Source organism: Cynocephalus volans, chromosome 8 (genome assembly GCF_027409185.1).
Source record: "Cynocephalus volans isolate mCynVol1 chromosome 8, mCynVol1.pri, whole genome shotgun sequence".
Classification (NCBI taxonomy): Eukaryota; Metazoa; Chordata; class Mammalia; order Dermoptera; family Cynocephalidae; genus Cynocephalus; species Cynocephalus volans.
Window position 1 is genome coordinate 108,191,072 of NC_084467.1, and position 58,867 is coordinate 108,249,938.

The following is a 58,867-nucleotide window of genomic DNA, read 5'->3' on the forward strand; positions in this document are numbered from 1 at the left end:
ATGTTGGTGGTCCTTGGTCAGTTGCCTCCTGTAATTATGAAAAGACCTGAACAGTCTGGGCAGCTAGCAGACTGTTGCCTATATTCACTTATCAGGGAAAAGCTTGAAGAAAAAAGATATGGGGCTAGAATAGGGGCTCAGTGTCTCAGTTTTAATATCTGTAAAATAGTAACAATAAATGTACACACCTCCTAGGATTACTGTAGGGATAAAATGAGATAAAGTCCATACAATGTACTTAGAGCAGAGTCTCAGCATGGCAATAAATTAATAATTATTAGCAATTTTATTAATATTACGGGAAGCATTAATTGATACAGATCCCAGGTCTTTCCCTTGGGAATATTACAATTATGTTGTAAAAATACAAGCACATGGAAAACAATAGGTATATTATCTACTCCACAGATGATTAGCATCTAGAGATTATTCTAGACTGTGTGGCCCAGGCAGTAATAATTGGGTTCCTGGGTGCCTAATGACTCACAAAAGCCTTTCATCCACATCTTCTCATTTGAGTCCACAACAACTCTGGAAAGGAGAAAGGGCTTTCCCCCACTGTTTTACAGGTAAGAAAATTTCTTTTTTTTTTTTTTTTTTTTTTTAAAAGATGACCGGTAAGGGGATCTTAACCCTTGACTTGGTGTTGTGAGCACCACGCTCAGCCAGTGAGCGAACCGGCCATCCGTATATGGGATCCGAACCCGGGGCCTTGGTGTTATCAGCACCGCACTCTCCCGAGTGAGCCACGGGCCGGCCCAACAGGTAAGAAAATTTCTGTTGAAGATAAAGCACCTAGGAATGTGGGTCACCCAAATAAAAAGTGGCCAAGGTGGAATTTGAGCTAGGTTTTGTGTTTAATGTTTCTTTTGTGTAAGATTCAATGCTGCAGGGGAAAGTGATGCATGCAATAGATGCAAATAATATCAATATAGGTACAGTAGAGCAGACTTGTCCTGACCTCAACCCACATTTCACATTGACAGAAAAATATAAATTGCAACAGATTTCACAAAATGATATTATTTGTGATACACTCTAATATTTTTTCTTCTTTCAGAAGGACAGAATGAAAGAAAAAGGTGATCTCTGTCAAGTAAATTAATTTTATAACCACTGGGGGTTACAACCTATAGTTGAAAAACACTGGCTAGAGAAAACTACAAAGAAAAAAGTAAAAATCATCTTACTGATTTTAAAAGGCTTACTGTTTCTCTGAACATGTCTTCTGAATTTCTCTGTGCACGCACACACAGCCTGATATCTGTCTTTGTGCGGAGGCAGCCAGAAGGTATCCTGTGATAGATGGTGAAGAGAAATTCAGTTTGACCTCTGTGGGAATGAGAGAGAAAGGTCAATGTCAGCTAAGCAAATAAGGGAACACTTACTGTAGAGAGTGATATTTGAGCTGGGTTCTAAAGAATATTAAGGATTTGTGACATGTTTAGATTAGGGGCTAGGAGAGGGTAGTGTAATCCAGGCAGAGGGGACAGCAAAAACAAAGAAAAGACAGAAGAATTTTAGCTTTTAGCAACAGGGGCCAGTTTAAGGCACCCCAGATGCCAAACAGGGAAGGGAGTGTCTTTTATTCTATTAACAATGTTGGAGCAAAGGGTATGAGCAGGCAGTATACAAGACAGCAAATCCAAAAACTATCAAGCTCATGTAAAGATGCCTGAACTCATCAATAACCACAGAAATGAAAATGAAAGCAATGATGAGATGTCACTTTACACCAAATAGTCTGGCAAAATTTACAAGTTGGATGACCCAAGAATTGGCCAAATGAGTTCACGTTCTGAGATTCCAGGTAGACACAAGCTCAAACGAGTATGCAGTCTTGGTGTTGGAAGGTTGGGACAGCCATCCTGGAAGGGAGCCTGACATTCCTCGGTTCGATTAAGAATAAATAAACCCTAGAAACCAGCAGTTCTGCTCGTGGGTTTTTATCCAAAAGAGATGTTTACATACGTCCACAAGGGAACATGTACAACGCTGATCACTGAAGCATTTCTTGTAGTGACAGACAATTGGCATAAACCTGGATCCATCAATGAGAGCGTGAGGAGATAAAATGTGGTGTTTGTGCATCATGAAATATAACGCAGCACTTAGAATCAGCAGATTGAATGTTTGCATCACAACACAGACGGCAGAGAGAGATGCAGATTGAGTTCTATGGGAATTGAAAAGGAAAAGTCACTTTTGAAAATATAGGTTGGGGGAAGAGTAAGAAATAGAATAGGATATAAAACACAATACTATTGGCATGAACTCTGAGAAAGCAGAAACGAACTAGGATGAAGAAAGTAAAAATCTGTTCTGCCATCTGTTAGGCTTGGCTAACAGAGGTAAAGCAAGACAAAGAATTCACAGGAAACTTTCTTTCCCCCAAAGGCATGCTGCCACTATAAAGGGTCGTAACTTCCTTCTTTGAGTGACCACTCTTTTCCTATTGACTCACAAACTTTGTTCTGTTCTCTAAGAATCATAGGCTGTCAGAACTTGACACAGAGAAGCAGCCTCAATTTTCAACCCCAAGGGCAAAACTTCAAATAAGGGGTTTCTGAACACAACAATTCCACCTTTATCTTTACTTTATTGTTTCCAAGAAAACAGGACCCTGAATCCACATCAAAGTCTAGTCCTGAGATCTACGCTTTCAAACAGCCCTGCTGTGCTTTGAACCTATCAAAACTCTATTCTCCACCCTTCCCCCAAAACCTATGATAGAGAACCCTAACTCTGTTTAACTTTGTTGGGTAAGACCCCCCCAACAGTTTCTCTGTTGTGTATTCTCCCTCATGGTAACAATAAATGAAGTTCATTAGAACAATAAATGAAGCTTCATTAGAACAAGTGGTGGTCTTAGGCTAATTAGGATAGGATGATTTTTTTCTTAGAATTGATGTAATTTATTTCAGCATTCCTACATTGTCAGTTATTTCTAATCTTTTTATTTTATTTTTTATTTATTTATTTATTTATTATTTTTTTTTTTTTTTTTTTTGGTCTTTTTCGTGACCGGTACTCAGCCAGTGAGTGCACCGGCCACGCCTATATAGGATCCGAACCCGCGGCAGGAGCATCGCTGCGCTCCCAGCGCCGCACTCTCCTCTCCCGAGTGCGCCACGGGGTCGGCCCTATTTCTAATCTTTTTAACTACTATAAATGCTACATAAAAATCTTGCTTCTTTGACATTAGTAATATAGTGACCAAAAGGAGACTCTAGATTTGAATCCTGATTTTGTCACTTACTGACTGTGACTTTGAGCAAGCTACTTAACCTCTCTGTGATTCCATCTCCCAATCCGTAAATGAAAATAATGATACTATCTACCTTATAGGGTAATTGCGAGGATAAAAAGAGTTAATGCATGTAAAGTGTTTAAAACATTGTTGGCACCTAGAAAGTATGTCAGCATTAGAAAAAATATACATTCCATTCTCGTTTACTTTTGCATCTATTTAGTTAATAGTAAAATAAGTTCTGCAGCTTTTTAAAATTTTTTTATTTTGAAATAATAATAGACTCACAGGAAGGTGTAAAAATAATACTGAATCCCATGTACCCTTCACTCAGCTTTCCCCAGTGGTAATATCTTATATAGCTGCAGTACAATATCAAAACCATGAAATTGACACTGGTGCATTGTTGTTAACTTACCTACAGATCCTAATTCTTTCTTCCCATTTTTTTTTAACTTTTATTCATTTTTTTGTATGTATGTGTATGTTCGCATGTATGGATTGATCTGTACAATTTTGTTCCATGTGTAGATTCATGTAACCGCAGCCATAATCCAGATGCAGAATTGTTCCATTATCTCCAAAGAACTCTCTGGTGTATTCTCAACCACCTCCCACCCCTCCCCATCCTCGGGTAACCACCAATCTATTCATCTCCTTATTTTGTCATTTCAAGAATATCACATTATTTTTTAATTTTAAATTTAAGTAAGGATAATTTTTTAATGCATAAAAAACAATATACTTTTGGCAAGAACAAATAGAAGCAAAATTAGAATAATTGTCTGAAAGGGAGTAAGGAATAAGTATAAAATGGAATAATAATAAATAAGAACAAGGGAGAAATGTCAGGAGACACAGTTCAGCAAAGATTTTAAGCATGCAGGCAGCATGATATGAGCTGTGTATAAAGAAGGTTAGTCTGGGGTAGACAGTACAAAATTAATCAGAAGGGAGCTGCACCCAAGGCAGGAGGCCAAGTCACAGGCCTCTGGGACAATGAGGGTACTAAGGATGAGAACAAGGGAACCAGACACAGGAATGGACAGGACTTTATTACACATAAAGATTGCCTGAACCTAAATGGGAGAAAGGGCAGAAGGGCATTGTTGAGGCAAAAAGCAATCAAAGGTGACTCTGGACCTTCCTGCCAGAGTGAGTGGGAGAATGATGCCACCTTCACCAGAATAAGCAGCCGGGGAGGAGAAGCTGCTGAAGCATTCACTTTAGGTCACACTGGGTCAGAGCTGTCAACTAGCAATGACAAGTGGCCATGTCCTTCAGGCAGCTGGGAGTGTGGATGTGGAGGCAGATCTAGAGAACCAACTGGCTTCACTCATCTGCTCAGAGAAGCTAGAGGAAGCCCTGAGAGTCTTTGGGAAGAGCTTTTGAAGAGATGGCTCCAAGTCCAAGTCTCTGAGGAACATCTACATCACTTAGGGATCTGATGAGGACAGGAAGTTAGAGAAGGATTTTATCCTGAAACCAGAGGGAGAACATAATGAGGAAACTGAACCAGTTAATTTGTCATTCTTTCCCAACACTAATATTCTATGGTTCTATAAATACTATGTCAAATATATTAATAGATCCTCAGATTATTTTGATTTGCAAATTTTAGAAAAATGTTGTAGTAAAACTCAAGAGCCAGGTTATTTAAACTGCATAAACATAAGTTTCTTCCTTTATAAAATGAAGATAAAATTTACCTTTTTGTGGTTTTTCTGAAACAACATGATGTACTGGAAGGAAAATTGCAAGTTATTTGATATGTCTGAACCTCAGTTTCCTCCACTATAACATAAGAACCATAACATTTACCTTTCAGGGGTTCTGAGGATTTGAAATGGTATGTCTATAAGCACCTGGCATACTGCAGTCTTTCAGTAACTGGGAATTTTTACTTCTTACTCTTTTATTTTAAAATTAATTTAAATCACAGAAAAATATCTGACTTCAGCCCAGGGAGTCCCCTTGTGTTCCTGTGATAGGCAGAATTCTGAGATGATCCCCGTGATTCCTGGCCCCTGGTATCCTTTGTTTAATCCTCTCTCTTTGAGTATGAGCAGAACCTGTGACTTGCTTCTAATCAAGAAAATACAATCAAAGTGAAGGGATTTTGCAGATGTAATTAAGATCCTTAATCAGTTGATTTTGAGTTAATAAAAAGGGAGGGCCTGACTTAATCAGGTGAGCTCTTTAAAAGAGGGTCTAGGCCTTCCATGAATTAGATAATTGAAGCAACAGAGAGGTGCTGTTATGCTCCACTTTAGAAGCAAACAGCAGGGCCGGCCCGTGGCTCACTCGGGAGAGTGCGGTGCTGATAACACCAAGGCTAGGGGTTTGGATCCCTATACAGGGATGGCAGGTTTGCTCACTAGGGAGAGCGTGGTGCTGACAACACCAAGTCAAGGATTAAGATCCCCTTACCAGTCATCTTTTAAAAAAAAAAAGAAGCAAACAGCCATGCTGTGACCTGCCCGTGGAAAGGGGCAGCCTCTGCAATCGAGGGCCTCGATTCTACAACCACAAGGAACTGAATTTTGACAACAACCTGAATGAGCGTAGAAGATCCCAGGCTTCACATGACAACGCCGCCTGTTGACACCTTGAGTTCAACCTTGTGATACTCTAGGCACAGACTCCAACTATGTCATGCCCAGACCTCCAGAAACTACAATATAATAAATGAGTATGGTCTTAAGTTTGTGTTAAGTTGGTACACATCAACAGAAAGCTAATGTAGCGCTTTTGCCTCCTTCATTCAGAGCATGGCTTTTGTTTATTCTCTTTCTTCAGGCTGTCTCTATTCTTGTGTAAGACCTCATTATGGGTTACAATGGCCTCCACACTGGTTTCCAGTTTCCTGTGTTCTTCCTCTTCAATCCATCCTGCACGTCTCAGTCAGAATAATGATATAAAAGGTCAGAATAACCTTCCAAAAATATTGCTTTTGACTTGTTCAATGGCCAAGACCAACTCTCCTGGGCCAGTTCTATCAACTCAAATCTCTACCCGGTTTCACATCCCTTCATGACCCAGATCTCCTTAAAGAGCCTGACTGGCTCTCCTGGCCTGTCTGATGACAAAACCTGTCACCAAGACCTCATTAGTGAGGCTGACTACTCAGGAAAATCACTCTGAAAATTATATCCTGCAAAGTAGGTGTTCACAATTTTAAGTGATTATTTTTTTAATAGGATTGGGAATAGTGGAGACGATTCCAGACCTGTAGTTCAGCCCATAAACCCCAGGAACCTTTGGAGTTTTTATTGTTGTTGTTGTTGCTGTTAAAGTTGATTGCTGTTGGCATAAATGTGTTGATGTTCTACTAGATGCCAAGCACTAGGATAAGTATTTTGAAATATACTATTTTCACCAAAAATACTATCACAGCACAGCACTACAGCTTTTTTCTTTAATGGCCAATACTCTCTCTGTCCACGTGTTTTTAAGTGTACATTGATAGTAAATCCAAACAGTACTGAAAGAGATAAAGGAAAAAATAAAAGTCTCCCTCTGGCCCAACTAATTTCCTCTCCTTAAGAGCAGCCATTATTAGGGCCGGCCCATGGCTCACTTGGGAGAGTGTGGTGCTGACAACACCAAGGCCGCAGGTTCGGATCCCTATATAGGGATGGCCGGTTAGCTCGCTGGGTGAGCGTGGTGCTGACAACACCAAGTCAAGGGTTAAGATCCTCTTACCGGTCATCTTAAAAAAGAAAAAAGAGTAGCCATTATTATTAGTTTTGTTATGTAAAATTCCAGAAAAATGTTTTCTTTAATACCAGTGCATATATACCAATATACACATATCCTTTTTTATTTATACCAGAATAAATCCTACCATTTTATTGCCACCTGCTAAAAGACACATAAGTTTTTTCTAGATATTTGCTATTAAAAATAACACTTCTTCCTTTTTATTGAGGTATTCCAGCTAATACGTGAAGGAGTGATAGATGTCATTATTTTGCAATCTCTATTGAGTTAATGTATCTAAGCATTGAGAATCAACAGCTGCTGCACAAAAAGAGAAGCAACTAGAAACAGGTGATTGGGTAAAGAAAACGTGGTATTTATACACAATGGAATACTGCTCAGCCATAAAAAAGAATGAAATTCTGCCATTTGCAGCAACATGGATGAGCTTCGAGAAGATTATTTAAGTGAAATAAACCAAGCATAGAAAGAGAAATACCACATGTTCTCACTCATATGTGGAAGTTGATCTCATAGGAGTAGAGAGTAGAAGTTACTAGAAACTGATAAGGGGAACAGGGCTGGGGGCAGGGTGGGTCAATGGATACAAAATCGTAGCAAGATAGGAAGACTAAGATCTAGCATGCTATAGCACTGCAGGGAGATTACAGCTAACAACAAATTATTGTATAACTTCAAGTAGCTAGTAGAGAGGACTTTGAATGTTCCAAGCACAAAGATGTGACAAATGTTTAAAATGATGGATATGCTAATTACCGTGATATTATTGCACACTGTACAAATGTACCCAAATATCACGTTGTACCCTATAAATACATACAATTATCATGGGTCAATAAAGAAAAAAATTTCAGAAACAAAAGAAGATTAGAGATTACTAGAAACTGGGGGGAAGGAATAAGGGGAAGCTATTGCTTAATAGGTACAGAGTTTGTGTTTAAGATGATGGTGATGGTCACACAGCATTGAGAATAATTAATTCCACAGAGCTATATGTTTAAAAATGGTTACAAGGGCAAACTTCATGTCATATATATTTTACCACAATAAAAATAAATTTTTTTTAAAAAAAGAAGCAACCAGGGCCGCCCGTGGATCACTCGGGAGAGTGCGGTGCTGACAACACCAAGGCCACGGGTTCGGATCCCATATAGGGATGGCCGGTTAGCTCACTGGGTGAGCGTGGTGCTGACAACACCAAGTCAAGGGTTAAGATCCCCTTACCAGTCATCTTTTAGGAAAAAAAAAATAATAATAATAATAAATAAATAATAATAATAATAAAAGAAGCAACCAGACATTGTGTCTCCTCGTAGAAAAAAATAGTACAGTACACCTATGAAACAGTCTTGTCAGTGGGTATAAAAAGCGAACCTAGGGCGGGCCAGTGGCTCAATCGGGAGAATGCGGCGCTGGTAGCACTGAGGCGGTGGGTTCGGATCCTATCTAGGGGTGGCTGGTGCGCTCACTGGCTGAGCGTGGTGTGGACGACACCAAGCCCAGGGTTGCGATCCCCTTACCGGTCAAAAAAAAAAAAAAAAAAAAAAGGGAATCTAAATCTAAACAATCCTTTAACCAACAATTTATAGGAAATACAGAGGACAGAGTGTCATGATAAACTACATCAACGGTAAGCAATCAGCAAAATCCAGAATGGTAAACTACTGGAAAAACCCAGTTTCTTCATTGAAGGAATTACAAGAAAAAAAAAAAAAAAAGATGGACAGGAAATGTATTGAAGGAGAGTTAACGCATATCAACCAATCACAATAACGTAGAACTTTTTTGGATTCTGATTCAAAGTATTTTTAAAAGACATGACACATGTCTTCCCAGTCTCTTCTGATCTCAGAAGTTAAGCAGGGTTGGGCCTGGTTAGCACTTGAATGGGAGACCACCTCGGAGTACCAGGTGCTATACAGGCGTTTAATAAAAGAAAAATCAGAAAGAAAAAAAAAATGTGTGCCAGAAGGGGCCTAAAGTATAATGCCCTCCAAGTTGATAAAGTACTTTGATACCAAAGAAGGAAGCAGGCAGGTTCACTCAGAGATATACAAAGACTTATTAATGGGGTCACTTATACACAGGAAGGTTGTGTGAAACAAGGAATCAGACATCAGCAGATGAGAGCTCTAGCTCTCTGCAAAAGCTCTGTTACTAATAATAACTTTAAGGAAACAAGTTAAGAAAAATAATTTGAAGGTGGCTCACTTGGTGCTGGTAATGCCAAGATCAAGGCTTCAGATCCCCCTACTGGCCAGCTGCCAAAAAAATAAAATAAGTTCATAACATCATTTGCCAAGTGTGTTGTGATACATGAGCCAGGGGGTTCTCCGTGATTTTAGTGCTCAGACCATTGTTGCCACCTGCTGTAATTATTCACTCTCTGAAACCTATGTTCCTTATACAGCTTGCCCTGAGGTTAAGGTTTAATTAGCCAATGAAGAAGAGGAATGAGGTTAAACAGAAGTCAATAAACAGAAGTTCACCCTCTAACAATATGACACATAGCTTGAAGTTGAAAATTTGAACATTAACTGGATATTGAATGAATTAAGGAATTACTGTTAATTGTTTTAGATGTGATTTACTACTGTGGTCCTTATCTTTTAGAGATACATAAAGAAACATTTATGTGTGGGATAATATGGTGTCTGGGATTTCCTTCAAAATGATACAGGATGATTGAGTTGATAATTGTTGAAGCTGGGTAATAGATACAATTTCTCAATTATCAAGAATTAAAAATATATTTTTTAAAAGCTGCTATCTAACATCCCTGTACAAGTATCTCACGGTTTTTCATAAGGGGGATTTTGTTTTGTGTTTATATGTAAAAAGGGAATTTTGATATTTATTGCTAAATGGCCCACAAAAAAAGTTTGCACTTAATTCTTTTCCTACTAACAGTGTACTAGAGTACCTGTTAGAAGGAAGCAGGTACTTTCCCCAAACCTAACTAGAACTGGGTTAGCAAACTTTTACATTTGGCCAATTTATTATTTGTTTCTGAATCTCACAGTCTCTCTCAGAATCTCACGGTATACCTCACAGCAAAAAGTTGGGTGTCCTCTGATTTCTCAACATGTTTTCTCCTATCAGACAGTGGGTCCCTGCTTGACTTTGGTGGCCAGGAAACTCAGGGATAAGCTTTAAGCTCATTATGAAACTTTCTGCAGCCAAGTTTTGATTTTCATGTTTCTTTTATTGCCATTTCCCCTCTTATCTTTATTTACCATTTGGACTTGGTCTCAAATGGTGGGAAGGTGTTTATAATACTTATATTTTACTCCACTATGAAGAGGTGGGAAAGGAGACTAAAGGCTGATGGCCGCTTAGCCAGATTCTCAGGATGACCGTCCAAGTCTATGTCACTCCATTTCAGCCTCTGGTCCTCAGCTCTATAGGCTCAGAAACTCCACTTGGTGAGCAGGCCAGAGACAGAAAGCTCTAAGAGGCTGTATCCCACTGACCAGACTCTCAAGGGACAGATGCACAAACCTTAATCTTAATCATCATCATCCTTAGTGTTTACATTCACCACGTCTCTACTACATGCCAGGCCCAATTCTAAGTGCTTGGACACATTTATCCTCATAAGAACCTAGTGTACTATGCATTCTTATTATCCCCAAGGAACATATAAGGAAATTGAGGTGCAGAAAGATTATTAAGGAAATTGTCCAGGGTCATACAGCTAGTGAATAGAAAGACTGAGATTCAAACCAAGGAAGACTGATTCCAGGTCCCATGTTCTTAATTTCTAATGAGAAGTGATAAGTATCCAAAGAGCACATACTCTGGTCCGCTGATCCACCCATTGCTCCATGGAGGCAGAGCAGCACGGAAAGCCAAACTATATAATACGAAGGCTACTTATAGCAAATGGAGGCAGGTGACCATGGTACTGGTATCAGCCTGGTTGGCCATTTCCACTTTAAGGGAAGCCCTTTTGTAGTGCATAGACACTCATTTGAGCATGAGGGTGCCATCTGCCCCAGAGCATGTCTAATAGGCACAGACCACATGGCCTCTGAGACTTTGGCTTTTCTGTTTTCAGTGACATTCAGCTCCATTCTGTTCTCACAGTCAGATTAGCCCAGGAGCTAAGTGGGTTCTTTAAAGTCAGTTTATGTATGTCTGGTCTAATCCTGCAAGGTCTGCTCTGCCTAATCTATGTAATCTTATGTTGCTGCACTCTCCTCCTTGCCATCTAAACATTGCCTATCCTAGACTTCTTATAGTTCCTCCTATCTCCCCCAGCACGATCTTTTTCACTATCTTCCAGGCCTTTGCCCGTGCCATCCATTGCTGGAACACCCTTCCTTCCCAGCCTTTCCAGGTCTCATCCTAAAAGTCCCTTCCTCAGGAAGGCCTTCCCTGCCCCCACCACATTGAGGATTCCCGCCATTACACTGTATGTGTACTTCCTTCTCTTAATACTTGTCACACTTTATTGTACTTGTTACTTGTTTGATATCTGTCTTCCTTTCTAGCCACTAAAAGTCCAGAAAGGCAGAAGTTACTCTGTTCTGTACAACTTTGTATCCTCACTACCCAGCAGATTGCCTGTCATCTAACAGATACTCAATAAATGCTTGAATGAAAGAATGAATTAATGATATCACACCTAACAATGCTTAGGAGTCAGAGAAGAAGAAATCATCCTAGCATGCCTTTCTTATAGAACTTACTAATATTAATAGATAACTAATAAATACAGTATTTATAAAATTAGTAGATACAGATTTTCAATGACACATATTATATGAATGTTAAACCTAGTGTCCCTAGTCACAGGGACAGTCTCCCAGTTAAGGGTCAGTTTTTAAAACCCAAACAGAGCTGCCCCTCAGGCTTTCTGTCAGAATTACTGAGCCATATTGTGAGCTATGATAGCCTCCCCCTTAAAAGCACAGGACTCTCCAGACCACATTGTGAAACCAAATATGGTATAAGAATTGCTGAGGAAGATTCACATTTACTTATTTTTTATTTTGAAGGCCAAGCTGAGACGGTGAAGTAGGCCGTGAGAGGTGTGTGAGCAGGGAAGATGATGGAGTCTGATCTGTGCTGAAGACTGCTCTTGCAACAAACAGGACACTGGATGGTTTAGAGTGTTTTTGAGCCTGGGAGGACAGAGGTAAATCCCTAACACTTTCTCCCACTTGAATAGAATAGGTATTTGTGTGTATGTCTTATCTCCCCATCTGAGTTCATTCCCAACTAAGGGCAGAAAGTTTATGGTGTTCTTCTGAGGAACAACCATGACACAAGTTGGAGTACATTAAAAAGTAGGCGGGAGGACTGGAAAAAACCCAACTGTCCATCAACAGGTGAATGATTAGCAATTTGTAGTGTAGCCATACAATGAATACTACTGAGGTAAAAAAACGAAAAATATGAATGAACTACTGATATGTGCAATGATAAGAATGAATCTCAAAATAGATATGCCAAGTAAAAGAAGCCAAATACAAAGCACATATACTGTATGATTCCATTTATATAAAATTCTAGAAAATGCAAACTATCATGACATAAAGCAAATCAGGGGTTGCCTGAGGACAGGGATGGGGGCAAAGGAGGACATTGGAGGAGGGGACAGGAGGAGAGGATTATTGAAGGGGCACTAGGAAACTCTGGGAGATGCTATGTTCATTATTTTAATTGTGCTCATGTTTTCACAGGTACAAGGGGTCTTCTTAAAAGATTCGTATTATCTTTTAATTCCATTTTTCACAAACTTTTTGAAGTACCCTTGTGTATGTGTGTGTATATATATATATATGTCAAAATTCAGCAGATTCTACTTTAAACGTGCAGTTTTATTGCATGCCAATTACACCTCAGTAAAGTTGTTTTGTTTTCTTGGTTTTTGTTTTTTTTAATTACATGGGATGACAGAGAAATGAATTAAGAAATGGCATTTAAGCTGGACCCTGGATATGGCCTTGGCTTGAAAGAAAGCTCTGTCCAAGCCAGAAAGAAGGAACAGTTCAGTCCAGGCCTGGAAAAAAGCAAATGGGTGTACAGGAAGGTTAAAAGACCATTTTGACTAGAGCAGAAAATCTGTATAGTGGAGCAGTGGGATACGGACCTGTAAAAGAAGGAAGAGGCAGATTATGAGAGGCTTTGAATATCAAGCTTTTAAAAAGCATGCATTGGATTGCAGTTCTACCACTTGCTGAATGATCCTGGACAAGTTACTCAACCTTTCTAAAGCTCAGTTTCCTTTATCTCTAAGGTAAGAATAACAATAATGGAATTTTCTTAAAAGGTGGCTGTGAAGATTAAATGAGGCAATGTGTATAAGCCACTTAGCAGAGGACCAGGTAACTAGTAAAGTGCTCAATAAGTGGAAGCAATTATTATAACAATTATTGTTATTAACCCCAATATAAGCAAATGTTTAAAGTTGTTTGAGCAGGAGAAAAATAATCAGAGGTTCTTTAGGAATCACCATCACTAATTACTTCCCCTCCAGAATTAAAATACCAAACTCTATCACCTTTTCCCATTTCCTTACTCTGTACCTTTCTTTCTTCCTAGTGAACATCATGCCCAGGAGGAGCCCAAAACCAGCATCTAAGGCTCCCTCCGGTTAGTGAAGGGATCCCAGCTGGTGAGCCTCACCTCTGCGGGGACAAGCTAAACTGAGTTGAGGTATGGCCTCTGGGATGGAGAATCAGAGGCCCCCAATCCCACCCTCAAAGTGTTCAGCCACCACCACCCCAAATTTAAATCAGGGTGCAGTCTGAAGAGAATAAAGCAGATGATATTTCTTTTAATTTTAAAACAGAATTTACCCCCCCAAATCCAGGGAGGGGTACAGGTTTTCAGAGAGTGATTCTGCTTTCTCAAGTCTCAAAAGCACTAAACTAAGAGCTTATTCTCTGAAGAGTTTCTGAGGAAACGCCTTCTGTGCCTCAGTTTCCTTATCTGTAAAATGGGAGATAATAACAGTACCTACTTTTTATGAGATTCTTGTGAGGATTAAAGGAATCAATGTGTATAAAGGGCCTAAAACACTGCCTGACACATAGTAAGTGCTCCGTGGGTGTTAACTAAACTTTATTAAGGATTTTATTTCTTCCATCTTGTTTGCAATGCTTCTTATCTGTGGTCATATATTATCCAATTACTAAGCATTAACAGTGACTTCGTAACAGGCTATTTCAGCCCCAGTGCTTGTCTGGGTTAGAAGTTTGACTGATGGCTTATAAATAAATGTTCGTCTTCCAGATCAGTGGCATCCAGCTTCTCCACAGACCCACTGGTGGTTGTACCTGTTAATTTTATTTACTGAGAAAATATATTGCACATAAAAGAGTCCAGCAATGCATTTAAATTAATTGGTAACTTTATTAACAACAATAGCATCTATACACATCTGAAAACACACATGCAGGAAACATAAAATTTATTAAGTCTATGATAATGTCTGGAGCTTATTTGGATTCATGAAACATCTCCAACCAACTCCAGAAGCCCTTAACCAAGAGCAGAGTTGAGTAACTGATCAGAACATCAGTGTCTTCATCAGCAAAATCACGGCTTGGACAAAAAGATTCAAATTCCACAAAATAAAACTAAAATGCAACTGTCCTGGCATCTGAAGATACAAATATGGTGGGCAGTGTTAGCTGCATGACCAGCGGACCAATCGCTTAGCTTCTCTCAACCGCATTTGTAAAAAGGATATTGACTCTGCAGTCCTGTCTATCTTGCAGGACTGACCAAGTAAATAAGGTGGTGAGTGGAAATTAAAATCTCATCTCAGTGGGGAACAGAGAATCAGGATTGGTGGGAAAGGGGTAAGAAAAGAAGGAAAAATTCTCTTTCCAGTGACCAACACTCTGAATTTAATGAAAATCAAAAAAAGGTGACAGTAAACTCGAAGCGAAAAGGGAGGACCTAGCATTTCCACCTCCTCTCAGATGCAAAAAGGCCCCCCTCCCAGCTGTTGCACTTGAGGTGACTAAAGAAATTTGGAGGAGCTCCATAAATATTTTCATTTTCATTGAGTCTTCGCATACTTCTAACAGAAACGAACAGCATCCATCTGTCTAGAGAAGTGACTAAGAAAGAGGTGGGATATAAAATGTAATTCAATACTAATTCAGTAAATAGTATTTAAGTGTCCACTGTACGCCAGGCAGATTGAGGCTGAATACATAGTGAAAAACCAGACCAGCAAAGTCTCTGTCACGGGCTTAAGGAGAAAGATCATAAACAAGAAAGCAAACGAACCAATTTCATACAGCTGCTAGGAGGAAGATAAAACAGACAAGCAGGACCGAGAGCTGCGAATTCCTGAGTGAATGACCTGGGAAGGTCTCTGAGAAGTGACTTTTGAGCATAGATCTAAAATGACCAGTGCCTTGGGGCCGGCCCGTGGCTCACTCGGGAGAGTGCGGTGCTGATAACACCAAGGCCCCGGGTTCGGATCCCATATAGGGATGGCCGGTTCGCTCACTGGCTGAGCGTGGTACTGACAACACCAAGTCAAGGGTTAAGATCCCCTTACTGGTCATCTTTAAAAAAAAAAAAAAAAAAATGACCAGTGCCTTGCAGTAACCTGGGACCAGAGCATTCCAAGCAGAGAGTATTAAATGCAAATATAATACACAACCCGAGAAATAGTAAAGATTTCAAAGCCCCAAAGCGAGAGGCGGAAATCGAAGTCTACGAATTCCGCGGCGGCGCGAGATTTTGAATATCCTATCGCCCAATCAGAAAAAGGCTGGGACCCGGCAGCGCCAGCTCCGCGCAAAGAGCACAGAACTGCGGGTACCCACATCGCAGCGTAGGACTGGTGAGCCGACACAAGCCGCTGCCAAGCTTCAGCCGTAGGCCTGTCACCCAGCGTCCGGAGGACCCGGGCTTAGTTCTGTCTTGGAGTGTCCTCTCAAATTCTGGCCGCAATTAGCCACTTGGCTTTAGGACGAAAAAACATACTAAACAAAGTCGCCTGGACACAGCCTGAACGAAGCAGGGGCGGGGGTGAATAGGGGAACATTCTCAACATCCCACTTTAGAGCTTCCTCCTAGGAAAGCTGAGACGCACGGCAGGGGTAGAGATGCGCTGTAGATTTAACAGCAAATCCAGTCATGCGCTGGGAACCTCGAGTCACAAACGTTTAAGAAGTTACGTGTGCCACTTTCTATGACTTTTAAACTAGAACTTACTTCATAAAAAGGAACTAACAGAAAAGTGAACAAAGCTCTTCCTAGTGATTAAGTGGGTGGCTCTGAAAAGAGCCTTTGGAGTCGGGCGGCCGGGCAGGGACTCACTTGGAGCTGGTGTACTTGGTGACCGCCTTGGTGCCCTCGGACACGGCGTGCTTGGCCAGCTCGCCGGGCAGCAGCAGGCGCACGGCAGTCTGGATCTCACGGGAGGTGATGGTGGAGCGCTTGTTGTAATGGGCCAGGCGGGACGCTTCGCCGGCGATGCGCTCGAAGATGTCGTTGACGAACGAGTTCATGATGCCCATGGCCTTGGACGAGATACCGGTGTCGGGGTGGACCTGCTTGAGCACCTTGTACACGTAGATGGAGTAGCTCTCCTTGCGGCTGCGCTTCCGCTTCTTGCCGTCCTTCTTCTGGGCTTTAGTGACGGCCTTCTTGGAGCCCTTCTTGGGAGCCGGAGCGGATTTTGCCGGTTCAGGCATGGTAAGACACAAGGTCAGCACGATTTAGCAAAGAAAAGAAGTATGAGAATGGGCGGGTCCGAGCCCTTTATAACCACCTTATGCAAATTAGGGCTCCGAAAGTCTTTCATTTCCATTGGTCCATGTAGGGACCTTGCGTTTTCAGTAATACCTACGTAACAACACCAACTCTTGATTTTATTGGCCGTTTCTGGAGCCATGTTAGGACCAATGAAAAACTCGTCCCTAACCCCACCCCTAGGAAAGCTTATAAAGGCTTTCTTCTTGGTTCTGTTTCAAGCTTACTTTGCTGCGAGATTCTGACTTTTAGCTGTTCTTAACCTGGTTTTTCCGTCATGTCTGGCCGTGGCAAGCAAGGAGGCAAGGCCCGTGCCAAGGCCAAGTCGCGCTCGTCCCGCGCTGGCCTCCAGTTCCCAGTGGGCCGGGTGCACCGCTTGTTGCGCAAAGGCAACTACGCCGAGCGGGTGGGGGCCGGCGCGCCCGTGTACATGGCGGCTGTGCTCGAGTACCTGACCGCGGAGATCCTGGAGCTGGCGGGTAACGCGGCCCGGGACAACAAGAAGACGCGCATCATCCCTCGCCACCTCCAGCTGGCCATCCGCAACGACGAGGAGCTGAACAAGTTGCTGGGCAAGGTGACCATCGCCCAGGGTGGTGTGTTGCCTAACATCCAAGCCGTTTTGTTGCCAAAGAAAACCGAAAGCCACAAAGCTAAAAGCAAATAAATCCTGACAGACTAAACCAAAGACCAAAGGCTCTTTTTAGAGCCGCCCAAGTTCTCAAAAGAAAGAGCTAACGCGCTGTTTCGTGAGCAGCCCTTAATTCAACATTTCGGTGGCTCTTAAAAGAGCCTTTGGGGTTAATGGGGATGGCGTCAAGCCTCCTAATCACTTGTTCTTGCCAGGCTTATGACTCTCCGTTTTTTTGGGTAACAAGACAGCCTGGATATTGGGCAAGACGCCACCCTGTGCAATGGTGACACCCCCGAGTAACTTGTTGAGCTCTTCGTCATTTCTCACGGCTAGTTGTAAATGGCGAGGGATGATGCGCGTCTTCTTGTTGTCCCGGGCCGCGTTACCCGCCAGCTCCAGGATCTCCGCGGTCAGGTACTCGAGCACAGCCGCCATGTACACGGGCGCGCCGGCCCCCACCCGCTCGGCGTAGTTGCCTTTGCGCAACAAGCGGTGCACCCGGCCCACTGGGAACTGGAGGCCAGCGCGGGACGAGCGCGACTTGGCCTTGGCGCGAGCTTTGCCTCCCTGCTTTCCGCGTCCAGACATAACGGCTTAAAACGCAATTACAGCTTCTTTTCCAAGGAGAAGATGTGGAAAGGACAACCAATTTGATGTGACTTATAAGAGCTACCGGGAGGGGTGAAGGGAAGTAGTTTGATTGGCTAAAGGCGGAGCTGTATCAAATAGCCAATAGGAAAGCAGAAAACAGATTCTTGGTTTGCATCCTGCAGTACGAGGAAATGACGGGTTTTCTAAGTACCTACCAATCACTGAGAGCCACATTAAAGCCCCTTAGGTGCATGCCAGGATTTTTAAAGAGAGAAAGCTTTCAAACAAAACGCTGTTTTGGGGGGGTTTTTTGTCGTTACTACTGAGTGGCAATTTGAGGGGTTGTTGGTTGGTTTGTTTCCATCTTAGAACAGGGAAATTCCAAGAAGGACCGTTAAGGACCCACAGAGAGCCTCAAGTAGACGGAGAATTACTTGCACTTAAAGGTATGGGATTCCCAAACCGACTGTCCTCTTGAGCGCTGTTACCCTCCAAGCCCAGCCCTTTCTGTCTCGTCACAGCCCAACTCCCTTAAAGAATACTAAGGCTACCTTCTTTCTATCCCCTCAATTTAGTCGCTGGCTGCGATGTAGCTTCGCCCTACCCCCACCCGCCTGCGCCCCTCGGAATCGGGTTTGACCAGTGGCTGGAACAGATTTGTCATCCTCTTCTCGACCTCCAGGAGGCGTCCAATAGCGCCTTGAAAGTTGCTCCCTTGGCTTTCAAAATGTCGCTCTCCGTTTTTCTTCTTACCTCTCCGACTTTCCTTATTCTGCTCCTAAATCCGCGAGTCCATCTGAACTCTGCTTCTCTATCCCCAATTCTTCACTCTTCCCGAGGAGTCTTATCCAGTTCCATGCTTTCAACTGTCCAGATTCGTTTGAGAAGCCCAGACCTTTATACCTGACTATTTACTGGATACTTCAATGGTTTGTCTCAACAAGCACCCCAAACTCAAACTCAACCTACCCAAACACGAACTCATGCAAACCACCACCGCTCTCTTCTCTTTGGCCTCTTGCTCTAAATTGCACCAACAAACTTCCAGGTAACTAACCCAGAATCTACTCTTCCCTTCTCAACAGCATATCCAGTCAGTTACTTCCTTAACATCTCTTCAGCCTTTTTCTCCATACTCCCCTTGTCTACCTCAGCAGCGCTTTCTTAGATTTCAGCTACAGCCCCTGATGGGTAACTTTGCCTGCAGGATCCAATCGCTCCACGCGCCTCCTTTAGAAGTCTTTCCTGAAAGCTCTTTAGTTTCTTCTTCCCAGCTTCCTCTCCCTGGGAGTTTTACATCCCCCACACCATTTTCACCCTTAGTATTCCATAAAGACAAAAGGTAGAATGCTGTAGAGAAAAGAATAGACAAATTCTATTCTTTGAGCCCTTTTCTGATGCTCTTTCTTTTATCCTCACCTTTATTCAACTGGCATTTATTGTGTGTGCTATTGGGCAATGGCTGTACAGATAATTGAGACCAGTATAAATAAGTCTGTGATAAAAATGTCTCCAGAAAATGGAGGAAATCTGGTGAACTCTGCGAGTTGAATTAGTTAATATCAGCAGTCTGTTAGAAATTACCTCTGGTAAGAATGCTGGTACAGATTTGGGAAACACCCAAGTCCAATCAAAGGACTTGAATGGGAGCGTTTCTTCAATAGTAGAATATAACGGAAGCTAATTCTAACCCAATTGATTATATCATCTGAGAACATAAATGTGTTAACAGAAAGGTGTGGTCCACATGGAGTCAGTTATAGTAGTAATATTTTGCATTTCTCCAACACTAGAAGTATATGTCTGGTAGACACAAAGGTTTATGCTACTAGAGAAGGATCCTTGGTTATGAAAACATCAGCCTTTTCTCATAACCTGGGTGAAATATTTCTGAAGACTATCTGAGAGGGAAAAAAAACAAGTGTTTTTGTTTATTCTCACACCACAATCACCAACAAAGACCTCTGTAACCAAATATGTGGGGGCTTTTCCCTACACACCAAGCAAGCAATTAATTCTACAGCAGATACCAGCTAGGTATCCTCAAATTCAATACCAACACTATCTACCTGAAGATACTGCCAGATCCCACGGGTTGAAGACTCAGTCCCCAAGACTGTCCCTCACTTCAGACACTGATCTGAAGTCCAGGCCTCTGGAACTTCTGACCCACAGGCCATGAACTGGGGTTCCCATGACCCTCTCTTTGGGTTTGATTAGTTTGCTAGAGCAGTTCACAGAACTTAGGGAAACATTTATGTTTTCCAGTTTATTATACAGGATATTACAAAGGATACAGATGAAGAGATGCATAGGGTGAGGTATGGGGGCAGAGGTACTGAGTTTCCATGCTCTCCCTAGGAACCTCCCCACCCTCCAGGAACCTCCACATGTTCATGTTACCAAACCTAATGGGGTTCATTTGCCCATTCAATCGGAAAGCCAAACATGGAAGCACAGGTCTTTGCAGCAGAGAAAAGGTTTTATTCACAGGATGGCCCAAGCGAGAATATGGGAGAATTATATCTCAAATCCATCTTCTCCACAGAGGGAAAGAAGATATATTTATGGGGAAGTGGTTAGGGGTGGTACAAGGCATAGGGATTGCTGTTGGTTAAAAGGTTTGAGGGAGTTCCCCAGAGATATGAACAGGCGCAAGCTGTCTGCACGCCTCTGCATGTTCAGAAAAATGGTGGCATTAGCAGGATCTGGAAGTGGAGTCTTTGGTCCTCTGACATGAAAAAGTCACCCATCAGACATTCATGCAGGCTCAGTAGAGAGGTCTGCTGGCTCAACCATCCTAGCCTGGTTTGTGTTGGGCCAAGCTAACTCCAGCAGCCCTACAAAAGCACAGGCACACAACTTGTGACTTCTGTGCTAGAGGTGTTATCTTAAAAGGCAGGTAGGCAGAAACAGAATGAGAGGTTAGTTATGGAAATTTAATGAAAGAAGAACAATTTAAACAGGGAATATGTTTTAACTGAAAAGTCACAGTTATATTGAGCTTTCCAGAAGCTCTCTGAACCCTAGCCTTTAGGGTTTTTATGGAAGCTACATTACATAGGCATGATTAAAGCATGAACAACAACTGTAGAAATATGATTGGACAAAAATGGTATGATCCAATACTAACAGACTGATTGGGGGATACCCAGCAAGGCCTGTTGTTCAGATTCTTGGCCTCTCTGGGCAGGATTCCTTCCTCCCAGGTATAGGGCAGGGCCCCTCCCACCTGAAATGGGGGTATTATCACAGGGGGGCTTATCACATACAATCAGACAACGTAGGTAAGAGAATTTTTTTATGGCTAACTCCAAGATAGAAAGGTGAAGTAAGGTTTGTTTCTATGGCCTGCCTTGGAGAGAAAAAGGAGCAGGAGAAAGGAGGGCAGGAGAAAGAGACTGTTTTCTGAGCCTAAAACAACATGCTTATTGTTTTAGTCACTCAGGAAATAAGAGCTATGGGAGTTATGAGCCAGGAACCATGGACAAAAACCAAAAGATATATATCATAATATTACAGTAAACAACCCTCTTTGCTCAGATTCCATGCTCAATTAACAACTTTTTTACTATTCTATATTTTTTCAGTCTTTTTGTTGTTTTTCCTGTTTAATTTTTCTAACTTGTGGGTGGGGGGTGGCAGGACGGAGAGAGAGGCAGATACAGGGATTCAAACCTTTGACCTTGGAGTTACCAGCACTGTGCTCTCCCAAGTGAGCTAACCAGTCAGCCCCCTCTGATTATTCTATTTCAAGATAAAAAAAAGATGATTCTGAGAAGGGAAGAGCCAGTTATGGGAAGATATATCCACCACTAGAAGTTAATTAATTTGCATTCTGGACTATTCATAGATTTCTTGTGTATTTTTTTAGTGTTGGACCCTCCCCAGGAAGCCAATCAACTCTGGAAGTTCTGATAGTGTCAACTTTTCAAACCTACAGGGTAGAAAACAAAACCCACATAACAGGGACGCCACCACAACCCTGGCACCCTGTGAGACCCTCCCTAAGAGGCCAGCTGACCTCACTTTCTCTTTGACCTTCGATCTCTTTTTTAACTTCTATCACAGTGCCCTGTGCTATGAGAAAGGGTGAAGGAAAAAGAGATTATGTGATAAGCCCTATGCTAGTGGCTACCTACAAGTACATATAATTGTCTGTTTCACAGATAAGGGAACTGAGGCTCAGAGGAATTAAAGCAGTTCCTGAAGGTCACCCAGCCACTTATTAAGACATGATTAGAAGCCAGGTCTGCCTGACTCAAAGTACATGCTCTTTGCCACTTTACTCATACTCTTTCACCAACGAGATGTTGAGCTTATTGAAGTCACTTAACTTCTACAGCCTTGCTTTCTTCCTCTGTAAAATGAGAGAGAGAGAGAGAGAGAATTAGATTTAATACTTTAGATTCCATACAAAACCTTATTAGATAAGTCAAAGTAGGCCAATATCCTACAAATTATATCAGGCTAATTACTGCCTATTGCTCCCCAGAGCTCCCTCCCAACATTCTTACTGGGGCTATTATAAAATAAAATAGAGCAGACCATTTGTAAAAGTATACACCATCACAAACAAATAAGCTGGATTTTATTTCCTTTAACACCCATGAGATTTTTAACCAACGGCAACTGAATTCCTTCCCAGGCAATTTAATCAAACATTTATTTTGTATTCTAGTTCCATTTCACTCACAATCCTCTCCTTTCCCATCTCCCTTCATCTGTCCCCACCACCACCCTACCTCCTCCATGCTGAGCTGCACACCATTCATGAGATGAGTAAGACCTTTTCACAACTCCCTGCCATTGCACACACAGTTGCCTCTGGCTGGAATGCTTCATCCTTCTCTTAACCTAGCAAATTCTCATCCTTCCAGATTTAGCCCAAATATAATCATGAGGGCTTCCCTACTCTCACACAAACATCCTCTGCGTGCCCTCGTTTCTTTGTTCACATCCTGGTGATAGCAGTTACCATTCTGTACTGTGCTTTAATGTTCTTCTCACCTCCTTTCTGTAATCACCTCAAGGGAGAGACCATGTCTTCCTTGCATTTGAGCCAAGAGTTCTTGATTTCTTCTACCTGGTTCTTAGTAGGTTCATTAAATGTTTTTGGTATAAATAAATAATACTCTTAGAAAATTGGCATTTTCTTTTCTAAAATATTTATCTTTAGTCAACAATCAATCTCCAAGAGCCAACCATAAATAGTAGGCTGTGATAGACTGAATGATGGAAGATATGACAGAAGCTTATCAATTAAATAAAACTAATATACCCTCCCATAATAGAGTTGTTATAATAAATGTAAAGAACCTAGTATGGAGCTGGGAAACTGAGAGGCCCCAAATCTGGATTAGGAGGCTGTGATGATTAATTTTCTGTGTCAACGTGAGTGGGATAAGGGATGCCCAGATAGCTAGTAAAACATTATTTTGGGGTGTGTCTGTGAGGATGTTTCTGGAAGAGATTAACATTTGAATCCATAGGCTCAGGAAAGAGGATCACACTTATGATCAGGTGGGTATCATCCAATCTATTAAGGGCCTTCACAAAGAACAAAAGGATGCAAAAAAGGGGGGGGGGCAAATTTGCTTTCTGCTTGAGGAGGTACATCTCCCTGGTTCTCAGGCTTCCAGGTTTGAAGGCTTTCCTGGTTCTCTACCTTGTAGACAGCAGAGGTGGGACTTCTCAGCTCCATGATCACATCAGCCAATGCCTCATAATAAATCTCTATCTATGTATCTATATATATCCTGTTGGTTCTGTTTTTCTGGACAACCCTAACTAATATGGAGGCAGAATAGCTTAATGATTAAGAGCCCAGACTCTGCAACCTGACTCTCTGGGTTTGCTTACCAGATCTGGGACTATGGGCAAGTTACCTAACCTGTAAGGGTCTCTGCTTCCTCATTGGTAAAGCAAGAGTAGTCACAGTAGCTATTTTGTGAGCTTGCTGTAAGAATTAAAAGTTCATAAATGTAAAACATTTAGAACAACACCTGGCACCAGCAAAACAGGAGCATCCCAAAATTCCTTGAATGAATTTGTCATTTCAAAAATAAACATTGGAGGGGGCCGGCCCGTGGCTCACTCTGGAGAGTGCGGTGCTGATAACACCAAGGCCCCGGGTTCGGATCCCATATACGGATGGCCGGTTCGCTCACTGGCTGAGCGTGGTGCTCACAACACCAAGTCAAGGGTTAAGATCCCCTTACCGGTCATCTTTAAAAAAATAATAATAAATAAATAAATAAAAAATAAACATTGGGGGCCGGGGCCGGCCCCGTGGCGCACTCGGGAGAGTGCAGCGCTTGGGAGCACAGTGGCGCTCCCGCCGCGGGTTCGGATCCTATATAGGAATGGCTGGTGCGCTCACTGGCTGAGCGCGGTGCGAGCGACACCAAGCCAAGGGTTGCGATCCCCTTACCGGTCACAAAAAGACTAAATAAATAAATAAATAAACATTGGGGTGCCTGGACGTGGAGTTGTTAGCGGCCTGAAAGCCCCTGCTGGCTGCTGCAGGACTTTGCCATTTGAAAGCGCGCTCTGCACTAGCACTGCCTGTCAGGCCCACCACGAGGCGCCTGGGCTCCCTGCAGTGGAAAATGCCGTGTGTGTTTGTGATGGAGGTGGAAGAGGGGCCGTTCGCCAAAAGGGAGCAGCAGACCAACCATACCTTTGGGCTCAGCTAGATAGAAAACCCAACAAACAAGCTGACAAAAGATTTAAAATTTTTCTGCATTCAAAAGAAAACTCAAAAGAATTTTTTTGGGGGGCCGGCCCGTGGCTCACTCGGGAGAGTGCGGTGCTGATAGCACCAAGGCCCCGGGTTCGGATCCCATATAGGGATGGCCGGTTTGCTCACTGGGTGAGCGTGGTGCTGACAACACCAAGTCAAGGGTTAAGATCCCCTTACCGGTCATCTTTTTTTTAAAAAAAAAAAAAAAAAAAAAAAAGAATTTTTTTGGAATGTCGAGAAGGACTTCAGACCTGTTCCAGAGTCCTGGATACCAGCAAAGAAAATAGAACAATTAAATGGGAATCCGGTACCTGATGAAAATGGACACATTCCTGGTTGGGTACCAGTAGAGAAAAACAACAAACAGTACTGCTGGCATTCCTCTGTAGTTAATTATGAATTTGAAATTGCTCTGGTACTAAAACATCATCCTGACGATCCTGGACTTTTGGAAATGAGTGCAGTGCCACTATCAGGTCTCTTAGAACAAACACTGGAACTTATAGGAACAAATATCAATGGAAACCCGTACGGGTTAGGAAGCAAGAAGCATCCCGTACGTCTTCTTATACCACGTGGAGCATTTCGAATAAGAAATCTGCCTTCATTGAAGCACAGTGATCTGTTATCCTGGTTTGAAGGTTGCAGAGAGGGTAAAATTGAAGTCAGTATGGCATTGCTGTGATGGCTGTTTAATTAAGGTCCATCGCCATCATCTTTGTTTATGCTGGCCAAGTCCAGATACTTATACAAATTCAAAACCAGTTATTATCAACATGAACCTGAACAAATATGAGTATATCTTTGATACTGTTTATTTAATTATTTTTCAAAAATAGATAATCAGAAATTTGGTAGGCTTAAAGATATAATACTTGATGTATAAAATGGAAATGCAGTTAAAAGTAGCTTCATTACTGTTATATTACTGAATATTCTGCCATATTTAAAAATATCTCAAGGTTTCTGTCATTCACTGTGAAACATACCAGTGTCTTCCAGCATCTGAAGAAATGAACTTCCAGTTGCAAATACCTTTTCAAAATTTTATTTAGAATCAACAGATTAATTTTAATTTCTCGACACAGAAATCTAAGTTACAGTAAGCTCCTGAGTTTTTACAAAGGCTGGATTCTGTCCACTGTAACTGGGTAGTAATCTAAAGACAATAATTACCAACAGTTTTATATCATTTACTTGTAAAATTAAGTAGTTTAAGCTCAATTTAATTTTGCTAGACATTTAACAAAACATATGTCACAACGTTATAACCTGGGTGTGTCTGTGTGTATACAAGGGTACTTCCAAAAGTTCATAGAAATGTAGAATTAAAAGATAACACATATATTTCCATGAACTTTTTGAAATACCCTTGTGTGTGTGTATATCATAGTTAGTATTTGAGAATCTTAACACATAAAAATAAGTACATACAAACAAACTGCAATTTTAAATATCAAAAGTTTACCTGCATACTCTTTAAAAATTTAAAACATTATGAATGTAGAGACATCATAGCTCACTGCCTACTTCATAGTCATTCTAAAAATCTTCAAAAATACACTTTTCCAGTAAGATAAAAATTTTCATATAATTTTATTTACTAAAAATTCCAATTTAAGGAAAGGTACCAAGGTAGTAAGAAGGAAATTCCTTAGTTCAGAGGCTTTCTTGATTTCTAAATAGAATTTTAACTTATAAAGTTAATAAATAGTTAAACAAAACTACAGTTACAGATGGTCCTTAATAAATGGGGAAATTAAAAGGACTTTCTTCATCTTCTTCAAACTGTTCAGAAGCAGCAACAGGGCTAGTTAATTCACCTCCCAGTTGTTCAGAAAATCTTTTTAACTTCTCAAGAGAATTTGTTTTTCACTTCTTCCTTGTAATTATACTTCAGATCTTCAATTTCTTCAAAAAATGAAGGATAAAAATTTCCCAGTTCTTTTTTCAGTTTTTTTATTTTCTCCTAGTGGAAACATTATCTTTAAAAGTCCCACATAGGAATATAATACATGTTTTAGGTTTGGACTAATTTAATCACAAACATGAAAGCCAAAGTAAATAGGCAAATATGGTTAGAAAGGCAGAAGTATTTTCTTAAGACTTTGTTAATAAGGTTTCATTGTACCATATAAACAACTAACTTGTTAACTGTCACATCAAATTATCTATTCTCTAAGTTATGTTCTAGTCTTTGACTAAAATTAATAAACTTAGATTATGTTGGGATTTAATCTTTCTCTAAAAGCATATCACATACTCTCAATGAGGAAATTAAAAAGACTTTGCTATTCACAACATTGAAATTATTCCAGTTAAGATTTTTTTGGTTTAGGCTTCATTTATATTGTTTTTATAATATCTAATTTTTAATGAATGATGACCAACTTTTTATAAATATACTTATGATCAGGGAAACCCTAGGACTTCTGCCTGTTAAGTTAGGCCTCTGATAAAGAGAGAGAGTTTGAGCTTTACTGACTGTTTAGAATAGCCAGTAATTACTAGCTAATTCTCATACCAATGCCCTTAATCTGTTTATAGAGTCTTTTGAAAAAAAAAAATATATATATATATATATATATGACCGGTAAGGGGATCTTAACCCTTGACTTGCTGTTGTCAGCACCACGCTTTCCCAAGTGAGCCATGGGCCAGCCCTACAGAGTCTTAAAAGAGGTAAAGCATAGTAATTTCTTTTAAGGGAACTATAACTTTAAGGGAAGATTCCTGAAAAGAATTTCAAAAGGAACTAAAAGACACTGTTTCCAATATGACCCAAAACTTAAGAAAATATTGTAATACGATCTATATTTGTTACAATTAAAAAATAAACTTACTCTTTAGTCCTTAAATAAATAAATAAATAAATAAAATAAACACTGGGTTTATCCTATGACCCAGCAATTCCACTTCTGTATATAAACCAAGCAGAAATGAATGTTTATGTCCAACAAAAAGCATATACAAGAGTGTAGTATATTCATATACTGCCATACTGTTGGTGTGAGCAGTACTGAAGCCACGTTGGGACCTAAAACTGCCTGGGCTGCAGGAAATGTTAATAGACACAGGTTTTTTTCTTAGCATATATTTCTCTGAGTTACTTCTTTTCTCATGGTTATTTGATATTTTGAACCTTGGCTACGGGGCAAGTTGACATTATTGACAGTTGTTTTCTGGTCAGCCTGGAGCTATAGACTTGCAATGAGATGTGTACTATCCAGACCCTGAGAAACCAAGGAAGACGTAAATAAAGCTATGCTGATTCCACCCCTCTAGCCAGGACTATGAGATAACAACAAAGATGGGAGCAGAAGCCAGATGGAGCCTTGGTGAGACCTTTTACTTCGCTCCTTGCACAAAGTCCCCACAGCTCACATCCCACTCCTGCTTTTCATTTCCAACATTCCATTCCCTTAATCTCCTCTTTAAAAACCCTTCAGTAAATCTGAGTCAGGAAAATAGGTTAGCCTAATAACACCTCAGGTGACTGGTATTCCTGAGTTAAATCTGACATCCATTTTCACCAACTTTTGAGTTGTTTGTTTTTGTTAGGGTACAGGCAGCCAGATTTGGGCCTGGTAACAATACTATATGACAATGAAAATGAACAAATTACTACCACACACGGTAAATCTCACAAACATAATGTGCAAAAGAAGACAAACACATATGAATTCATACTGTGTGATTCCATCTATATGAAGTTCAAAAACGGGCAAAACCAATCTACAGTGATAAAGATTAGAATAATGGTTACCTGTGGCAGGGAGGTATTGACTTCCCTGGGAACCTTCTGAGGTGGTGGAAATTTTCTATATCTTGGTATGGGTGTATTTGTGTGTAAAATGAAATTGTACATTTAAGATTTATAAATATCTTACGTGTAAATTATACCTCAATAAATACAAGTTAATTTTTTAAAATAAATATTGAATTAATCATCATGGGGAAAAATAATGAGTACTCTGCAAGCATCCCAATCCTGTTACAGATTAGTGTTTCTTGTTATTTGTTTTGTTTAATTTCACATGAGGTGGCAACCATAATCTCTCGGTGCTTAAGGCCTCTAAAAGTTTTCATCTGGTCAAGACAGACCTTCACTAGATAGCAGATATTATTTTGACTATGTTTTTATTAGAAACAAAGAGAACAAGCTTGCCCTAGGGAGCTCGCAACTTGCAAAGCTTTCATTTATTTTTAAAATGGGAATAAGAATGATGTTGGCCCTCTCCATTCATACGTTAATTCACTCGTCCATCCAATACATTTTATTGAACACTAATTATGCCAACACTGAGCTCAGCATCACAGATCTAGAATATAGTGAATACCATTCCCTGTGCCTGGATCTATCTCTCTTTCCACATGGTTAGTTCCCTCTAGTCATTCAAATCTCTGTTTTTTAAATGTAACCTCCACAGAAAGGCTTTCCCTGACCACAGCCTCCCACCACTCCCTACCATTGTCACTGGATTAGCAAGTTGCAAGGCCCTGACCAAAAACAAGTTCTATAGATGCCATCTCTAATAGCTTTCTAATCAATTTACTTCTCTCTAGCCCATCTCCTGCCTTCATTCAGGTTATCTTTCAGCCAGACTACTAACAAAGGCTTTTAGACCCCTCTCCCTTTTACTCGTTCCACTCTTCCAATATACTCTTCACTCACTAGCTAGAGTGGTCTTTCTAATAAACATTCTGATTTCTTTTCTCACCATATACTCTCTCCCCAAGTGGTTTCACCTCCCCACCTCACCCACTCACCCACCACCCATCCCCAGTGATCTCATTTCATCTTTAATAACCCCTGACCAAGAGATGCCTCAAATACACTTCTCAGATGTTAAAATTAGTGGACAAAACCTTAATGAGAAATAGGAAATTACAGACTTAAAGTATCTCCCACAATTACAGACAAAAAAAGAATAATTTTACAGTGGAGAAACCTGATAGATACCACCTAATTGAGTGATCAGAATTATCACCAGTAACAGGACAAGTCAAGATCATGTGCCCCTGGTTAGGTTCACTGAGAAGGACTGTCATTTCTGCAGTATTTCTGCCAAAAATGTATATCCTATATCTTAATCATAGTGAAATATTAGACAAACCCAAATTAAGAGAAATTCTACAAAATAAATGGTCTATACTCTTCAAAAGTATCAAAGTCATAAAAGACAAAGACTGAGGAACTATTCCAGATTAGTGGAGACCAAAGAGTCATAACAATTGAATGCAACATGTGACCCTAGACTAGAAAGGTTTTTTTCATTTTATATGTAGAACAACAGTGTAACAGTTGGCAAATTTTGAATAAGGTTTGTAGATTAGATAATAGTACTGTATGTTAATTTCCAAAGTTTGACAATTATATTCCGGTTATGTGAGAAAATGTCTTTTTTTTTTTAGTAAATACACATTAGTAATTATACATTAGGATTCTCCAAAGAAACAGAACCAATAGGAGATAGATAGATAGACAGATAAATAGATAGATAGACAGATTTTATTATAAGGAATTGGTTCTGTGATTATGAAGGCTAACAAGTCCCAAGATTCCCAAGACCTTCAGGGTGAGTTGGCAAGCTGGAGACCCAGGAGAGCAAATGGTATAGTTCCAGTCTAAGTCCAAAGGCCTGAGAACCAATGGAGTATTTCCTGTCCAAAGACCAGGATGGAGACTCAGGAGGAGCCAGGGTTTCTGTCTGACTCCAAAGGCAGAAGAAAGCCGATTTCCCAGTTCCAAGGCAGTCAAGCAGGAGGAAGTCTCTCTTATGCAGACGAGGGTCAGCCTTTTTGTTCTATGTAGGCTTGCAACTGGTTGGATGAGTCCCACCCAATGAGGCAGGACAATTTGCTTTACTCAGTCTACCAATTTAAATGTTAATCTCATTCAAAAGACTCTCACAGAAACACCCAGAATAATGTTTGACCAAATATCTGGGCATCCATGGCTCAGTCAAGTTGACACAAAATTAAGCATCACTGGTAGTTGGAGGTAAATTGGCTTAATCTCTGAAACTTATTCTCATACAGTTCAGAAAAAAATTATGTATGTGCAGATAGATACATAAATATAAAGGAAACATGTTAAAATGTTAATATTTGGGTAATCTGGGTAACAGGGTAAAGAATATACAGGAATTACTTGTACTATTTTTGTAACTTCAGATGCACAAACCTGCTAATTATCCTTGACATTTCTCCTCCATAACCAAGCCATTACCACATCTTGTAGCTTTTACTCTCCTAATATATGTCTTGTAGCCACAATTTCTCTCCATCTCCATCACCACCACCACCTTCATCCAAGTCATAATCATCTCTCACTTTGACTGCTACAATAACCTCCCAACTGGTCTCCTGCTTCCACTTTTGACTCCTCTACAATCTTTTCTCCACCCTGCAGCCAGTGATCTTTGCGAAATATAAATTTTAAGTCAGCTAAGTGCAATGCATGATCCTTGATTGCATTTCTAAAAGTTAAACATTGTAAAGGACACTGTCTTATTCAGTTTGTGCTATTATAACAAGATACTGTAGACTGGATAATTTATAAAGAACAGAAATTTATTTTCTCACAGTTCTGGTGGCTGGGAAGTTCCAGATTAAGATGCCAGCAGGCCAGGTATCTGGTGAAGGCCAGTTACTCATAGATGGGGGCCATCTAGGTGTCCTTACATGGCAGAAGTGACAGAAGGAGTGAACTCATTCCCTCAAGCCCTTTTATAAGGCACTAATCCATTTATGAGGAAGGAGCACTCGTGGCCTAATCATCTCCTAAAGGCCACCCCAGTGGGGACAAAGTTTCAACATGAATTTTGGAGGGGACACATTAAACTACAGTAAACACTAATGAGACAGTTGGGGAAATTTGAATATCAACTGCATATTAGATGGTAGTATTAACGTTAAATGTCTTGGGTGTGGTTATGGAGGAAAATGTCTTTGTTCTTAAGTATATGCTGAAAGTATATAGCAGTGAAGTGTAAAGAATTTTGCACCTAATTGAAGTGATTAAGCAAAAATAATAGTTATTTTGTTATTGTTATTATACACACATATTCAAAGAGAGATACAAAGCAAGTCTAGCAAAATGTTAGTCTAGGTGAATGGTAGGTAAATGGGTTGCTCATTGTACTAATCTTGCAACTTTTCTGAAAGTTTTAAATTTTTTAATTTTTTTAATTTTTATTTTTATTAGCATATTCATTATTACAAATCATACTTATTCTTTATGCCTCTTATCCAATCTCTCCATTTCCCCCTCCCCCTCCTCCCTCTAACAACCATAGATTCGTTCTCTCCATCTGATAGATTAACTGTTCCTCTGTTGGTTTGTTGCCTGAATGATCTGTCCAGTACTGAGACAGGTGTGATCACATCCTCCCCTATTATCATAAATCAGATGCTGCTTCTATTACTCTGGAGTGTGCTTTGTAGAGAGAAAGGACCTCTTCTGAAAGTTTTAAATTTTTTTTAAAAACTAGGGAAAATATTATATGTCATTGTGTGTTAAATTTCTTGTGTGTGATAAGGGTATTGTGGTTATATAGAATATCCTTGTTCTTAGCAGATACATGTTAGAGTACTTAGGGGTGAAATGTCACACTATCTGCAACTTATTTTCAAATGGTTCGACCAAAAATTATATATAAATATATTTTTAAAGTATATATAAAGTACTTAGTATAATTTGTACAAATGTAAAAAACAAATGGTGAATCTAGTGAAAGGTAGAGGGTGTTGCTTTGTACTACAGTATTCAATTTTTCTGCGGGTTTGAGATTTTTTAAAATGAGAAGTTGGGGAAAATACTTAGAAGATAATATAAATATATAAAGTATTAAGGATACAAAATAAAATCAAAATAAATTTAAGTTATATATCATCTTGGAAAAATCTCATTCTGTTATATCCTTGCTTAAAACCTTCAGTAGTTTCCCACTCTTCCCAGGATAAAGACGAAATCACCTAACAAGGTCTGTGAGGTCTAACGTGGTCTTGCCCCTGCCTCTTCCCTCCGTACGACTGTCCACTAACTCATTCCCATCATCTCTGCCCCTGGGCTCCGACCATACATAACTACACCCTAACTACACCAAAGGAGTGACTTCCCACAAGTTCCTCCTCCTGGCCTTTGCAAGTGCAGCTAACACATCCTGACTGTATAGGACTGAGATACAGGTTTTCATGCTGTCTCTTCTGGGCTGTTCCCCTAAATCTCCTCTTGGAAGCTTTCTCTTCACCCCTTCCCCCAAGTGTGGGTGGCATGCCTCCTTAGCATCCTGTGCTTAGTTTCATCGTAGCATACAGTATTTCAATTGACCGCTCACTCGTCCATCTTCTCCAGTCTTCTGAAAATACTTGACAAGGCCTGTCTTTATTCCCCAGCCTCCGTCAGTGCTCTGGCGCACAATAATTGTGTTCAACAAATGCAACGGACTTCCGTTCTCTTGTCTATAAAATAAAGGAGTTGGGCTAGATAACCTACGAGATCTATTGGCAATAAAATTAATCTGATAATCCCAACCCCAACTGCGCAGGAAATCCCTTTTTCTTCGCATTGCCCTGGTTTAGAACCTCTGACAAGCCTCACGAGTCGGGAGAATCAGAAACTACAATTCCCGTGATCCTCGGGGCACCACGTGGCGCCTGCCTGTTCCATTAACGTTTAGCGAGGACTCCATTTCCCGGCGTGCCTCAGGACGCCAGGACTTCGTTCCGCCGGAACTTCAGGATTTCCGGCCCTGAGCGGGAACTGCGGTAGCGGAGGCTGAGTGGCAGGTAGAAATGGCCTAGCCTGGGGTTCAGAGGCGACACGGGGACACCGGCTCAACTGAAAGCACGGAGTTGCACATACCTTATTTTTGCAACCTCCCGCCCACTTTTTGCAAATCCCCTTAGTAACGAACGCGCCCCTTGTCCCTCCCCTATCCGCAGCTGGAGGCCAAATTCCCCCACGTCACACAGAGAAAAGGGGTGGGGTGTCTCGGGTCTCCCTGCAAGATCCTGGTGTGGACGTCGGGGGTGGGGGTGGCAGTGGCGGGGGGTGGTGCGGAGACCGCGGGGCAGGTGGAGAAACTGGTCTCTCACCAAAAGCGGGAAGCCCAGATCCTCACTCCTCTCGTCCGCCTCTCCGCCATAGCCAATGCTGAGTGGGCGGCTGATCCGACGCCTAGTCTCTATGGCTGGCCGCGTCTGTTTGTCCCGGAGCTGCGCAGGATCCCGGACCGTCGGTCCGGTCGAGGCCACCATTCGCGCGAAGTTGGAGCAAGCCCTGAGCCCCGAGGTGCTCGAGCTGCGCAACGAGAGCGGCGGCCACGCAGTCCCAGCCGGCAGCGAGACGCATTTCCGCGTGGCGGTGGTAAGCTCTCGCTTCGAGGGACTGAGCCCCCTGCAACGGCACCGGCTGGTCCACGCGGCACTGTCAGAGGAGCTGGCCGGACCGATCCACGCGCTGGCCATCCAGGCGCGGACCCCCGCCCAGTGGAGGGAGAACCCTCAGCTGGACAGTAGCCCTGCTTGCCTGGGTGGGAGCAAGAAAACTCGAGGAACCCCTTGAACCCCAAGAGAGGAAGAGGACCAAGATCTGAATGGGCTAGGTGAGAGTAAACTACTTGAGACCTTCTTCCCCTAAATCTAGGCGGGGATTTGTAAGGGGCATTGACCCCTGAGCCCTACTCTGCTGGCACATATTCTCCAGAGATAGCAACTCGCTTCAGGTCAAAGCTAACCCAAGGAAAGAGCATGCCCTGGACTATTCAGGAAGGCCTGCCCAGTTGTTCTATGTTCAGTTGTGACTAAGAAACTGCACCAGACCTGATGAATTGTAAACAATCCTGTACAGTAAAAGAGAAACGACCATGTGAGAAACATTGCTGTATTTTTAATGGCCTGTTGAATCAGTGTTACAGGTGTTCTTGGTAGAAGAAAGATACTTGTAGACTAGGATAATCAGGAAGGGCTTCATGGGAGAAGCAACCTAGTTGGATCTTTAAAGGAAAGCACAATTAAACTAGAAAGGAGAGTAAAGGTGTTGCAAGCAGAGTGAAGAACCTGAGCAAAGGTGTAGAAGCTGGACTGGGCAGTGAGTTATTGGATAAGCAGGGGTTATAGGCAGGGACACATTTGAACTTTATATTGGAGGGATGTTTGCCTTTTAACAGCCTGTCTATTTCCAAAAAGTACTTGTATTTGTATATAAGGAAAAGTTTTTTAGCCACTAAAGCAGTGAAAAGAGAATAAGAACCTAGAAAATGATTACAGAAGATGGAAATCTTTATGTAGTCCTTTTTCTTATGAGTCTTCCTAATGTTAAGTCATATTTCTGAGGAGAACTCAAGTAATGTCTACATCAGCAACTCCAATGTTCTCAATGTGGAAATTACTAGATCTTTTTTCTTTTCTTTTCTTTTTTTTTTGGCAGCTGGCTGGTACCAGGAACCAAACTTTTGACCTTGGTGTTACAAGGCTGTGTTCTAACCAACTAAGTGGAAATTATTAGAAAAAAGGCTTGGTTAACATATATCTTGGCCATTTTGGCTAAAGAGTTTAGATTGCATCTGGTTAGGCAGTAGAGAGTCATTAAGAATTTTGAGTAAATGTATGTCAAAGAGCACTTGGGGGCAGATTGGTCTGGCAGTGATGTGTAAGTGGGTTGGCATGAGAGATTGGAATCAAGAGTCAAAGTGGAGCCCTGACTTGAGGTCAGCTGTGGGAATGGAAAGAACAATGTTGATTTGAGAGCCACCATTTTAAAAAATCAGAAAATGGCTTGATTAGAACAGAAATGGAATAGAGAGGGAAGTCAAGGGTGACCCCCAGGCAGGGGTTTTCAGATTCCTTAATGGATAAGAATTCCCAACAGAGCTTGTTTAAAATGTAGGTTTGATGTCGTGTCCCCCCCACCCCCGCCCAAAGATTCTTATTCCACAAGTCAAGAATGGAGTCTGGAATCTATATTTTTAAAAGGCACACCAGAAGATTTGTAGGAAAGTTGGTTCTATTCTTAAGAAACATTACTCCAAGTTTCCAAATTTGGGAGATTTAGAGGGCCTTCCATCTGTAGAAGTGGAAAGGACAGGACAGAGGCCAATTTAGGAGATAAATGTCGTATGTTATTCTGGCCTTCACTTTGGAGAGAGAGTTGTTTTTCCATCTCACCATTTTACTGTCAGGAGACAGAGCAGAGTTAGATGTAGGTAGAAAGGCAAAGAAGCAGACAGCCATTTTGGATTTTAAGGATCTGTTTTCTGTTTATTTTTCATTTCATTTTCACATCAACAGAGTTGGGTTGAGGGTTCCCCAGGAGAGCAAGGGAGATGGATGGGGCCCTCTTGGGGGAGGAGGGGAGAGAGCTACGTCCAGCAAGTAAATAGTGAAGGGAGAAGGCACACACTCATACACGGCACTGGAGGAGAAGGCAGTCCTTTGAGCACAGACACCAAAGAAGTAAAACAGTCACCACCTGGTTCAGTGTTACAAAATGGGGGTGGGGGAGAGAGGAGCTGGGAGTGACTGGATGGGGGCACCAGACGCAGCGTGAGGAGGGTGAATTTGGATTTTCTTTTTTGTTGTTATTTTCATTTTTTTTCTTGTAACGTTTTTTAAACATTTTACAAACAGCTAAAAACTACAACACATCACCGCTACGATAGGGGTTGGAGGAGGGCACCAAGGAAAGCAGCCACAGAGAGTAGAGTGGGACAGGGGCAGCTTAACCTACAGAAGCTGTTGTGTGGAAAGGAGAGATAGGGAAACTGAGGCTTCTGGTCCCTGCATTAGGGATCTCTCACTTACTGCCCAACCTCTCCCCACTTTTAGAGGAGTTGTCTGCAGGTCTCCTACTTGTTGCCCCTGCCCCTGTTCCAGCTCCTTGTGCTTTCTGATGTGCTGGTTTGACCATGTGCCTGTTTTCTTTCCCTTCCCTGCTCCCCTGCCTGTGAGGAGACAGGTTGAGGGCATGGAAGGGAACCTGTGCTGCGCCTGTCTGTGCTGTAGTGAGTGGAGCCTCTCACTCCACAGTTGAGAGGAAGGAAAGAGATGGGCTCTGTCAGGTCCCCTCAGATCTCGCTGCACTGTGGACTCTTATCCCAGCCTGGCCTAGGGCTCCTCCCTCCCAGGCCCAACACAGAAATAAGATTAGCAGAGGTACCATGGGAGGCAGGGTGTGTGTGTGTGTGTGTGTGTGTGTGTGTGTGTGTGTGTGTGTGTGTGTGTGTGTGTGTGTGTGTGTGTGTGTGTGTGTGTGTGTGTGTGTGTGTGTGTGTGTGTGTGTGTGTGTGTGTGTGTGTGTGTGTGTGTGTGTGTGTGTGTGTGTGTGTGCATGCGTGTGCGTGTGTGTGTGTGTGTGTGCTGAAACTACCCTTGGCTTATATTTTTGGACAGTATAGTGACACCCCCTCCCCTTGGCACAAACACATTCATACATAAGTATACACACATTCACACACACACAGAGTCCTGCTGAGCTGCCTCAGAAATTAATATATAAATAAGTAAGAATCAGAAAGCTAATTTCATAAAATTCAGGCTTCATATTTGCAGCCCAAATTGAGGGGAAGTGGAGGCCAGGGGGCTGAAGTTTATTGCTACTCCCCCAGCATCCAAAGGGAGGTGTGAGAGGACACCTGAGACCCTTCTGACTCTAAGAAGTTCTTTTGGTCCATGGTCTACACGCAAGCCCCAGCTCCCAGCATAACTGCATACCTGTGGTTTCACCAGGGCCAAGGCAGAGGGAATGAGGGAGAAGGCAGGAAGCCTCTTCTGGAACCCCCGGAGCAGGGAAGCAAGAGCCCCTCTCTAACACTGGGGGGAAGGGTGGGGTTCAACCTCTTGTGCAGAGTCAAGGGTAGTAGGAGGTGGGGAGTAGAGCTTCATCCCAACCCTGGGATGAAAGAGCCTTCCCTGGAGTCCCTGCCCACAGAGGTCACACACATGCACACACACACGCACACACAGCTAAGACACCCGACGTGAGAGTGGGGTGTGAGGGCTCTGGGGGCCAGGATGGCAGGGCAGGGAGGGGAAAGGAATTGTTGGTCTCACAGTGTGCCTGCCACCCCCAAAGCCCCAGAGACCCCCTTACTGCAGCACCTGCCCCCGGGTCTCAGGCAGCTTCAAGGCCAGAGAGCTGCCAAGGGCAAGGGCAGCTGAGGCAAAGAGGATGGGGGCAGCCTTGGTGATTCCCACGAAGGATGTGAAGATGCTGATCCCCAGCACAGCTGCCAGCTTACACAGGGCATTCAGGAAGCCGAAGGCTGTGGTCCTGCTCAGGAGTCCCCCAGTACAGCATGGAGGGTGGGGCCCAGGAGGGAGAAAAGGAAGAGCAGGTGGGCAGGAAGCGAAAAGGAGGAAGATGGCAGGCAGTGTCCAAGAGGGACAGGGAAGGATGGAGAGACCAGAGAGGTAAGGACGTACATCAGAGAGTATAGAGAAATTGGGAGACAAGGAGGAAAGGAGACCGAAAAATAAAGTTAATAGTTAAGTCTTCAAGGAGCCAATCCAAAAGCTACCAGCTGTTAGAGAAGAAACTCAGTGGGAACATGTATCCTTTTACCCCTAAAGATGCTTTTCCCAGTCAGCCCCCCTTCCTCACCCCACTTCTCCCTGGCCCTCTGTGCCCTAAACCTGCTGCCCTGTCCCCACCACACTCCAATTACCTCTTGTCTGAGGGGTAGAGTTCAACAGTCAACACGTCCAGCGCGTTCCAGGATGCAATGCTGACCCCCCCAAAAAGGCAAAGCAGAGCAATCATGGCTGACTCACTGTTCCCAAAAGACAGGAAGACGCAGGAGACACAGGACATCACACTGGAGCCAGCTGGAGCAGGAAGAGGAGAGAGCAGCATGAGCCTGATCACAACAAAACCCATCCATAACCTACCTTGTCCCAGTAGCTAGCTTTGAGAGAGCCCAAGATGAGATGTCTTTTTCACCATGTACCCAAATGGAAGGCTTTTCATTCATCCTCAACCTCCCTTATAATTGTCTATTATTAATATCAATAACAACCATTTATTCAATGCCAGCCATGGGCCAAGCAACTTGATGCTTTACATGCATTCATCTAGTCCATCAACCTATGAGGCAGGTACTGTTATAACCCCCATTTTGCAGATGAAACAATCAGGCTCATAGAGATTAAGTAACTTGCCCAAGGTAGGTGGTAGAGCTGAGATTCAAACCTACAGCCTCAAAGCCTGTGCCCTAATTGCTATTCTGCCTACCTCCTTTACCTCCTAGAGACGCTTCTGTGCCAGGCCCCCCCCCAACCTGCAGCACCCCCCAAACAGAAAACGTGAGAGAGAAGCTCCTGGCCAATCTCTTCTATAGCCAAAGGTGAGAATATTGTTGACAGCTTCCCCGAGCCTCTAGCCCCCCAATCAATTCTGACACACCACCACCCAGCCTCTTCCCCTTACCAAGCATTCTGAGCCTGCCAATCTTGTCCATGAGCAGGGCAGACACAATATTCCCAGGAAGCACAGCCAGCGTTCCCAAGAAGCTGACAAAGTACACCATGTAGGCTCCTTCACCTGTCCCTGTCACGTCTAGCGGGCAGCCCTCCTTGTTGTGCAGGAATGTGCTGTTTACCAGACGGCTGTTCACAAACTTGTACTCAAACAGGTCTAAGGGTGAAGGCCAAGACAGACAGGCAGTCACAGCAAATGTGAGAGGAAGGCCACTGCTGCTTATGGCTCAGGGCTCTGCATTATTGGGGGTTAGCAGTGGGGAGCTTACAAAATTACTCAGCACTCACTAAAAAGCATCAAATAACATCATCATGGGAACTAGGAATCTTTTTTTTTTTTTTTTTTTTTTTTTAAAGATGACCAGGAAGGGGATCTTAACCCTTTACTTGGTGTTGTCAGCACCACGCTCACCCAAGTGAGCCAACCGGCCATCCCTATATGGGATCCGAACCCGTGGCCTTGGTGTTATCAGCACCACACTCTCCCGAGTGAGCCACGGGCCGACCCGGAACTAGGAATCTTTACGGCACAAAGTGACCATAATCTACCAAACACTGCGACTGTTTCCAACTTTTCCCATTCATAGTCTTTCCGTGTTCATTATTTCTGCACTAGCCGACAGTGGCAGTGCCATAAGTTTAGGGAATTTTTCTGAGAAAAATATTAAAAATGATTAAAAGTCCTATCCACTATTTTTTTCCTGTAAGGTGGGAAAAGTTCACCCAGTACTCTATTTAGAGGTGGCAAACCTCAGTCTAGTTCACAAAACCAGCATTTCATGTGCATATAGTTAGAGAATCACTGTCAAAGAAGTGTATTAATGCAATGATTCCCAAACTTTTCCCCACCGAATATCCCTTTTATTGTATTTCTTTTTCCCAAGGACCCTGTTTTAAGTGATATTTGTCTTCCTCAAAAGGGCATTAATATTACCACACTGAGTTATTACAATTCTAACCATAGGTAAAGAAACTTGATGTTTTTCAGATATTCTAGTAGAGGAAAATGTCCAATTTCCATTAGATTTTACAAATTATTGGTGGTAGGCAGCTATTACACCCCCATACCACCTTCTCCCAGGAGTCCAGAGATCTCAGCTTGAGAACCCTAAACTAGTGAATGAGGAAGGTTTCTTCTCCCCTCATCAAGGTCCACCCAACCCTTTGGTCTGATACCCACTGGCCAGCCCACCTTACCAGTGTTATAGAACACAGTGTTGATGAATGTGCAGTTGCGGAAAAATGTGTTGCTGGATGTGACATCCTCAAAATAACACTCCTCAAACAGGGAATCCTCAAAGGACACTGACTTCAGACGCAGCCCAATGAACCTGTAAGGCCAGGAAAAAGAGACACTTCCCCTTCAGCCACGTTCCCTCCTCCAAGACTCACTCCCTTAGTGAAGTAATGAGAAGCTCTGCATTGAGGAAACACCACAGGTATTTGCCCAAAAGTACCTCATCTTGAACTTTCAGACTCATAAGAGAGACAATGGGTAGAAGGGACAGGGAGGAGCGAAGTTTAAAGGTTCCCACATACTTGTCATTGAAGTACTGCCCCCCTCGGTGGATCTGATTCTCCAGTGTGAAGTTAAAAGTCACATGCTCCACACGCTCCCCAGGGAACACTTTGGTACGGGCTGCATAGTCCACCGCCTGGAGATGGCGGATCATGTCGGGAAACCAGACGGTCAGGCCATAGTAGCTGAAGAGTCAAGGGCCATGGAATCAGACAGGGCTCAGAAATTAGAACCAGGCAGTCCAGAATGAGGGAGAAATAGAACCGGCCCATATCAGGACCATGCTCACCTCCAGCCTCATCTCTCACCATTCCTCCTTTCCCAACTGCTGTGGTTCTGGGGGACTTTAGGTTCTTCTACCCAACCCACCATACTCTTTCTTGCCACCCACTCCCCCACTTCCAAGCCCCACCCCTCAGCCTGTCTAACTCCCATTCATCCTTCAGGACTTAGATCCCTGCCCCCATTCCCAGGTGCTCCTATAGCGCATTGCCCTTCCTCCACCGTGGCACTCATCACACTGATTTATAGCTAGTTTTGTCTAGCTCTCTGACCAAAATGTTAATTTCATAAGGACTAGGACCATGTCTATTTCATCCAAGCACAAAATGGGCACAGCATAGAAACTTAATACTGGTCAGTGTGTAATACAAGTTTCTGGAATGAATGAATGAAGAAGAGGAGCTGGGTGGAGGATAAGGGGATCTGAACATCTTCCCTCATTGCCGGTCCCCTTCATTTCCACTTTCTCCACCTCTCTCAAAGCCCACACACCACCACAACCACCACGTACCACCCACTTCAGCCACCCCCTCACCTGAATGACATGGTGAACCACACGCCCATCATCATCAGAGTGATGCGTCGATATTCTGGACCAAAACAGGACAGGAAATTCCCCCAAACCTACAAGGGACAGAACAAAGTCAGACCATGGCTTTTCTGACTTCTAGCACCCACAGATCCCCATTTGTCTGCCCTATCACCTCCTTCAGCTCCCCATCACTCCCACACCCAGGCTCAGGCCCTGCCTTCCTCTTCACCTCTCCCACTCCCTTCTCTCTCTCCATTACCTGTCCCCCCAGGCTCAAGGCCCGGACCCCCCAGCGCTGGTACCAGGTCCCTGTGTCTGACTGGATCTCAATCAACTCATCCTCCTGATGAATCGTCTTAATGTGGGTTACCTGGAGTCAAGAGGAGGAGTGAGCAGTCACATAGTGCATTTCCCATCCCCTTCCAGGTGCCTCAGTTTCCCCTGTTTTAGCAAAATCGGAGGCAGGGAGTGGATATGATATCCTGAGAATCTTATTGACATAGAGTGTGGTCCAAGATATCTAGGGGAGGAGAGGTATCCAGAGAGGGGCCAGGTGGGGGCTGAGGCTGCAGGGACTTGGAGGTTCGAGTGGGAAGGGCTATGGCTTACTGAGAATACTCGCTCAGGATGCCCCTTGGCTCGCATGTTGGTGTCATGAACCTGCTTCAGGACCATCCAGGCCTCATCGTGCTTTCCATTCTAGAGCCACAAACATAATCCCCACATCCAGGTCAGCCCCTCCCTGACCCAGGGTTACAGACCCTCTTCCTCCAACCTGGCTTTCAGAGTCACAGGACACAAAAAGGCTCTCATGCCCCAACCTCACCACCAACCCCTGGCCTATAGGCATACATCACCCACTCTGAAAGAGCTCCAAGCTGGGGTGTAGCAAAACATATCTAGATCAGGCAAGAGTTGGGGTGGGGAGGGGGCAGAACACAGGTCCTAAGGATTCTCTGGTACAATGGAAAGAAAACTGAAGACAAGGGAAATGATGGGCAAGTAAGTAGTCAGAGAGGGGCAGCATTTTAATCTTGCTAGACCAAGATATAATTGGAGGGAGAAGGAGCAGAGTGTAGGTCAGAGGGCCTTGAGCTTTAAAGTCAGGGCTAAGGCCAAGGCCCCTGCCTGCAAACTCTTAAGCTGCCCATGGTTGAACAGGTTGCATGGTTTCTCCACCCACAGAACCCCTCTGGAGGTACAGTCCAAGACAAAGGAATCAAAATAAAGTCCCCCAGAGTATGGACCCTGTGAGGAAGAAAGGCAGCCATGCAGGACCAAACCAAACCCACAGTGGGTGTTTGACCACAGGAGCCCCTGCTGCCTTCTACAAATCCCCACCCACCCACCCGCCCAGCTGGCTCAGCCCCATTCACCTCCAGGAAGAAACGGGGGCTCTCAGGCTGCGTGGTCAGAGCCCCAATGGCAAACACAGAAGGAAAGGCGCAGACGAGCACAAAGACCCTCCAGCTGTGGAACTGGTAAGCAGAACCCATCTGAAAACTCCACCCTGGCAGGGACAGAGTCACAGCATCAGCAGAGAGACCAGAGGCTGGGGCTCCTACTGCAGGGAGCTCAGGAGAGGAGGGAGGCCGAAGAGAGTGTGAGTGGATTCCTGGGGGCAGCTCACCGTAGTGGGGGATGATGGCCCAGGCCATGGCAGCTGCGTACACTCCACCAATCATCCAAAACATGCAGAGCCAGCTCAGATGCTCCCCACGTTTCTCCTGGGCCAGAAACTCCGAGAAATAGGAGAAGACAATGGGGATGGACCCTCCAATCCTGGAGGGCATGTCAAGAATTCACTATTAGAAAATGGCTGTATTCCTGGTCCTCTGCCCCAGTGCTCTGGATCTCCAAGCCCTTTTCATCTTCCAGACCTTTTTAAGAGACTACGTCTCACACGTCATGCCCTACAAGCTCCCCTTCCCACCAGCCAGCAAGCACCCATCCTTGGGACCTTGGGACACAGGCAAGCAGGTCTCAGGGAATGGGGAAAAACAAATATTAAATCTTAAAGATGACTACAGAGTTAAAAGGGAGGGAAGATAGTTGCAGAAAAGAGGAAAACCTTCAAAGCAAAAAGATGGGCAGAGGAGTATGAGGGCAGGTATCGTGGGGTCAAGCCAGAAAAGAACTTAGAGACAAGGCAGAGTGAGAGTGCCTGCCAGTGAGTGCCTGAGGAAGTGTAGGGGCAGCTGGGCAAGGCTCAGAGTTCTGGCAGATGTGGGTGTTGGCAAGGTTTGTTGTCTAATGCAGGAAATAGGTAGACTCTGGGAGGGGATAACTCCACAGTCCACAGGAGCCCAGGGGTGATGCTAAGGTCCACCCGGCCTCTGCGTGGAGGCAGGCTCAGAAATGGAACTGAAGGTGGGGTGGAGGACTCAGCAATGGGCCAGATATGGAGTGGCATTCTGGACAGCAGCAGACACTTCCTGGACAGAGGGAAGCTGGCCTGCAGATGGAGGAGGGGAGAAAGGAATTCATTCATTCATTCAACTCACACATATTTAAGTTGCATCCGGTGTGCCTGGCCACTGTGCTGGGCCCTGAAGATATAACAGTGACCAGGGCACAGTCCTGACCTCAAGGGGTTTAGGAAGTGGCCACTCACCCAACCCCAGAAAGGAGGCGGCAGAAGAGAAAAGTGCCATAACCCTGGACAAAAGATGAGAAGAAGGCAAAAACACTGTTGACTGAGAGCGAGATGAGCAGACACTGTCTCCGACCCAGCCGATCAGCCAGACCTCCCCAGAGGAAGGCTCCCACCATCATGCCCAGGTAGACAATGAGGCCTGGAAGGAAGAGGAAAACAGAGGCAGGAGGATGAGCAGACACACCTCAGTTCTCCTACCAGCTGAAACTGCAACAGAATGGATCAAGGATCAGAAGAATTTCTAGAAGCTAAGTCTACCCAGAGATAAGAGCAAGGGAGAGAAGATAAATTTTGTGAGCAAAGATGGAAGGTCATCTCTGCTGGCCAGGGTTCAAAGCAGGAATGCAAATATGAGAGGACCCCAGGATTCTCCTCTTTCTTTCTCATTTCTCACTCTCTTGCATACACACAACCCACCCCCATCCCTGGCTCAACTAGAAGGAGGAATGGATCTGCCTCGATCCCTAGACCCTCCCTGGGTCCTCTCTATCCTCTCTGCTTTGATGCCCTTAAAGCAGCAGGAGGTGACTCTTTTGTTCCTTGGGAAAGGGGCTCCAATTCCTTCAATCTTCCCACTCCCTGGCCCCTGGAAAATCCCAAGTCTGAGTAAGGGCAAGTTTAACCACTTCTCTGGTGGCAGACCCAGGATTCTTCTACCTCCACCACCCCAAACCGATCCTGCCCATTTATACCAGGGAGATTTATACCCAGTCAGGGAAAGGGAACAGACTAACAAGAGGGAGAGCTATGAAGAAACATTAAACAGTGGTCCATCCCACCATGGCCATTCCTACAGAGCTAATTAAGCAGACTGTCACCCAACCACTGGCCCAGGCCCCAGCCCAGCTGTCCTCCCCCAAGCTCCTCTTTCACATACAACTTTACTTTACCCAACCCCAAGAAGAGGGTGTATGTGAGGGGAGAATGTACAAAGGAACCCTGAACCCTCCAGGAACGTCTTGGGAGCAGGGCCTTTAGGAGCCCAGTGGTAAGGACAGTAGCAATTCCCAGGAACAAGGGTGTTTCCAGGGTTTGAGGCAGGATAGGGCAGGAGTGCCCCCAGCGTGTCTTACCCAGCATGCCCTTGTTGGAGTCAGACAGGCACATGTCTTTCTCAGCACTGGGCAGCACGAAGCCCACCACAAAGACCTCGACACCATCAGCCATCAGCGCCAGACCAAGCACAAAATAGAGTGTCCACTGGAAGCGGCCATGGCCACACTCCCGTAGGATGGCTTCGTACTGCTGGGCCAGTTCTTCCCGTTCTTTCCGCCGCTGTGCCTCCCCCCGTCCCCCAAGGGGGCCTTCCCCATCACTCAAGCCCCCTCTGACTCCAGCCAGGGGTGCCCCATCTGCCATCCGCTCACCCTTGCCCCCAGACTCTGCCCGGGGGATACCCTGATACTCCCCCTCGTAGATCTCATCATCCTCATCATGGCCTTCAGTCGCATCACTAGATGCGCCACCTTCCTCCTCGTCCTGGGCCCCTTCCCCACGGTAATAGCCGTCAGCAGGGGCAGGGAAGTCATCATCATCCTCCTCTTCCTCAAAGCGGGAGTAGGATCTGCGGGAATATTCGTCCTGGACTCTGTCCAGGCCCTTCACCACTTTCTTGGCCGCATGCTTCTTGACTTCCTTGGCAATGTCTTTGGCCCCACGGATGAAAGCGGCCCGGTCTCGGAAGCCCTCTTCCATGATGGGGCTTTGGGGTACTTCGCCTGATCTCCACCACTCCCTGCTTCTTTTTCAGCCTTTTGCTCAAGGACTTGTGGAGTCAAGAAGACACCTCCCCCCAGTTGTTTAGATGAAGTAGGTTCCAGTATCTTTGGGCACAGAATAATAGGAACTAGGACCTGGCCAGTAAGTTTCTAGGAGGGGAAAGGAAGAGAGGAGCTCTGGCCTATACTCAGTTCAGGTGGGTGGATGGGGGAAGGGAGAGAGGAATGGGAAGGGGAGAGGAGCCAGGAGAACTCAGGAAGGGCTGCCTACTTCTCTTTCCAAAGCTTCTGGAGACCTAGAAAAAATAAGAGGGAGAAAAAGGAAGTTGAAAGTCCTAATGTGATAAAGAAGGCCAACACAGAGCCCCTCTCAACTCAGGGCCCCGCCTGGACCATGTGGTGCAGAGATGGTCTCCTTGCTTCAGTAAAAACGGACCTGGGCCATCTGAGCCAACTGTGGGTCATTCACATAGAAGTCCCCTTATACTGACCTTGGAGCCCAGGTCTATGGGATTTGCTCCAGAGTCACAGTCACCTATTCTGAGTCCTCCTAACCCCCCACCCCACATCAAGCTCAGACCCCTTGCTTTACCACCAACCTGCAAAGAACAAAACAGGAAATACGAGAAACCAGAATTCCCTGCTCTAGTCTGATCTGGGTTTCTACGTGGGGGCAGAGCTTGAGGAAGATGTATAGAAGGAGGAGAAGCCCTTCAACCTATTTGCCTACTGTCCGCTGATAGGGCTTTCTTCGGGTTCCATGTTTATAGGCCTCCCAAAGAACAATTTTCTCCCAACATAGCATAGTAAGTAAAAGCTCAGCTTCCAGAGTCAGATAGACTGGGGTTTGACTTCCTGCTTTAGCACTTACTAAGTGACCACAGGCATGTTTCTGAACATCCAAGCCTTAGTTTCCTGTTATTTAAAAAAGGGGGAAGTAAGGATTAAATGACATAACACATAGAAGCTCCTTACCACCGTACCTGGCACACAGAAAGTGATGAATAAGTATTAGCTATTACTATTGTGGTGATAGCAATATATAAGACGTCCTATGCTCCCTCACGAGGTCCCAAAACAAAAGCCACCTCTGGATGCTCTTAGGGTGAGCAGCAAAAAAGGATGCTGGCAAGGAGAATGCTGGTTCAGTGCAAAGCAGACAACAGTTAGATGAGTTGAAATCCCAACTCTGCCACTTACTAACTAAACTTGAGCAGGTTACTTATTTACTAACTGATCTTGAGGCTCCGTAAGCCTCAGTGTCCTTATATTTAAGTTTGGGGTAATTAAAATGGGAGAATGTCTATTTCTCAGAGTTGATGTGAGAATTCAATCTCACAGTGAATATTCTTAAATATTAGTGTCCTTCCTTCCTATTATATTGAAAAATGTGAATGAAGCAGGAAGCAGCAAGGAAGAAGCAGGGGTCACACTTAAAGGCTGTTGGCCAGTATCCTCCCAAAACAGAGAATCCCAAGACTCCTCTGTCTGTGTTTAAATTAATTCCAACAGCTAGGCATGCATTATCTCCCTCCAGACAAACAAGGGAAGATTCAAAATAGGGAGATCTGGAACCTGAGTAGAATGGAGAAGAGGGCAGATCCAACGCTAACAAAGAAGTTATGTGATGATTGGCTGCTGCCACCTTCCTTCAGAGGGTCATACATGGGCCCTTTTCACTGGTGGGGATCGCAATGGTAATGACTGATCAAACTCCTATGTTTCCACATAAGGGGCTAAGGTCTATAGTTGCACCTCATTCCTCCAAGACCTCCCTTCCTAATTCCCCTTAATCCTTTCTGCTCCTCCTCCAAGATTCAAGGAAAAAGGAGTCCACAAATACCGCATTGCGTAGGAGGCTGGTATAAAATGAAGGGGGCCCTGAGCCTCCCCCCAAAAAAGAGGGAGGCATAGGATACTCCCTCTAACTTCACAGAAGCAGAGGAAGCAGGCCTAGATTCTGATCAGAGATCATCCCCCTAAAAATATCCTTTTGCTCCCACCCATCTAGGTCATTCATTAAATGTCACACACACGCACATGCGTGTGCCCTGGGAGGAGAGGGTAAGTAATGCTATGTGATTCAGAGAGAAGCACTGGCAAGCAGAGCCTTACCCCCTCAGGACAGAAATAAGCAGTGGACCACGGTGACCAGAAGCAGTGACCCCTGTGTCACGTTTCCTTCATGGTTTGGGGGCCCAACCATCCCCCATGAAAAAAGGGAACTGTGGAATCCCTCAGTACATGGCAGTTTGCTTTCCTTTCCTTTCTTTCCTAACCACGATCTCCCCAAAAAACCTGAAGGAGGCAGATGGACCCACCAGGAGCCATACCCTGTGTTTGTTGACACTATTTACCCCTGAGAAGTACATGTAGAGTAGAGACGGCTCCCACAGCCACAGCAGGATATGATGGCTCAACAGCCAGCTCCCCCAGGGCCAACAAGCCCAGGCCAGGAGGGAGAGAAAGACAAATTCTTTGAGCTGGTGAGGAAGTGGTGCTATTTTTAGCCCCAGAAGCAGTACAGGGTGGCTAAGCCTGTGGAAGAGAGACAAGACTTGAAGAGGTGGAGGTTAAAGGAGACAAGATTCAGGGTTACACGGCCCTTTAAGGCTGGCTGGCTTCACCTGACAGGGAAAAAATGTGCCCAGGAGATTTTCTGCAGAGGGTGATGAGAGGCGGGGACTCCCGAGCAAATGTTTCTTTGCAAGGCAACTCACCCAGCCTTGGATAAGAGGAGGGTCCAGAAGACCCCCCAACCCCCCAATCAATGTCCCTGACTTTGGGAGCCATCCAGATCCCCAACCCACTCTAGCCCAGGTGACAAGGTCATTAAGAAGCAGTCACTTATCAAAACGTGGGGGGTGGGGGGCGGGGAGACAGAATGTGGGAGGTGCTGGACGCCCCTCCCCATTCCAGCTGGGTGACTGAGCCTCAGCCCCAACCCCAGGACTGCCAAGGCTGCGCCCCGCTCACCCATCCTACCCCAAGGTTAGGAAGATGGGAGCATCCTCAGTTCCGAGGGGAAAAAAATGAAGGTGTCAGCTGCGATGCACACGGAGGAATACGGACAGGCAGAGAGGTCGGGACGCAGGGGACCTCCACACGTGCGGGCACCGAGACCGCCCCTACCAGCACCTGCGGCGACTGTCCCCCGCCCGCCCCCACCTCGCCTCAGCTCTGGTGTAAGGGGCGAGCCCCTAGAAGTGACTACATGGCTTCTCTGAGCGCCTCCCCCGCCCTTGGGCCTGCTGACGGACCAGTGCCCACCATGGCCCAATACCCCTCCCCTCTGCCCGGCAGCAACTGCCTCCAGCCCGCGCCATCCGCGCCCCCAACACCCTGTCGTTTTCCGTCTCTGTCTACCCAGTATTTCCATTCTTCATTCCCCTCCCCTCCATGCTTCACCTGCCCTTCCTCCACGGCCCCCACCGCCACCCAAGTCCAGGCAAGCAGACAGGCAGCATCCATTCTCGGGCCCCAGCCAAGGTCACTTATTCATGGGGGCCGGGGGGGAGCTGCGGGGGGACGTCAAGATGAGGAGGGCATTAGAGTTTGAGGGTGCCCCATCCCACCTAATAACCCCCCCACGTTGCCACCACACCAGTCTCCGAAGAAGGTGGAGAGGACTTGGCTAAGGGAGAGAAAAACATCCCTCCTCCCCCTCCGCTTTATATCTACAATACACATCTAGACACATATGTATATGTGCATGTGCTTATGTACATGTATGTAGGACACGCACACGCACGCGCACATCAGCACAACAACTGAAATAAATGTCCATCCCAAACCACCACCAACCCCCCTCACCCTTACAGCGGGGACGGTCACCCTCCCCAAAAGCAAAGCATCGGAGGATAAAATGGCTGCAAGGCAAGGCACCAACGCTTTTGCCAGGGGTGGGGTGGAGGTTAGAGACTGACAGAGGGGTCTCACCTGGGCTGGGTTCCCCGGGCGGGCCACCGAGTCCCCGGCGAGGGCGGGGGTGCCAGCCTCGGGGCTGCGGCAGCAGCGGCGACTGCTCGGGTACTAGGGGAAGCGGCAATGCGGAGCCGACCCCCCCAACCCCCCGCTCCGGCCCCGCCTCCCCGCCCCCCGCCCCCCGCGCAGCCCCAGTGAGCATCGGGAGAGACCATTGCGGGGGGGAGGGACGCAAGGCACTAGGGAGAAACACCGAAGGGGCTGGGGAGGGGGAGGGGGAGGGGGATTCACGGGGACAACTGGAAACGACACACAGCCCTTCCCAGCCCCTTCCTTGTAAAAGATGGGAGGACTAAGGAGAGAGAATAGTGATGTTAGGAAGACAAGTGGGAAAAGAGAAAGGGAGGTGGTAGTGAGACAGCCCCTCCTGAGCACCCCAGTCCCAGTATGGCGGGACCCACTAATTTCAGGGGTTCTTACTGCCTTCAAAACACCTCCCTTCCCCTTCTCCACTGCTCCCAGCCAAATTCCTTTCCCCCAACTCTCTCCCAAATCCGGAGTGCTCAGACTCCAAGTTTACCTGGCTGTTTTAGAGAAAGCAGAGAGAAGGGTGGTTTCTATCCTGAGCTGCCAGAGGCAGACTCCTGCATCCTGCTATCTCTTTCCTCAAGAAACAGTCCAGATTATTTACTTACAGTGTAGATGTCCCCATCCTCCTCTATTCAGAGGTATTGGAGAAGCTGAGGGGGGTTTTACAAGCCTGACCAGCAGGACATCTCCCCTTCCATTTGATCCAATGGCTCAAGAAGGGATCCCCTCAATACCCTTCCCCACTGTCTTTTACTCTCCTCACCCCAATACACGCACACACAGACACACACACTTCTGCTTCCAGGGCAGAAAGGAGTGAATTGGTTTTAGTTCTTTCCTTTGCCCCCACACCCATAACCTGGACTCAGAGATCCAAGACATACCATTTGGTGACACTGGAGACCATCCCTGCTCCAGGGATGAGAGGGTGTGTGGTGGTTTGGGGATGTACATCCTGAATATGTCTATTCCAGGTACGGCCTTAGGATATTCTGGACAGAGCACTGACCAGGGGCTCTGACATGGGTTCTCACTTCTAATAAGCTGTTGGCTCATGGTCAAGTTCTCTGTCACTGTGAACCTCAGGTTTCCTGTCTGGAAAATGGGGTGTTTGAACTAGATGCTACATCAGGTCCCTTTCAGATCTAATAGTGTCTGATCCTGCTTTACTAAATGTGGAGGTTTCAGAATACTGAGATATATTATATGGAGAAGGCTGGAAGACTGTGTCCCAAGAGATCTCACAAGCAACACTTGCCAACCACTGATAGGAATGTGCGCCCGGGCTTTTCAGGATTCAAAGCTGGATCTTTTAAGTATTTGTTTGTGACAACAAAGGTTACGATTTACTAAAGTATAAAGCCATAATGCATAAATATCTATTTACCACAAAAATTTAACCATCACTCATACTGAAAACTCATGTTTATATGTCCAATACATTCTCTCCCTGAAGCCAAGTCAGCATATCAATGTATAAATGCACAGTGACGTAACTGGAGGATTTGTATCTTTAATGGCATCTGGCCATCCCCAATGAGGAGTCATGCCAATGGGTCCAGAAAACTCTTCTTGGCAACAATTCTCTACCCCCACCTCTAAGCTACCGGCAGCTTTGCCAATGCTCCTGGACTACTCTAAATCTGATGGCTAAAGCACTCTTTCCAGGACGGTGCTTGGAACAGCTCTGCCCACGTGGGCCTCAGACTCTTCCTTTACTAGGTTTTCATTGCTGACCCCTCTTCCGGTTGACACATTGTTTATTTAAATGTTACTATTTTCAACTAGGTTATAGCCAAGACCTGCTGGCAGGAAGCCATTTCTTCTCTTTAAGGTGACTTTGTATACTCTCCACTGATACATTACTTGCTAAAATAAAAATCTTGTATTTTTTTTTTTTTTGGTGGCTGGCCAGTGCAGGGATCCAAACCCTTAACCTTGGTGTTGTAACACCACACTCTAATCAACTGAGCTAACCAGCCAGCCACAAATCTTGTACTCTTAGAAGGAAAGTTTATATATATTTTTCTAAGTTCTGAGGGAAGACGTAATCATTTTTCCCAGGTGCCACATCCCCCTGTACCTCACTAGCCACTCCTTTGGTCTCCTTTGCTGGGTTCATTAACATTAGAGTTCTAGGGGCTCCATCCTGGACCCTTCCTTTCTACTCACTTTCTTCTTGTTCACCTCTGGCAGTCCCACGACTTTAATATCGTCTATATGCTAATAATTCTCATATTTATATCTCCAGTCCAGACCTTTCATCAAGCCCAAACTCAAAATCTCCATCTACCTCTTCAACATCACAAGGATATCTAATAGGCATATCAATCTGGGGCAGCTAGAATTCCCAAGCCAGTAGCCTCCAGCCTGAAGTAGACACCTCCCTTTACCACAATGTTGTTTCAAATGATTCTGTGTCAAAAGGCTGAGAAGCACTGATCTGTGGAAGCTCCCTAACTGGCTCTGACCTCAGCCTGCATCCAACACCAGTTTTATTTCTGCTCCCAAACAACCCATCCACCTGGAATGAGTTGCTGCTTCATCTCTGCCTGGGAAGCTTTTACCCTTCCTGTAAGATTAAATTCAGGTATCACTTTTTTCCTGGGAAGTTTTCCTGGGCTTTCATGTCAGGTTAGATACTTCCTCATGCTCTCAAAATATTTTGTTTCATTAACAATCACTTATCTGTCAGTTTTGACAGCAGAACTGCCTTGCTTATCTTGCATCCTCAGCTGCCACCAGCACAGAACCTTTGTAGATACATGTGTTAAATCAATGAGAATGATGCAAGAGGACAATAGAGGGCCAGGTTCACCTTCTCCTGCCTAGAGTTTAGGGAATTTCATGGTTATATAGCTGAAGAGGAAGCTTCCAGAAAGTGGTTACATAACAAGACTAACAAAGAAAAAAAGGCCTTCAGATTTGGTCTACTGAAGTCTCTGAGCTCAGATTTAAACGTGATGGAAATTAGGATTGAAAGAACTGAGGATGAGGAAAAAAACAGGGAAGATAGAATATCCTTATCTGAGATGTCTGGTTGTAAAGAACAGAAGAATCAACATTTATTCTGTCCCAATTTACTGGTTTTACTTTGGCAATTCTGTAAGACATTTATATGAGGGGTCTTCCAAAAGTTGATGAAAACGTTCATATGATCTTTTAATTCTATTTTTCCATGAACTTTTTGAAGTACCCTCATATGGTTCCAGACAAAAACCACACAGTATACTCAGAGAAACCTAACTTCCCTCCATATCTCCCTCCTCCCAGTAGTATCAATTTCCATTCATTTTTGGTTTATCTTTCCATTTTTAAATATTAGCAAATACATGTATGTGCCACCTCTCAGATAGGTTGGCACGTTATACATATACACTATACACTTTATTTTCTTTACATAATATAACCTGGAGATCTCTCAACAGGATGTAGAGATCTTTCTCATTCTTTTTTACAGATGCACAGTACTCTGTGTAGATTTACCAGTTTACTCAACCAGTCCCTTACTGATGGATATGAGTTGTTTCCAATCTAGTGTTTCTACAAATAGTGCTGCGATGAATAGCTTTGTGCATTACTTCAGTTTTTTTCAACTGAAACATAATTGACTGTACATATCTGTTACTTCATATTTTTTGCTAGCATATCTTCAGGGACTTTACTTCTGTTCTCACTTTAATACAATAATCCTCTGCCATAGATACTGGGTACCCATCTTATAAACTAGAAGATAAACTAGCTCTGCGTAAGGACAAAATTGCTCTAGTGCACAGCTGAATCCATCAACTGCGACAACACATTACAGAATAAGTCTGTAAAATGTGGAGTAAACACTCTTGCACCTACCTTACCATTCCTCTCCCAATACCCTGCCATCTCTTCTTAGAGAAAAAGAGAGAAGTTACTTTGTCAAGGAAAACACCATAAAGAATAAACAAGGAGTTTAGTTTTATTTGCTCTGTATATTTTCAAAACACTTAGGACCAACGACAAGGAAAAAAAAGGCAAAACCTCCTGTGAAGAAAATTACATAAAAAAGGGGGTTAGGGGCTGAGAGGAAATAGTGCCCTAGCCCCAAGGAGCTACAGCAACCCTCATTGGTCCAAGAAATGGAAAAGATACTGGGAAGATATAACAGGAAGAAGAATGAGAATTTACTGAGGGAGAGGACCCCGAAGTGGGCCACGAGGGGGAACCGGAGGCCGGGGAGTGGGTCTGGGTGGAGGAAGGGGCCCCCGCTGGTAGCCATAGGGTGGGGGTCGTGGAGGGCCAGTGTATCCATGAGGGGGCATCAGCGGAGGAGGTCCACGCATACCATGTGGAGGCATAGGACCTGGGTGACCTGCAAGAAAAGAAAGAAAAGTTAGAAAAAGTGAAAAACAGGCGAGAGTTGATGTTGGGAGATGATAGGGAGACAGTAAGAAATATAAAGAAATGTAAAGATGTAAAAGAAAGAGCATAGGACAAGGGGTGTGACAAAGGAAGCTATAAGAATATGACATGTGAGAATGAGGGAGTTGGCTAAAGCCTACTTACCCATGGGAGATCCAAACGGAGGCCCTCGGGGGGGCATGCCCATTGGAGGAGGTCCAGGATGAGGCATTCCAGGTGGTGGTCGTGGTGGTGGCTGCCCCCCAGAGCCTGGGGGCCCAGCATGGGGGTGTCCCAAGCCATGAGGGCCATGGTGGGCCAGCTGCATCTGAGACATTCCTATGAAAACAAAACAGACACAAGGAGAAAGGAGACAAAAGGAAAGTAGAGAAAAAGGCAAAGAAAACAGAGAAAGCAAAAGAGCAAAATGAGAAAGTGACATCAGAAAGAGAAGGGTATGAAAAATAAGGCTGGTAAAAAGTGCCCCTATCCATGACCTCATTCCAACAGTACAAACCAACCAACCACTCAATCCACTCCTCCCTTATCCACTTCACTTGCTCCTTGCACAATCTAGGCACTGTAATAGTGATGCAAAAGTTTTAAAAAGTAGAGTGATTATCCTGTTGATAGGATTTGGGAAGGTGGCAGACATACTGTCTGAGCAAAGATCTAATTCTAAAGGATGAGTAAGAATTTTTCAGGATAACAGAATGGGAATAGACCATCCCAGGCAGAGAGATTAGCATGTGCAAATCATAGATGTGTCAAACAGTACAGTATGTTCCAGGAAATACCAGTGACTCAGTAATCAGGAGCAACAGGCAGTTATGGGAGTGATGGGCAAGGGCCAGATCATGAAAAGCCTTGAATGCTATGGTAACAAGTTTGGGTTTTACTCTGTAGTTAAAAGAGAGCAACAGAAGAATTCTGAACAAGGGTATGTGAACATCTATGTTTTAGAAAAATTACTCTGTCGGGCTAGCCTGTGGCTCACTTGGGAGAGTGTGGTGTTGATAACATCAAGGCCATGGGTTCAGATCCCTACAAAGGGATGGCCAGTTAGCTCACTTGGGAGAGCGTGGTGCTGACAACACCAAGTCAAGGGTTAAGATCCCCTTACTGGTCATCTTTAAAAAAAAAAAGGAAGAAATTAAAATTAGTCTGTGATAATAGATCAAAGGTACAGAAAACTGATGTCAAAGTGACAGGAAATCACTACAATAAATTAAATGTGAAATAATGAGGGAATGGCGGTGGGGACAGATGTCAGAGATATTAATAAAACTTGGTATTAAGAGTGGGATGATAGGGAATAGTTAAATATAGCTCACAGATTTATGACTTAAGCACCTAAAAACAGAGAATACTAGAGGAAGAATAGGTTTAAAGGGGAGGAGTAGAAAAGTGGAGCTGTCCACTAAGCAGTAGGATTAAGGGTCTGGATTGTTAACAACCATGGACTAGAGATACAGATCCAGGGGGCATCAGTGTATATGTAATTAAAACTATGGATATATGCAGAAAAGAGAATCAAGTACAAAAATCTAGGCACAAGAAGTGAAAAAGCTGATCAAAGTGGCTGAGATTAAGGAGTCCAAGACAGGTGGAAGATCCAGAAAACCAGAAACAAAAAGAGACAAGAATTTCAAACAGGTAGACATGGGTAGTTTCAAGTACAGCAGAGGTCAAACCAAGTAAGAAGCAGAAGTGCCCCCTAGATTTGGCAATTAGGTCACTGCTTTGCAGTGGAGTCAGAGGAGAGAATAGAAGAAAAAGTCAAGGAGACAAAAAATAGCAAGTATAGACCACTCTTGAGAAAAGTTTAAATAAAAAATGGAGAAGGTGGTAGTTGTTAAAGTAAACAGAATAAAGTATTTTATGTTTGTTTTTATAAAAGAATGTCTGAAGAAAATGAGAGCTCTGTGACTGTTACTGTTGAGAAACAAAGGGCAACAGGATGAGTGGTGACAGAGCCCTCCACCAAACTCATCTCTCCCATTACCAGCAAAGAACACCTACCTGGATGGGGCATCCCACCTGGTGGGAACGGGTGAGGATGTGAGTGTCCATGACCAGGATGTCCAGTCCCTGGGGTTCCTGCTGATGGGGGGCCATGTCCTCCAGCCCCGGGAGGCATAGGTGGAGGGGGCATAGCTGGGGGTATACCAGGAGGGAGGGCTCCAGGAGGCGGCACTGGGGGTGGGAAGGAGCCAGGAGGAGGCATGCCTATACAAGAAACAGAAGAAGGAAAAGTTCATGGTAATGAAGAGAGAATATCGTTAAAGAGCCTGTTCCAGTCTAGCCTCTCCAGGCAGGGTAAGCTTCTCCCACCCTCTAAAGTCAAAAACAATGTTAGACAACTCAAACAAATTCAGCCTCCTGGAGAAACCCAATGACTTCCTTCAGCACTACCATCGCCCACCCCCAATTCTCTTCTCATCACCCGCTGCTGAGTAACTCAGTGTCCCCCCTTTTCATGTTCTTTTCTCTTCTTCCTGCCCCTTCCACCACCCAACCCCAAGACAGACATATTTTGAACGAAAAGCTCTACCTGGTGGAGGAAGCCCAGACCCCAATGATGATACCACAGGATTGGGGGCAGAGGGTGGAGGAGGTGCATCTGCAAACAGCTGATGTGGGCGGTCAGCCTGGGAGAGTGGGTTCTGGGCTGCCAGAAGCCGTTCGGCTGCTGAGCCATGGCGCTCACCCTTGGAGTCCTTCTTGAAGGCGTAAGACACAGTGATAGGGCGGTTACAGAGGTACTGCCCATTCATGGCCTCAATTGCTGCATCCGAAGCATCAAACGAAGCAAAATTAATAAAGGCATATCCCTTGGAGTTGCCTGTGTCAGGGTCCCGCATAATCTTAGGGGTTTGTAAGATGACGCCAAAGGCGCTAAAAGTATCATAAAGCAGCTTCTCATCAATTTCCGGATCCAGGTTCCCAATGAAAATGTTGGCCCCTACATCCAGGTTTTTATTATGAGCTGATGCCTTGTTCACCCGTATTGGCTTCCCATAGAGTTTGATCATGTTCATGATCTTAATGGCATAGTCAGCATCTTCCTCACTCAAGAATTCAACAAAGCCATAGCCTGGGGAAGTGAAGAAGAGGAGGTTAACAACTTAAGTGAAGAGATTCAAAATGGGGTAACTCACCCACCCTCTAATCACAAAGAAAAAGAAATAATAACCTCACTTCATTTGAGAATGGTTCCAGAAACAAACAGTGAACTAAGACTTAAGAGAGAAATCTTTAGGTTGCTCATTCCAAAACAGTCGTGAATACTGTTGGGAGCCTCCAGGAGTAGTCTGCCTCAGTATATAAATCCTGCCTTGTACTCACCTTGGTGTTGGCCAGTGACTCTATCCTTTGGCATGTGGGTGTTGACTACTGGTCCTGCCTGGAGAAACAGTTCCCACAGCAGTGGTTCGCTAACCTTCTCATCCAGGCCCCCCACGTACACGGTGGCATCTGGAAGGAGGACGCAGGAGATTAGGGCAGGGGTGACATTATGACAGGAGAGAAGGAGGTGACGGGTACATGACGATGAAACCCAGGCGGGGGAGTTAGGGGTAGGGATGGGGGCAGGAGCCAAAAGAAAAGAAGAAAAAGACGTTAGATTAAGTCCTTAAACCTCCCTCTTCCCAGGACCTAGGGAATCTTCTGAAGTCCAATTTAGAGTTCTGCTGCAAATTGTGTGTCTTGGTGGAATTTTTTTTAACTGGGAAGGCAGCAGGGGATTGGACATAGAAGCATCACACCTACAGGCCTCAGCCTGCACCCGGCCACCTCGACCCCAGAAGGCACCGGGGCTGGTCTCGCGCCCTCCGGGGGGAGTTCCAATCTTCCGCCCTGGCGGCGTCTCTCCTGGCCCTAGTCAAGGCCTCCCAGACCCCCTGGGCTCATTCCGGACTCGTCCCCTCCAGTTACCCTGGTTCCGCTCGGAGATGGGCCCGGCAGCCATGGCGAATGAACTCCCGCGGTCTCCAAGCAGCAGCTTCGCCCTCTGGCCTCGCTCACTACTTCCACTTCCGGGGCGAAGGCGGGCTGTCGGTGGGCGGAGCCACGCGGAGGAGGAGTCGGAGGTGGCCGCGGCCATCTTAGGAGCCGCAGAGTACTTGGGACTTTTTTCTTGCCCCGAGGTTCTAGTGCGAGCGGTTATAGTGAAGAGGTAAGGACGGAAACGCTCAGACCTTCTGAAAGCAGTGCTAGACGCCAAAGAATTGTACTGCTCCCAAACGTACATTCGAAAGCTAAAAGAAAAAAACTTTATAGCCGAGTGATCCTTTTGTTATCCAGAAAAGGGTGTGTTGAGGAACCCCCAACCCAAGGATTCGGCTGCCTTCGAGCGCGGAGGCAACCCCCCATCCCGGCCTGCAGCTTTCGTACAGGTTCAGCCTCAGAGCCCTGGCCTGGGCTCGAGGTATTTCATTTTCCCTCAGGAGAGGAGACTGCGGAATGTCTGAGCTGGAGTGACGTCTGAGCTTGCTTAGTAGTTATTACTACTTGAGTAGCTTGAGGGGATCTGAGGCTCCGAGGTGGGCTGTGACCAAAGCTGCGAGGTGGCTGGGACTGAAGCCAAGAGATCTCAGTCTCAGCCTCCAGAACAC

The 58,867-nt window shown here is 44.5% G+C and overlaps 6 protein-coding genes and 1 pseudogene across 11 annotated transcripts; 3 read left to right on the forward strand and 4 right to left on the reverse strand.

Annotated features, from left to right (window-relative positions):
• Positions 1-14,314: 14,314 nt before the first annotated feature.
• On the reverse strand, positions 14,315-17,000 carry LOC134383890 (histone H2B type 2-E). Its single transcript, XM_063105394.1, has one exon. The coding sequence runs from the start codon at positions 16,645-16,647 to the stop codon at positions 16,267-16,269; it is 381 nt and encodes a 126-aa protein (XP_062961464.1). The 5' UTR covers positions 16,648-17,000; the 3' UTR covers positions 14,315-16,266.
• LOC134383889 (histone H2A type 2-C) lies at positions 16,948-17,376 on the forward strand. Its single transcript, XM_063105393.1, has one exon. It carries the CDS (start codon positions 16,983-16,985, stop codon positions 17,370-17,372), a length of 390 nt encoding a protein of 129 aa, XP_062961463.1. The 5' UTR covers positions 16,948-16,982; the 3' UTR covers positions 17,373-17,376.
• Positions 17,267-17,927, reverse strand: LOC134383888 (histone H2A type 2-B-like). Its single transcript, XM_063105392.1, has 2 exons — positions 17,726-17,927; positions 17,267-17,668 (listed from the first exon to the last, which is right to left on the reverse strand). The coding sequence occupies exons 1-2, from the start codon at positions 17,925-17,927 to the stop codon at positions 17,535-17,537; spliced, it is 336 nt and encodes a 111-aa protein (XP_062961462.1). The 3' UTR covers positions 17,267-17,534.
• Positions 17,928-23,805: 5,878 nt separating this feature from the next.
• On the forward strand, positions 23,806-25,561 carry LOC134384260 (RNA ligase 1-like; annotated as a pseudogene).
• A 7,834-nt stretch (positions 25,562-33,395) lies between these two features.
• Positions 33,396-35,259, forward strand: BOLA1 (bolA family member 1). Of its 2 annotated transcripts, XM_063106732.1 has the most exons (3): positions 33,396-33,468; positions 33,830-34,286; positions 35,111-35,259. In XM_063106732.1, the coding sequence occupies exon 2, from the start codon at positions 33,833-33,835 to the stop codon at positions 34,244-34,246; it is 414 nt and encodes a 137-aa protein (XP_062962802.1). In that variant the 5' UTR covers positions 33,396-33,468; positions 33,830-33,832; the 3' UTR covers positions 34,247-34,286; positions 35,111-35,259. The 2 variants fall into 2 exon arrangements, with proteins under 2 accessions (XP_062962802.1, XP_062962801.1); XM_063106731.1 differs by lacking the exon at positions 35,111-35,259 and having other exon boundaries at positions 33,830-34,551.
• A 667-nt stretch (positions 35,260-35,926) lies between these two features.
• On the reverse strand, positions 35,927-49,919 carry SV2A (synaptic vesicle glycoprotein 2A). 2 transcript variants are annotated; one of them, XM_063105276.1, is made up of 13 exons: positions 49,803-49,919; positions 45,219-46,159; positions 44,104-44,284; positions 43,120-43,271; positions 42,866-42,999; positions 42,099-42,188; positions 41,749-41,859; positions 41,493-41,581; positions 40,696-40,860; positions 40,354-40,487; positions 39,107-39,313; positions 38,346-38,505; positions 35,927-37,951 (listed from the first exon to the last, which is right to left on the reverse strand). In XM_063105276.1, exons 2-13 carry the CDS (start codon positions 45,838-45,840, stop codon positions 37,768-37,770), a joined length of 2,229 nt encoding a protein of 742 aa, XP_062961346.1. In that variant the 5' UTR covers positions 45,841-46,159; positions 49,803-49,919; the 3' UTR covers positions 35,927-37,767. The 2 variants fall into 2 exon arrangements, with proteins under 2 accessions (XP_062961346.1, XP_062961347.1); XM_063105277.1 differs by lacking the exon at positions 49,803-49,919 and having other exon boundaries at positions 44,104-44,147; positions 45,219-45,395.
• Positions 49,920-53,811: 3,892 nt separating this feature from the next.
• Positions 53,812-58,269, reverse strand: SF3B4 (splicing factor 3b subunit 4). Of its 4 annotated transcripts, none has more exons than XM_063106012.1 (6): positions 58,188-58,269; positions 57,600-57,728; positions 56,806-57,348; positions 56,274-56,480; positions 54,417-54,590; positions 53,812-54,222 (listed from the first exon to the last, which is right to left on the reverse strand). In XM_063106012.1, exons 1-6 carry the CDS (start codon positions 58,219-58,221, stop codon positions 54,035-54,037), a joined length of 1,275 nt encoding a protein of 424 aa, XP_062962082.1. In that variant the 5' UTR covers positions 58,222-58,269; the 3' UTR covers positions 53,812-54,034. The 4 variants fall into 4 exon arrangements, with proteins under 4 accessions (XP_062962082.1, XP_062962083.1, XP_062962085.1 ...); XM_063106013.1 differs by lacking the exon at positions 58,188-58,269 and adding an exon at positions 58,023-58,142; XM_063106015.1 differs by lacking the exons at positions 57,600-57,728; positions 58,188-58,269 and adding an exon at positions 57,453-57,541.
• Positions 58,270-58,867: the final 598 nt, after the last annotated feature.

Coding starts and splice junctions, on each gene's coding strand:
- LOC134383890 (XM_063105394.1), bottom strand. CDS start 16,647: ATGCCTGAACCGGCAAAATCCGCTCCGGCTCCCAAGAAGGGCTCCAAG.
- LOC134383889 (XM_063105393.1), top strand. CDS start 16,983: ATGTCTGGCCGTGGCAAGCAAGGAGGCAAGGCCCGTGCCAAGGCCAAG.
- LOC134383888 (XM_063105392.1), bottom strand. CDS start 17,927: ATGTCTGGACGCGGAAAGCAGGGAGGCAAAGCTCGCGCCAAGGCCAAG. Junction 17,669..17,725: donor GGAGATCCTGGAGCTGGCGG/GTAACGCGGCCC, acceptor ATTTACAACTAG/CCGTGAGAAATGACGAAGAG.
- BOLA1 (XM_063106732.1), top strand. CDS start 33,833: ATGCTGAGTGGGCGGCTGATCCGACGCCTAGTCTCTATGGCTGGCCGC.
- SV2A (XM_063105276.1), bottom strand. CDS start 45,840: ATGGAAGAGGGCTTCCGAGACCGGGCCGCTTTCATCCGTGGGGCCAAA. Junction 42,189..42,865: donor GCCCCCGTTTCTTCCTGGAG/GTGAATGGGGCT, acceptor TTGTGGCTCTAG/AATGGAAAGCACGATGAGGC. Junction 41,860..42,098: donor ATCCTGAGCGAGTATTCTCA/GTAAGCCATAGC, acceptor TCTTGACTCCAG/GTAACCCACATTAAGACGAT.
- SF3B4 (XM_063106012.1), bottom strand. CDS start 58,221: ATGGCTGCCGGGCCCATCTCCGAGCGGAACCAGG. Junction 57,729..58,187: donor CATCTCCGAGCGGAACCAGG/GTAACTGGAGGG, acceptor TCCTCCTTCCAG/ATGCCACCGTGTACGTGGGG. Junction 57,349..57,599: donor AGTCACTGGCCAACACCAAG/GTGAGTACAAGG, acceptor TCACTTCCCCAG/GCTATGGCTTTGTTGAATTC.